Source organism: Trachypithecus francoisi, unplaced genomic scaffold (assembly GCF_009764315.1).
Source record: "Trachypithecus francoisi isolate TF-2019V2 unplaced genomic scaffold, Tfra_2.0 Lachesis_group1, whole genome shotgun sequence".
Taxonomy (NCBI): domain Eukaryota; kingdom Metazoa; phylum Chordata; class Mammalia; order Primates; family Cercopithecidae; genus Trachypithecus; species Trachypithecus francoisi.
In genome coordinates, this window is record NW_022681454.1 from 156,922,066 (window position 1) to 156,994,154 (window position 72,089).

The following is a 72,089-nucleotide window of genomic DNA, read 5'->3' on the forward strand; positions in this document are numbered from 1 at the left end:
TGTTAAGATGCAGAATTTTATAAACATTTCTGATCCTTTTCTAGCTACCACAAAGACTCTATGGATAAGATTTCTGGGAATAAATCATATGCTTCTAAAATCTACTGTAATTTCTTCAGGCTTTTAAGGATGCTGTCCAGGCATTATTCCAGTGATTACCATCAAAGCAGATGATTCACAGCAATTCCAGAAGTGTAAGGAAATTCTATAGAATCTCTTGGGTCCCTAAGCTGATGGGAGGATATATGTCATCTCACATGATGTAGTGGGTTAAGTGTGGCCTCTGTAATCAGGCTCTTGGGGTTGAAATTTGACCTTTCCACAAGTACCAGTTTGCTGTATGCAAAATACTGAGCTTCTCTACACCTCAGTTTCTTCCTCTGTAAAATGGGGAAGCAGAATAACAATTTTATAAAATTTTGTGAGGATTGAAGAATACAGGTAAGTCACTTTCAGCTGTTAAGTGATAAATGGATGCTAGCTTTTATTGCATATGATTAAAGAGCTAAAAACTACTCTCATTTCAGGAAAGTTTTCATTTTTTGTTTGGTTTAGTTGGACCATGACCCACTAATCAGAATAAAAAGATGCAACTCCTGGTGAAAAGGAAAAATCTAGAGGTGCTAGAAGGAACACCTCTATTTGTTATTCTGTTCTTTCCTATTTCCCTAGGTGGTGAAGGGTGAAGGGTTCTGTAAGTGTCAAACAAGATAAGGGGCTAGTTTCCATTTACATTGTTGTGATAGCTCTATTTTCTGTGTGCTCGTTCATAATGTTCTTATTTAATGTGTCAATATGTTTTAGTCCTGACATAGTGTGCTCTTGGTTTTATGACCAAATCTGTAGCCATGCTGTCCATAGTTTTATTTTTCATATTTTAATAAGGATCCACTGGTTTATCCTTTCATTAGGCTCTTCTTGTGAAAAGATTTAAAGAATCAGTCAGAGCTAAACAAACAACCCCCTAGCTACCCAAGTCAATTAAAAAACAAAGGAGCAAGGTCTTGGAAAGGAAGATATGTCATCCATAGAAATACTAATAATAAACTCTAAACACAGGAAGTGGTGGGAGTGTAATTCATACTAAAATAAACATGCTGATTAATTAAAATCTCAGTCACCATGCCCTGCCTGCAGGCACTTCATTGTTAGTGTTACCAGGAGCAAAGTTGTATTGTTATTCTCTGATTTCTAGAGATTATTGTAAGGGATGTCTTACTATAATTGGAAAAGCAGCTTCAGAATCACCACTGCTCCACATCACATGACAATGAAACACACACAAACACAATTGATGCGTACTAACAATTTCATATAAATATAAATTATATATAATAGATATAAATTATATATAATATTAAATATAATATATATATTATATTATTGTATAAAATATATTATATAATAATGATATGTAATATAATATTATAATTATATATAATATTAATTTCATATATAATATAATATATAATATATTATATATAACATGAAATGGTATATATATAAACATAAAATGGTATATATAGTATATTATATATAAATATATATGTAAATATATATAATATATAATATATTATATATACCATTTTATATTTATATACCAATTTTACGTATATATACCATTTCAGCAGTAGACCAAACGTATTTCATTTATCCTTTTTATTTCTTAACCCTAAATATTTACTATACTCAAATTTGATAGCAATAAACATTTCACAGGAGGTTTTCTGCTTAAGCAGACTTTTTAAAACCTGTTCAATATTTTGAGATATAACACAAATACAAAAAAAGTATAAAGCATGGTTGAAGAGTGTCATGAAAATTATAAACAGAACACCCAATATGATTAATAAAATATTACTACATTCATAGAGGTTTTCTATATCACTGTGTGTCTCTTCCAGATTCTATTCCTCCTTTCTTTCCCACTTGAGAGACAATTGGCTTGATTTTACAGCAACCATTTTCTCTATTGTTTCCCAACTATGTGCACATCCCTAGTAATGTAGTTTAATTTTGCATTTAAAAAAATTAATTTGGGCCAGGCGCGGTGGCTCACACCCGGTATCCCAGCACTTTGGGAGGCCGAGGCGGGCGGATCACGAGGTCAGGAGATCGAGACCATCCTAGCTAACAGGGTGAAACCCTGTCTCTACTAAAAATACAAAAAATTAGCTGGGCATGATGACGGGCGCCTGTAGGCCCAGCTACTCGGGAGACTGAGGTAGGAGAATGGCATGAACCCGGGAGGCGGAGCTTGCAGTGAGCTGAGATAGTGCCACTGCACTCCAGCCTGGGTGACAGAGCAAGACTCCATCTCAAAACAAACAAACAAACAAACAAACAAACAAAAAACAAACAAAAATATTAATTTGAGTGGATACATACAAAATATATTCTTATATGTTCTGGTTTCATTTATTCAATATCATCTTGGAAGATTTTAGAATATGGCCAGGGTTTATTTGATTTTATTGCTATAAAAGTTCCAATCTATGAATACATAATATTACTTAATCATTCTACTGTCTTTGGACATTTGGATTGTTTCCAGTTCAGGATAATTAGAAGAAATGATGCTATAGATATTCTTTTACATGTCATATATTCTGGTCCATATAGGAGGAGACTGTATGAGTTTTATTCCAGGGTTTGAAATTGTAGGATGATAAGACATGCATATCTTCAATTTCACTAGCTAATTCCAAACTGTTTTCCAAAATGGTTGTACCAAATTACACTCCTACTAGCAGTGTATGCAACTCATACAGTTCCCATTTTTCTCAGTCTTATGGCTCTGTGAGGGTATCATATTACAGTTTTAATGTGCCTTTTCCTGATTACTGATAATGTTAAACACCTGTTTTATGTTTCACACCCATTTGAATTTCCTTTTTTCTGAAGTTCTTGTTCAAATATGTTGTCAATTTTTCTACTGGATTTTCTTTCTTTTTCTTTTTGTTTGTTCTAAAGTCTCTGTACTAGTCCTTTGTTATTTATTTAACAAACTTTTTTTTCAATTCTGTGACTTGTGTTTTTACTCTATTGGATGTCTTTTGATAAAGGAGTTCTTATTTTAATGTAGTTAAATTTAATAATTTATTTCTTAAATGTGCTTTTTTGTGTCTCATTTAAGAAATATTTTCCTAACCCCAATGTTATGATGATAGTCTTCTAGTGTCTTCTTTTTTTTTTTTTTTTTTTTTTCTTTTTACAGTGTCTTCTAAGAGCATTCCAATTTTATCTTTTACATGTAACTTGACAGCCCACTTGGAGCTGTTGTTTTTATATGGTCTGAAGCAAGAGAATAATTTTCTTTTTTTAAATCTGGAACCATTTTTTTATATAGGTAACTATATTAAGAAGACCATCCCTCACTCATTTTTCTGTAGAGTAACCTCTCCCATAACCATAATGGCAATAATAATAATAGCAATGACAAAAATGATAGCAAATATGGTGCTCATTGTATATAGTCAAATATACTAATTTAATAAAATGTGGCTATTTCTGGGCTCTCTCTTTTGTTTTTGTCTATGTGTTTATTTATTTCCGCACCAATGTTGTTTTAATTGTAATAACTTTGTAATTAAGATGTTTTAAAAAATGATAATATTGCAACATGTTGAGGATATAAGATAGTAAAAAACTAGATACCTCTTTCTTAAGTTTCATAATTGTTAATGATCAACTTGATGATCAGAATCCATGTAAGATATTTAAATGTAGTTAAATCAATAATTCTTTTTTTTTTTTTTTCTTTTTGAGACAGAGTCTCGCTCTCTCGCCAGGCTGGAGTGCAGTGGCACGACCTTGGCTTACCGTAACCTCTGTCTCCTGGGCTCAAGTGATTCTCCTGCCTCAGCTTTGGGAGTAGCTGGGACTACAGGCTCGGGCCACCATGCCCAGCTAATTTTTGTATTTTTAGTAGAGACGAGGTTTCACCATGTTGGCCAAGATAGTCTCGATCTCTTGACCTCGTGATCCACCTGCCTTGGCCTCCCAAAGTGCTGGGGTTTCAGGCGTGAACCACCGCACCTGACCAATGATTAATTTTTAAAAGATGATAAATGATTCTTGATGATCCAACTCTAGTTTGAGAAAATAATATGTAATAAAGAAGCAAATGAGGAAGCAGAATATCTAAACCAGGGGTGCACATTAGAATAAACTGTGGAAGCTTTCAAAATTCAAATGTTTTACTAGTCTCAAAGAAGTCTAAGATACAGGATAGATGTGTATTTTGAGAAAGCTCCATAGGTGATTCTAATTATTATTCTTGTTGATAATTACTCCAAAGAGTAACTTTCTGACAATGTTAAGTGCCAAATCTATCACACATTAGTTTATGACTTTGAAGATATTATAGAAACGTTTAGTTTTCTCAACTCAGCTGGTTTATATCTTAAATGCCAGTTGAATGAACCTGAACTGATACCTGAGCAGGAATGATTGACACCCACCTGAAAGGGTTTATGAAGACTGGCAGGCATCACTAAATCTCTCACCCTCCTTTAATCTGGGTTTTCTGGTCTGTAAAATTGAGCTAATAATTACTTAGTACAAAGAGTGGCCGAAAATATCTAAATAAAGCAAACCATAAGGAAGCAGTTAAAGAATTGCAAAATATTGTTTAAATATAAGTTATTTTACTCTAAAGAGCTATCAGGTCAAGGAAAAGCTGGGAGCAAGAGATAGTGAATTATTTAGTACAAGGAATGAATGCAAACTTTCAGGGACTTAGTGTTAGTTTCTATGAGAAACTGAAAATAGCGTCCAGTGCACCTTCTGAGGCACCATCTTCTTGTCAATGTAGCCATTTGTCAGGTAATATAAATGGCAGCAGGAGATATGGGCATGTTATTTTCTTTTCTTTTCTCTTTTCTTTTCTTTTCTTTTCTTTCCTTTTCTATTCTGAGACAAGATGTCACTCTGTCATCCAGGCTAGAGCGCAGTGGCATGATCTGTCTTCACTGCAACCTTCACCTCCCAGGTTCAAGAGATCCTCCCACCTCAGCCTCCTGAGTAGCTAAGACTACATACAGGTAGGTGCATGCTACCATGCCCAGCCAATTTCTTTTTCTTTTTCTTATTTTTATTTTTTGTAAAGATAGGGTTTCACCATGTTGCCCAGGCTGGTCTCGAACTCCTGGGCTCAAGTGATCTGCCTGTCTTGGCCTCCCAAAGTGCTGAGATTATAGGTGTGAGCCACTGAGCCAGGCCATGATATTCCTTTAGCCCTGACACCAAGTCAACCATTCTATTGGTCTCCTCAGTGCAACTAACTTATAGTGTCTGCCCGCTTGAACTTCACCTAGTTTACTTGGTTATTATTTAGCAAACAAAGTGTCTTGGACAGCAAATTGGAATGGAAAAGACTTGTTGAGCAAAGTTGGGTGCAAGTCAAGATTGTTAGAAAAAATAACCAGCTTCGTACTGACCCGAGAGCCTCTTCATTCTGACTAATAAACTAGCATCTGTTTTCAAGGATGATTGTTTGCCTAAAAAAGAATTTCTGCTTGAAGAAAATGAAAGCGTACTTGGGTATGACATGTACCTCACCTTCAAATATCTAACTTACACAATAGACACCCGTAATAATACATCTTCCTCAATCAACCTAAATATATGTAACTGGAGTTTCCAGCACTGTCCTAGGTGTTATTCATGTGCCAATAGCTGTATTCAAAGAAGAAACAGTCCTTAAATAATTGAACTTAGAACCAAAAAGTTAAAAAAAACAGGATTCGTAAATGTGGTAATTATTTTTCTAGCACTATGAATATTAGCCAACATTTTGTTTACACTTATGTTTGATTAATGTTAGTTCCTTCCTTAGCTAAAATGTTTCTAGTTTTATTGTGTTTAAAAATAACTTTTGATGTGAATGCATAAACTATGTATAACATAGGCAAAGAAAAGACAAGCAAAAGACTAATAATTTTGTTGTATGTTATAGGAACTGGACAGATTAAGGTTCTCTATAATTTTTTCTGTCAGGTAGTTGTAATTCTACCTCGTTTTTGAGGTTTGGTTCAGGTGTTTTCAAGAAGCTTCCTTCAGTCCTGTCTGAGCTAAGTACCTCTGAGAACACCGTGCATATACATTTAGGGTTATGTTCAACATATGCTACATGAGAAACGATATATTTCTGTAAATTTCCCCCATTGAATTTAGTGTCTGTCCAAAGTAAGGACAGTCTCATTTCACTGCCATCATCTTCCACAGAACTTGGCACCAGCTGGTTTATACCTTAAATGTCAGTTGAATGAACCTGAACTGATACTACCTCTTGCTGTAATCCATTCTTCTGCTTCAGATAAACTGAGAGTGAGATGAACATATTCTACTAAAGATGGGATGACAATTCTTAACTTCATACTTTGCTGTTTTTCCCTTACCGACCCTCCAGCCAAGAATGCTGTGTTAAACTGTTCAGAAACCCAGCAAAGCTGACTGGAAAGAGAACATTATGTCCAAACCTCAGGAAGCATGAAGAGGAAATAAAAGAATTTCTCTAGAAGTATAAAGTTGGAAGTGTTAAGATGCCTTGGAAGCCAGGAACAACTGAAATATTTTCAAAGCACAAAGTTTCTGATTTCCTCAAAAGGAAAATATTTGAGTAAGACTTAACTATATTCTAGCTTCTAATATATTAGCTTACTTTATTTTCACCCTGTATTTGGCTGACTTAGTTGCAGACATTCTAGTAATAATGAGATATTGAGAATATTATCATGGCTATTTAATTATACTTTGTATTTTCTCTCAAGATGTGACTTTTTAAAGTTTTTATACAGTGCTTAGTCATATTTAGGCACACGTTTTCCCCCAAAGAAATACTCACATAAAAAAATTTCAGAAAAACTTGCACTTTTTTCCAAAATTATTTTGTGTTCTTTATTTAGTGTTAAATATAGGCTAACCACAGTATCTTGAGATTGAATATTTAAAAAATAGACTAGCATTATGGATGTGCTCAAGCGGAAAGCTACGTATGCAATTTCAAAACTTTCATTTGGCTGTCATTGGAAAGGGTAATATTTTAGTTTTCAAGTAGACATGCTTTGGAGTTACCCAGATGTGGGATTAAATTCAACTTCTGCAGATTAATAACTGAGACTTTAGGGATTCTATGTAATCTCTTTGAGATGTACCTTTCTCACCTGTAAAATAATAACACTGTATACATATGACTTGTTTTGTTGTTTTAAATTCTCAGTTGGTAGCTATTCATATACCCTCTATGAAATTGTTTTTGTTTTTGTTTTACTATTCACTTGATGTCAAGGGATTTTTTTGTCCATAGGATTTCTTTGTCTGCTTTTGAATTGGATATTTTCTAATTTCCAACCTATTATAGGAAAGACAGATCACTGTCTTCATTTTACTAACTGTCTTACTAGCTGCCGTGTTTTCTGTTTCCTTCCACCTCACCACAAACTCCTGGTCTCTGTGATTCCATGCATAGTATAATCATTGAATGTGAATTGCACCTTGTATAGAGTCTGTTTGGGTAATTTGCTTTCCTCTCCTCTACTTCATTCATATCCATATACATTTATGAACGTCATGTTCTCTTTCCAATTGCAAAATGTCCTTTATATGGCCTTTAAGTGCATTGTCCATTTTGAAAATTAGGTGCACTTTCCTAGGCAGTTCCTCCATACCCTCCACTCCTTCCAGCCTGACTCAGTCTTACATATGTTCAGCCAGACTTGGTTCTCTTTGGCCACAATTTCACCTTCTCCATTTTCCCCAGTCTGTTCTTGTATATGTCACAGAGTTCTTCTTACTTTGCTATACCATGCTTTTATATGTTGATTATTTATTTATTTTTGAGACAGAGTCTCACTCTGTGACCCAGGCTGGAATGCAGTGGTGCAGTTTAGGCCCACTGCAACCTCCACCTCCTGTGTTCAAGTGAGTGTTGTGCCTTAGCCACCCGAGTAGCTGGAATGACAGGCGTGTATCACCATGCCTGGCTAATTTTTGTATTTTTAGTAGAGACGGGCTTTCACCATGTTGTCCAGGCTGGTCTCAAACTCCAGACCTCAAGTGATACACCTGCCTCGGCCTTCCAAAGTGCAGGCATTATAGCTGTGAGCCACCGCACCCTGGCCTTTGTCTTTATTTTTCAGGACACTTTCTCTTATACGATTTGTTGTAGGTAGAACATTTTATCTGCATAGAGTCCCTGACCAGGTCTCCCCTTTCCGTTAACCCAGTAGTCTTACAAATTATAAAATTTTGGAGTGGATATCTATCTCAGATGTCATTTAGTTTAATTTCCTCATTTTGCAAATGAGGATGCTGAAGCCTAGAGATGTGCATAACAAACATTGTCTATCCTTTCTTTCTAATTACAATCACTCCTTGAAGGCAAAGACTACATTTTATGCACATCCCCATGTGTCTGCAAAATCTCAATATGCTTTGGTGTTGAGAAAATAATAACTACTATGAAAGGTCTTGATATCATTGTAGAGTCAAAATATCAAAACACTGTGCCTGTAATGCTTAAAACCAACAGCAGAGAGGACGTAGAACTTTTGCCTCTACCATATTTCTGTTTGTCCCCTGCCATCTGTTAGGTCCTTGGATAAACTCAATACCCGTAAAGGACAGTGTGTGTTGTATATGGCAAAGAGACCCTGGGCTCTGAGGCTGGACAGATCTGGATTGAATTCTACCACTTTGCCAGCGTGTGGCCTTGGTTAACTAACTTAACCTCTCTGGGCTTTAACAAGGCAAACTTGAAGTGAGAATCAGATACAAATTAGAAAGGCATCTACCACATATGTGCTGCATAACAGTCAGCTATTATTATTAAAGTCTATTTGATATAACTAGGGGAAATGCATGCATAGGATAGATACAACAATCTCCAAACTTGTCTTCCTAAGGGAAATAAGCAGTACAACAAAATGAATGGAACTAGAGAAACTTACTTATTTCATTAATCTTTTGAAGAGCCATAAAATATTAGGGCTCAAGATAAAAATAAAATAAAGGAGGTGGGGTTGGGGACACAAAGGTGATGCTATGCCAAAACAACAGAAAAATTCAGTTATAGAAAGCACTTTTCTTCTTTTTTATTTTGCTATTTGGACAAAGCAAAAATATTTTGCATGATTGCCTTTACTCATTTTTTTTCACTAGTAGTTTTGTTTATGTGGAGCATAGACAAAAATAAATCAACTATATGATGTCATTCAATTGCTCACTGATGTAGAGGTATAGAAGAGAAATCCATGGAATTTGCAGTCACATGTACCTAGGTTCCAATCATCACTTCTTATTTGGAATATTGTGAGATAGTGTAGAAATAAATGCATAAAAGCATCTGGCAAAAGAACTTAAGTCAGATACATATTTTACTGCAATTTTCAAAAGATATTTAAATCAACAAATGCTTCTCTTCTGTTTCCTTTAGGAGTGTAAAATGCAAATGCAAAATCTAACACGGACACAAATCTGTAGATCTGTGACATTGTCTCCAGGGGGTATTTAATGCATGCCCAGTAAATGCATATGAGGCATTAATACAGCAGCTTTCACTGGAAGCATTGAAGCATTGCACAGAATTTCTTATCAATTTTCTTTTGATCAAGTTTAGGGAAGTTTAGAAAATAAGAGAGGAAATCTGGTACACTACAAGTGGCACAAGACTTAGAGTCAAACACATGCAATTCAATTCCTGCTTTGCTTTTTATGAACTCAGTGAGTTTGGAATGCTGTTTAATCTGTCCAAAACTGTTTCCTTATTTTTGAAATAAAGATAGAGAAGTGACTTTACAGATGTTTCATGAGGATCAAATGAGATGACATACATGAAATTTTCGGCACATAGTAGGTGCTCAAATTTTAGTAGTTTTCTGGCCTTCTGTATCTTTTTCTCCCCTGTAGAAATAATTGTGAAAATAAAATTCATTTTTATGATAATTAAAATACCTCTTACATAAGTTTCCCTCCATGGAACTTATATTTTAAAATTAAATTATAAGAGGCAACCCAAAGAACAAGAGAAAATATGTGCAAAGCACATGTCTAATGAAAGACTAGTATCCAAAATATACAAAGAACCCTTAGAACGCAAAAATATCAAGAAAAATAACCTTATTAAAAATTGGGCAAAGGACTTTAATGGATGTTTCTCCAAAGAAGATATATAAATGTTCATTAAGCATGTGAAACTACGCTCGATGACATTAGTCACTAGGGAGATGAAAATTAACATCATGCTGAGGTGATAACCACTTCACACCCACAGGGATGAGCATAATCAAAATGACAGACAATAGTGGAGAAATTGGAACCCTCATGCACTGCTGGTAGGAATGTAAAATGTGCAGCTGCTTTGTAAAACGGTTTGGCAGTTCTTCAAAAATCTAAACATAGAGTTAGCAGACAACCTGGCAATTTCACTTCTAGGTATATATCCAAGAGAAAGGAAAACATATGTCCACAAAAAAAAAGTATGTAAGAAGGTTCATAGCACCCTTATTCATAATAGCTGAAAAAGTGGCAACAATCCAAATGTCCATCAACGTACGAATGGTTAAACAAAATATGGTGTATCCATACATAGAAATATTATTTGTAATAAAAAAGGAATGAAATATTGATATGTGTTACCACATGGATGAACCTTGTGAATATTATGTTAAGCAAAGTGAGGTAAGTTACAAAAGATCACATATTATATTATTTCATTTATAAGGAAATGTTTAGAATAGGCAAATGCATAGAGACGGAAATAGGACTACTAGTTGCCAGGGGGTAGAGGGGCAAAGGAACCAGAAGCCATTGCTTGTGGATATATTATTGTTTGTTGGTTTTTTAAATAGATTTTTTTTTTTTTTTTACTTATTTTACTGTTTTTGATTTTTTTGTTTTTTATAGACAGGATCTCACTGTATTGCCCTGGCTGTTCTGAACTCCTGGCTTCAAGCAATCCTTCTGTCACAGCCTCCCAAAGTGCTGGGATTACAGGCATGAGCCACCACACCTGGCCTAGACTATTTTTTAGTGCAGGTTTAAGTTCACAGCAAAATGGAGTACAAAGTATAGAAATTTCCCATTTACCCCTTGCCGCCCCATATGCACAGTTTTCCCACTATCAAAATCCCACACCTGAGTGAAACATTTGTTACAATTGATGAAACTACATTAACATATCATTATCACCCAAAGTCCATAGTGTACATCACAGTTCACTCTTGGTGGTGCACGTTCTATGAGTCTTGACAAATGTACAGTGACATGTATTCACCATCGTAGTATCTTACAGAGTAGTTTCATTGCCCTAAAAATACTCTGCACTCTGCCTATTTGTCCCTCATTCCCTTTACCACTGGAAAACACTGAATTTTTTCCAGTCTCCATTATTTCGCTTTCTTCACAGTGTCATATAGTTGGAATCATACAGTATAAAGCTTTTTCAGATTGGCTTCTTTCAATTAGGAAAATGCATTCAAGGTTTCTTCACATCTTTTCAGGGTTTGATAGCTCATTTCTTTTTAGCACTAAATAATATTCTATTGTCTAGCTATATCACCGTTTATTCATTCACCTTTTGAAGGATATCGTGGTTGCTTCCAAGTTTTGGCAAGAAGGAGTAAAGCTGCTATAAACATCCATGTGCAAGCTTTGTGTAGACATAAGTTTTTAACTCTTTTGGGTAAATACCAAGGAGTGTGATTGTTGGATCATATGGTAAGAATATGTTCAGTATTATAAGAACTTCCAAACTATCTTCCAGTGTGATTGTACCCTTGTGAATTCCCACTAGAAATGAATGAGAGTTCCTGTTGCTCCCCATCCTTGCCAGCATTTGGTGGTGTTAGTCTTTTGGCCATTCTAATGGTATGTGGTAGTATCTCTTTGTTACTTTAATTTTCAATTCTCTAATGACATATGATATTGAGCACCTTTTCATATGCTTATTTAACTTCTGTGTAACTTTTTTTGGTGAAATATCTGTTCAAGTATTATACATTTTTACATTGAGCTATTACTTTTCTTGTTGAGTTTTCAAAGTTCTTTGTATGTTTTTTATTACAGCCTCTTATCAGATATGTCTTTTTTTAAAATTTTATTTTAAGTCCTGGGATCCATGTGCAGGATGTGCAGGTTTGTTACATAGGTAAACGTGTGCCAAGGTGGTTTGCTGCACCTATCAACCCATCACCTAGGTATTAAGCCCAACATGCATTAGCTATTTATCCTGATTCTCTCCCTCCCCTGACTCCCTGCCAACAGGCTCCAGTGTGTGCTGTTCCCCTCCCTGTGTCCATGTATTCTCATTGCTCAGCTCCCACTTATGAGTGAGAAGATACAGCTTTTGGAGTTTTGTTCCTGTATTAGTTTGCTGAGGATAATGGCTTCCAGCTCCATCCATGTCCCTGCAAAAGACATGATCTCATTCCTTTTTATGGCTGCACAGTATTCCATGGCATACATGCACCACATATTCTTAATTCAGGCTATCATTGATGGGCATTTGCATTGATTCCACATCTATGCTATTGTGAAGAGTGTTGCAATAAACACACATGTGCATGTATCTTTATAATAGAATGATTTATATTCCTTGGCTATATACCCAGTAATGGGATTGCTGGGTCAAATGGTATTTCAAAGTGGGCAAAGAACATGAACAGGCACTTCTCAAAAGAAGACATTTATGCAGCCAACAAACATGAAAAAATGCTCAACATCACTGATCATTAGAGAAATGCAAATCAAAACCACAATGAGATACCATCTCATGCCAGTCAGAATGGCGATTATTAAAAAGTCAAGAATCAAGAGAAACTGGTGAGACTGTAGAGAAATAGGAACACTTTTACACTGTTGGTGGGAATGTAAATTAGTTCAATGATTATAGAAGACAGTATGGCGATTCCTCAAGGATCTAGAACCAGATAGGTCTTTTGAAAATGTTTTCTCCTAGGTCTGTGGCTTCTCTTCTCATTCTCTCTTTGCTTTTGCTACTTTTATTTTAGGTTCAGAGAGTACATGTGCAGGTTTGTTACATGGGCAAATTGCATGTTGCTGAGGCTTGGTGTATGAATGATCCCATCACCCAGCTAGCGAATGTAGTATAAGTAGCCTTCCAACCCATGCCTCCTTCCCATCTTCCCCCATGAAGCAATCCCCAGTGTCTGTTGTTCCTATCTTTTTGTCTATGTGTATTCAATATTTAGCTTCCACTTCTAAGTGAGAACGTGGTATTTGGTATTCTGTTCCTCTATTAGTCGGCTTTGCTGAGAGTTTTTATTATAAATGGATGCTAGATTTTTTCAAATGTTTTCTCTGCATCCATTAACATGATCATGTGATTTTTTAGCCTGTTGATGTGATAAATTACATTAATTGATATTCAGTTGATATTCAATTATAGCCAGTTAATTGATGGTGCTGTTGAGTTCAACTATGCCCTTACTGATTTTCTGACTGCTGTATCTGTCCATTTCTAATTGAGGGATGTTGAAATCTTCAACTATAATAGTGGTTTCATTTATTTCTCCTTGTAGTTAAATCAGTTTTTACCTCACATATTATGCTACTCTTTTGTTAGTCATATAAATGTTAATGTTTTTTATGTCTTCTTGGAGAACTGACATTTATCATTATATAATGGCCCATTTTATGTCCGATAACTTTCCTTCCTTTGAATGCTGTTCTGTCTGAAATTAACATAGCTACTCCTGCTTCACTTTGATTAATATTAGCATTGTATATCATTCTCTATCCATGTACTTTTCATCTATGTATCTTTATATTTTAAACGGGTTTCTTATAGACAACAAATCGTCAGATCTTGTTTTTTGCCCACTCTAACAATCTCCATACTTTAACTGGTGCATTTAGATCATTGATGTTCAGAGTGATTCTTGACATTGTTGGATTAATGTTTGTCATAGTTGCTATTATTTTCAGCTTGTTGCCCTTATATTTTGTCCCAATTTTTTCTACTTTTTTTTTTTTTTTTGCTTTTGTGGTTTTAATTATGTATTTTATATAATACCATTTTATCCTCTCTTAGTATGTCAGTTATGATATTTTAATTGTTTTAGTGGGTTTTTAAAACTATTTTTAGTATTGTAGTCTTTTTTTTACTATTATAATATTTTTTCTAGAATTTGTAATACACATTTACAACTAATCTAAGCCCACTTTCAGAAACACTATACCACTTGTATTAGTCCATTCTTGCATGGCTATAAACAAGTACCCAAGGCTAGGTAATTTATAAAGAAAAGAGTTTTAATTGGGTCACAATTTTGCACACTGTACAGGAAGCATAATGACTTCTACTTCTGGGGAAGCCTCAGGAAGCTTTATACATGGCAGGAGGCAAAAAGGAAGTGATGCACTTCTTACACAGCAAGAGCAGGACTTGTGAGGGAAAAGTGTTTCACACTTTTAAACAATCAAATCTTCGAATAACTCACTATCACAAGAAGAGCACTAAGGATGGTGCTAAACCATTAATGAGAACTACACCCACATAATCCAATCACTTCCTCCCAGTCCCCAGCTCCAACACTGGGAAGTACAATTCAATATGAGATTTGAGTGGAGACACAGATTAAAACCAGGTGATTCCACCCCAGCACCTCCCAAATCTCATGTCCTTCTCACATTGCAAAATACAGTCATGCCTTCCCAACAGTCCCTCAAAGTCTTAACTTATTCTAGCATTAACTCAAAAGTTCAAAGTCCAAAGTCTCGTCTAAGACAAGGTTAGTTCCTTCCACCTATGAGCCTGTAAAATCAAAAACAAGTTAGCTACATTCAACGTACAATGGGGGTATAGGCATTGGGTATACATTGCCATTCCAAAAGGGAGAAATCAGCTGAAAGAAAGGGACTATAGGACCCAAGCAAGTCCAAAACCCAGCAGAACACTTATTAAATCTTAAAGCCCCAAAATAATTCCTTTTGACTCTATGTCTCACATCTAGGGCATACTGATGCAAACAGGGGGCTCCCAAAGCCTTGAGCAGCTCTGCCCCTGTGGCTTTGCAGGATCCAGTCCCAGTGGCTGCTCTCAAAGACTGAAGTTGAGTGTCTGCAACTTTCCCAGGCACAGGGTGCAAGCTGCTAGGGGACCTACTATTCTAGGATCTGAAGAATAGTGGCCTCTTTCTCACAGCTCCACTAGGGAGTGCCCCAGTGGGGACTCTGTGTAGGGGCTCCAACCCCCCCTCTGCACTGAACTAGTAGAGGTTCTCCATGAGGACTCTGTCCCTGCAGCAGGCTTCTGCTTGGACATCCAGGTATTTCCATCCATCCTCTGAAATCTAGGCAGAGGCTTCCAAGCCTCAACTCTTCTTACATTCTGTGCACTTGCAGGCTTAATGCCACATGGAAGCAGCCAAGGCTTATGGCTTACATCTTCTGAAGAAGTGATCTGAGATGTACGTGGGCCCCTTTGAGCCACAGCTGGAGCTGAAGCAGCTGAAATGCAGAAAGCAGTGTCTAGGGGTGGCACAGGGCAGTGGGGTCCTGGTTCTGGCCCACAAAACCATTGTCTTCCTAAGCCTCTGGGTCTGTGATGGGAAGGGCTACTGTGAAAATCTCTGAAATGTCTTAGAGGCCTTTTCCCTGTTGTCTTGCATATTAGCACTTGCCTTCCTTTTTATTATGCAAATTTGTGCAGCTTGCTTGAATTCCTCTTCTGTAAATGGGCTTTCCTTTTCTACCATATGACTAAGCTGCAAATTTTCCAAACTTTTAGGCTGTGCTTCCCCTTTAAATATAAGTTCCAGTTTCAGGTCATTTCTTTGCTCATGCATATGAGCTTAGCTGTTCAAAGCAGCCAGGTCACATCTTAAATACTTTGCTACTTAGAAATTTCTTGTACCAGATACCCTAAATCATTATTCTTAAGTTTAAAGTTCACAGATCCCTAGAACCAAAGCACAAGTTCTTTGCTAAAGCATAACCAAAGTGACCTTTGTTCCACTTCCCAATAAGTTCCTCATTTCCATCTGAGACCTCGTCAGCCTGGACTTCATTGTCTATATCACTATCAGCATTTTGATCACAATTTAACAAGTCTCTAGGAAGTTTCAAATTTCCCTTCATCTTCCTTTCTTCTTCTGAGCCCTCCACAGTCTTACAACCTCTGCCTGTTACCCAATTCCAAAGCTGCTTTCACATTTTCAGGTATCTTTATAGCAATGCTCCACTTCTCAGTACCAATTTTCTATATTAGTTCATTGTTGCACTGCCATAAATAAATATCTGAGACTACATAACTTACAAAGAAAATAAGTTTAATTGACTCACAGTTTTGCACACTGTACAGGAAGCATATTGGCTTCTGCCTTTCGGGAGGCCTTGGGAAGCTATTACTCATAGAAGAAGGCAAAGCGGGAGTGAGGTACTTCTTACATGGCAGGAGCAGAACTCTGGGGGTTGGGGGGAAGTGCTACAGACTTTTAAACAACCAGATCTTGCAATAACTCACTCACTCACTATCACAAGAAGAGCACCAAGAGGATGGTGCTAAACCATGAATGAGAACTACACCCACATAATCCAATCACCTCCCACCAAGCCCCACCTCCAACACTGGGGATTACAATTCGACATGAGATTTGGACGAGAACAGAGATTTAACCATATCACCACTTCACAGGTAATGTATCTTGTAATAACAAAATAATTTGAATTATTTCCTCCCATCCCTCGTATCATGGCTGTCATTCATTTTGCTTGTATATAAGCATACATAAGCATATATATTATATATGTACAGAAATATATATATATAATCAAATACATTTTTGCTATTACTATTTTGAGCAAACTGTTATCTGTTAGGTCAATTGGGAATACAAAAAAATAAAGTTTTATTTTACCCTAACTTATTCTTTCTTTGATGTTCTTCCTGTCTTTATGTAGATTTGAGTTTCTGACCTGTAATATTTTCCTTCTCTCTAAAGAACTCCTTTTAACATTTTTGTTTAAGGCCTATGTTGATTTCTGATGATTTCTCTGTTTGCCTGAGAAAGTATTTATTTCTCATTCACTTTTAAGGGATAATTTTAAAGGGTACAGAATTCTAGCTTGGTAGGTAATTTTTTCTTCTCAAGATTTTAAATATTTTGCTCCATGCTATTTCTGCTTACATGGTTTCTGAGAAGTCAGATATAATTCTTATCTTTGCTCCTCTCTAGGTAGCATGTTTTTCCTCCGGTTTCTTTCAGAATGTTTTGTTTATCTTTGATTTTCTAAAGTGTGAGATGATATGTCTATATATAGCTTTTTAAATATTTATCTTGTGTTCTCTGAGTTCCTGGGTCTATGGTTTGGTGTCTGTCATTCATTTGAGAAATTCCTTATTGTTATTGCTTCAAATATTTCTTCTGTTCTTGACTCTCTTTTCCTTCTCATATTCCCATTTTGCTGATGTTATGCTTTTTATAGGTGAACCACAGTTCTTAGATATTTGTTCTTTTCACAATTTTCTTTCTCTTTGCTTTCCTGTTAGGTAATTCCATGCCATATGTCCGAGCTCAGAGACTCTTTCTCAGCCATGTCCATTCCACCAACGAGCATGAAAACCATTCTTCATGTCTGTTTGTGTTTTTGCTCTCTAGCATTTCTTTTTTATTCTTAGAATTTTCATCTGTCTGCTTGCATTGTCCATCTGTTCTTGCAGGATATCCACTTTATCCATCTGAGCCCTTAGCATATGAATTATAGTTGTTTCAAAGTATTGGTCTGATAGTACAAATAGCCCTACCATATCTTAGTCTGGTTCTGATGCTTGCTGTCTCCTCAAACTGTGCTTTTCTGTCTTTTAGTATGCCTTGTAATTTTTCCTTGATGGCTGGATATGAGGTGCTGGAGAATAGACTTGCTATAGAAAGGCTTTTAGTAATGTAGTGGGAAGGTACTGAGGATGGGAAAGCATTCTATAGAACTAAGATTTGTCCTCAGTCTTTTAGTAAGCCTTTGAACTGGGAATTTCAGAAGCGCTTCTCAGTTTTCTCTCTCACAAAGTGAAACAGGATGACTACAATCGGATATTTCTCTCCTGCCAGGTCACTTAAGTGCTAGCAAAACTGTAACAGCTTACACTATAGTAAAATAGTGTCTCTTGAGGGCAGACCTGTTAGGAAGAGCAGAATGCTTTGGTCTATTTCAGAGAATTGGTTTCTTTTCTCCTCTCCCTGCCAGAAGCACATGGAATTTCTTTCCAATATCCATTGTGATAATGTAGTTGAACTCCTAGGGGTAAAACTCACAAAAGTGGGGGGTCTCCCTATGATTGGTTTCCCTGGGAGTTTTTTATTTATTTTATTATTATTATTATTTTTTTTTTTGAGATGGAGTCTCGCTCTGTCGCCCAGGCTGGAGTGCGTTGGCTGGATCTCAGCTCACTGCAAGCTCCGCCTCCCAGGTTTACGCCATTCTCCTGCCTCAGCCTCCCGAGTAGCTGGGACTACAGACGCCCGCCACGTCACCCGGCTAGTTTTTTGTATTTTTAGTAGAGACGGGGTTTCACTGTGTTTGCCAGGATGGTCTCGATCTCCTGACCTTGTGATCCGCCCGTCTCCGCCTCCCAAAGTGCTGGGATTACAGGCTTGAGCCACCGCGCCCGGCCTGTATTTTTTTTAGTAGAGACGGGGTTTCACCGCGTTAGCCAGGATGGTCTCGATCTCCTGACCTTGTGATCCGCCCGTCTCGGCCTCCCAAAGTGCTGGGATTACAGGCTTGAGCCACCGCGCCCGGCCTCCCTGGGAGTTTTTAATGCTCACACTTGTCCTATTGTAGGAACCACTCAGGTCCCTTACTCAGGCACTGGTTGGTTCCAATGGAGGTTTATTCTTAGGGATTTCTGCTACAGTGAATTGTGATTTTTTTTATTTTTTATTTTTTATATTGGTCTGTCTCTCCAATTTTGGGGGCAGCAGATTTTCCTTCTGACCTCACTTTTCTGAAAGATCTAAGAAGAGTTGTTGATTTTTCAGTTTGTTCAGGTTTTTGCTTGTTAGGATAAAGTGACAACTTCCAAGCCCCTTACATATGAGACCAGAAGCCAAAACTTGGAATTTTTTTTTTTTGGAGTAGTGAAAATTCTCTGGAGCTAGATAGGGATGATGATTTAACAACTCTGTTAACATTCTAAAAACTACTGAATTGTATACTTTTAAAAAGTGAATGTATGTCACTTTTTAGTATGCCAATTGAATCTCAATAATAAAATCATAGAACAGATTAGCCAGAAATACAAATAACATTCACAATTTTCATTCCTGATGACAAAATAAAAAGATGCTTGAGAAATGCTATTTATAACAAAAGTAGTCCTATAATAAAATGTATTTAAATGCTATGTCAAAAAGCACAGACCACAATATAATGCTGTTAGGTGACAGGGCCGTAGTGTCATTTCATCAATTACTTTGCTTCAGTATGTTTTTTGACTTGAATAAAATAGTGTTCACCATTAGTCAACAATTTCAACTGATAGCCCTTTATGCTAGCTCCCAGATAATATTCAATATTTAGAAGTCAGATAGGCAGCAATGTTTATTCTAAAACTGAATTCATAGATGTTTTTCTAGTCTGTGGGCTAGAATATGGGCCCATGTAAAGTAATACTCTAGACTCCAAAGGAGAGAAAGTTGATCAAAACTAGTCAGGTTTCAAAGCCCCAGCCATTTACTGGGAAAATGCTCCAGAAGATGACTCTGGCATTGACTTGGAAACTAGAAAAATAAAGATTGTGTAAACCAAAATGACAGAGAAAATAAAGACCTGCAGCTTTGCAGTGATACTTTTTGGATGGAACAGATTTGTGTCTCAATTCTGCAACTATGTCTAAACCACCATGATTAGAAGTTTGTCTTAGATCTCAGAGGGCGACCTTAAAAGTATCTTTTATTTTTTGGAAATTATTAAGGCTCAGAACAGCCCTGGACTGCAGACGGGGTCATATGTGGATCCAGTAATGGAAAGATACGAGACGCAGAGGTTGAGGAATTCAGGCAGAGGCTGGTGTGTGGGGAAGAGTTTTAGTGTCTGCTGGTTAAAAACTTATTGTTATATTGAGACTCAGGAACCAAACTGCCTGGATTTGAATCCTAGTCCTATCATTTACTAGCTGAGTGACACTGGGCAAGTTATATAATCTCTCATGCCTGAATTTCCTTCTCTGTGAAATGAGAAAAACAAAAGTACTACTTCATAGGGTAGTTTGTGATAAGCACTACAGATGTAATAGCTTTGATAAGAGATCAAGGCCATATATCTATATATACAAATATATATATTCTTAGCCACATAATGTGCGGCATGTGCATACACATTTACACAAAAATATATTAATAAACGAATCATTGAATAAACACAATTTCAGAAATCTTACTAATTTGCCCTGGTAAGTCATGTTCTCATTCTCACCAGCTGCTCTCACCTGCTCAGACACTTAAGTCCAACATGTTATTTGATGAACCATGGCAATAAGTAGACACAGAAAATATGGAGACTATCAAAGAATTCAAGACTCTCTGAGAAGCTACCTTAATTCCAGCACAATCCTGGATTGCTGAGGAAAGCAACCCTGGCTGTGATCACTTAGCAGTGCCCATAAACTCTGAATTGCAGTAAGGACACAAGGCCAGACATTCCTGAAGCCCAAGCTTAAACTGCCTCTTTCCACCACTATTATTGTGTAGATATTTAAATTGTCAAAGTCTCTATTTGACTGTCAACATTTGAAATTACAGTATGTATTTATATTTCCTTGAGAATTTGTGGGATAAATTTCAGTATAATATGTACTTATATTTTCTTGGAATATGTAAAACGAAATAAGAGAATTGAGTTAACAGTACAGAAATAAAATTAATGTGAATAACAAAATTCTATTTTTAAGCAGAATTGTTTAATTCAGAAAGGGAGATAATGGGTACATATAACCAAAATGATCATTTTCTCTCAACTCTTCTACTTCACTCCATTCCTTCTGTAGCTAAAACAGAAAGAAGGTAGATGGCAATGTTATGCCCTAAGATTGTAACTTGTAAAGAGAGAAGAAAATTATTTTCTAAACTGTTGCAGGTGTAGTTCAGTCATTAGTATAGTAGCACTGGACAGACCTGGGTTTGATTCCTGCTCTACCTACTATTCAATGTGTTCCTCATACAGATATTTCAACTGGAGCTTCAGTCTCTTCTTATGTGAAGTGGCAATAACATTAGTCCTCACAGGTACTTAAGTACCTGACACAGTACTTGGCACATACTAGTTTAAATATTCCAGCTATTATCAATTTACTTAAAATTCATATAAGCCATATTATAACTATACTCTTCTACTAACTTAATTTTTTTTGTTCTTGGGTTTAAGAAAACCTAGTGGTTTGTTCCATAGTTCATGTTTAATACGGCCTTTTTTTTCCTTCTTGAACTGCAATGCATCTGTTGCTGACCCTTGACTTTACTAGTAGCTCATCAACATATTTGGACAAAAGATGAATATGATGTTTGGTTCATTATTTATGTGAACTCAAGGAGTCAGCAGCATACACAGCTGAATGAGAATTCTAGAAATGGCCTTTTCAGCAAATGTATGACAAAGAAGCACTTACTTATTGAGATTCTTCCCAAGTAACAACTTCTTTCCATATTACCTAGACAGAGAAAGAAATAAATTTCCATTTGTCCCCAAAAGCAGAAAAAACATCAAGTCGTTCAAAAATTCAGGCTTGGGTAAGGAAAAATTATGATATTTTCTAATAAGTATTAAAAGGTAATTTTATAATTTTATTTTTTTGAGATGGAGTCTCGCTGTGTTGCCCAAGCTGGAGTGCAGTGGCACGATCTTGGCTCACCGCAACCTCGGCCTCCTGGGTTCAAGCGGTTCTCCTGCCTCAGCCTCCCAAGCAGCTGGGACTACAGGCATACGCCACTACACCTGGCCAAATTTTGCATTTTTAGTAGAGACATGTTTTCACCATATTGGACAGGGTGGTCTTGCACTCCTGACCTCGTGATCCACCCATCTTAGCCTCCCAAAGTGCTGGAATTACAGGTGTGAGCCACTGTGCTCAGCCGAATTTTTTTTTTTTTTTAATTTGGTTAACTAAAGGACATTCTTAGGCTATAATTTGATTTCATATTACCATTCAATGCAAAAAGTGTGATATTTGTTTGAGTTACAGGACTGATAATGCAAATTTCTAAAATCTAAAATGCCCTTTTGCTCAGTTTAGAAATGGAAATAATACAATAAAAGAGAAAACATCTTCTTGGTAAAGATTAACTCAGGGGGAAGGATCCAAGAACACTGCAGGACGTGAGTTCAATATGATTATCAACAAGAAGGAAGGAAACTTGGTCATTAATCATTTGTTTTGGAAATATATTTTGAAAATGCTTCTAAGTATTTGCACTGTGCTATATGCACTAGGGACAGTCATGTTAAACAATTCTTGCCTTAAAGAAGCTTACGATCTAGCAAGAGAGGGAGACTGAGCCATTAATGGCTATACTACATTAATGGTTATAACCCTCGATGGCTATACCACAGCCATCGATGGTTATATCACATCAGTGGTTATGATTCATTAGCAAGCAGATACAGGACGCTTTGGGAACATCATGGGAGGGAAGTCATGGGATGAGAAAAAATGAAACTGAAAGAGACTCCTCAGAAAAAGCAAAAACAATATTGATTTTAATAAAATGTCCGCCTTTTAAAATCAAACACATTTAATACTTTATCTGTATAATACATTGAAGTATGTCTTGTTCTTTAAAATATAGTTTCTCCAAATGATTCTGAGGCTCAGTCATAATTACAAGATACATGAAATTAGGCACATTAACATAACACAACTATTCAGTAATCTTTACAGTGCATTATTTATAAGACACTACAAGTCACACAGTTTATACATGTTAAAATGGGCTATATGAAGTATTCTCAGTTTTTGTGTATTTTTTCCCTGCTAGGTGAAGTGAATATTCTTTTAACATTGTACTTGGTGTTACCTCCTTTGAAAGATGGACATTGAAAGTTAAAAATCAGTCACTATATAGGCACTGCTGTAAGGATAACACCTTTTGTGTTTCTATATATTGTAAGTGGAAATGCCTTTTGAGTACATATTTATGCCAGAAAGCTTGACAAACACTGAACAGTCTGTAAAAGAAAAAAGGAAAATCTCTTGACCATCAATTCAAATGAATATAATTTAACTACTTGCAGTAATACTAATTTACTTTATTAAATTAATTACTCTGAAATGCTCTTGTTGTCAGGTGCCAAAATAGTTTTGAAGTTAGGGAGCTGCTTTCTCTCTTCATTCCTGTGGGTGCCCCAATTCCCTGTAATATTTGCAGCCGAGAAGTATATATTTTTATTCATTTTTAAATTTTCATTTAAGTGACAATCAATTGGGAGCAAATTAAATCCTCCCTTAAGGTGAAAAAAAAAAAAAAACACACCAAAAAACAGAAACCTCAAACCACTTCTGAATGACTTCAGACCCTCCTTTGGCTCCTGAATGCTGCTTTTCCATACTGTTACTGCTGTAACACATTAAAATGATGCCCATCTTAAAATAAGGATGGCCCAATCTATTGACAGTCTAATCTAATCTAATCAAGATGACCCAATCTAATGACAGTATTGGATGGCAAGTACTTCTGAAGTCGGTTAATAGTAATACTTTAAAGAAATTTCATTCCAATAAGTACAATATAAAAGTCTTTATAATATATGCATAAATTCACAAAAAGCACTTCAAAGATGTCTAGTCGAAACTATTTCCAGAAGACCCCAAAGCCCACACCTTTTGTTCCAAATGTAATTATGACAACTACAACAAAAGCAGTAAAAAGCAAGACAAGAAAATCTTAGTCATTTTCAAATGATTTCAACCCCGTTCCTTGGGAGAACAGGTAGTCAAAGTATGTTGCAGGTTGTGCTTGTTTTTAAACAGACATCATCAGGGACCATAGGCTACAAGTAGTTTCAGATTTTTTCATTATCATCATTGTTGATTTTTTTAAACGCGACTGGGCTTGCTTGCTTCAAAGAAGTCTTGGAAACATCCGTGTGCATGGTGGACATGGCTATTGTTTCATAATCATCATCCCGAGACCGGAAATCACAAAAGTTAAAGAAGAACTGCAAGTCTCTCTGGAAGTTTTTGTTCAGGAATCCATAAAATATGGGGTTGACACAAGTGGATATCATTGCTGTGAGGTGGCAGAGCAGGAATAACAGATTGTGGTTGCAGGTAGCAATGATCTGATGATTCCAATCAAACACAGTGTTAAAGATGGTAAGAGGTAGCCAGCAGACTGCAAATGCTACCACAATGGACAGCAGCATGATATTGATTCTTTTGGTTTCACTGGACCTGTACTTATTGTCTCTCATCTTGTCCATCATGTTGTTTCTCCTTTTTAAGCGTATATATATCTATGGAAGAAAAACAAATTTAAATAGAAACACTCATTTGATGAAGAATTCCGTGTAAAGAAGGTAAAAAATGAAAATGATAGAAAAAAATTTTCTTACCTTGAAGTAGCAAATAAATATAAAACAAAGTGGACCAAAATACTGCAGCACCAAGAGGAGAGTGGTATAAGACAACCTATGAGAGTCCGATGGAAATTGATCAAAGCACACGTATTTGTCTTTGTACGCATCAAGTGTTACATTTTGGAACGGCTCATCAGTCATTACTTGGTAGATCAGGAAAGGCAGAGAAGACGCCACAGCAAGGACCCAAATCACAGCAATACCTACATAAGCATGTCTATTATTTGGTCTCCACCCTCGAGGGTTGATTATCAGCTGATGTCGTTCCACAGCAATGAGAACCAGAGAGAAAATGGACACAGTGATTGAAACACATTGCACAAAAGGATTCAACTTACACATTGCCTCACCAAAGACCCAGTGGTCCATTAATGTGTAGACAAATGTAAAGGGGAGACACATGATGGCGACAAGCAAGTCTGAGAAGGAAAGGTTCACAATCAGGATGTTGGTAACATTTCTCATCTCCTTTTGTTTCAGGATGATTATGATCAAGGCCAGGTTTCCAGAGACGCCAAGAATGATCACAGCTCCATAAGCAAGAGCTAAGGTAAATATCATGGCCAAGGGCAGATGACAATCATCATTTTCAAAAGCCAAAAGCTGGGCATTCTTCTCTGAGAAATTAGAGTAGACTGAATGGTTTTCAACCTGGGAAAACAATGTTGAATTCATTTTGATTGGTTTGGTTGTTATGGATTATTTTAGACAAATGGACAGTATGTTTCTTCAAAGCGGGTCAACTGTTCAGCTTATTCTTATTCCCCATATTGGAATCCATTTACCAAAATTATTCTGAATTCTTCATTCCCTTGAACTGAACAATCTGTAAAGAGAAAATGACCAATTGCATTACTAATTTTATTGAGGGCAGTCAAAATGAATTCTGACTCACAGAACTCTTTAAAGTGAAAACACTGAAATAAACAAAATGTAATCTTGTAAACATCTTTCTAAAACAGCAGAAATAGTGAAAACACACTGAATAAAGAAAAAATAAAATTTTTAATTGGACTTGCTTACAGAACAAGTCTTAGTAAAACATAGTGGTCTATAAGTCAGTGAGGAATATATAAATCTTATGCCCCAAGTCTTACATAAACAGTAACAACAGCACATTCCTAAACATTGTAAGAATATGAATGTATAAAAACCACTTAATGCACAGATTAAAACATAAGAAAAATAAACAAAGCAAAACAAAATCAATTACCTAATTCTTCCATATGCAATAGAAATGGAAGAATTAGTGTCAAGGTCAAGTTGTAGCAATAGCTCCACCACACATACACTGGACTGCTTTTTAGGGTAGATGCTATTCAGCACAAGCATATTCAACAAAAGATGATCAATACAGGGAAACATCAAAAAACTTTGCCATGAATGACTATTGAGAGACTACACAATGTTTAATCTGGAAAATACTTAGTAGGAATGGTACAGATGTCTTCTCGTATTTTAATGGGTACCATTTAGAACACAGCATTGAGCTTAGAATGTTACATCTAATTATATGTACAAGTTAAAAGTAGGGCCAAGAGGTGTACATTATTTCTTTAAATCACATCATTATGAGGAACAAAAGTTTCATAAAATGGAATTACATGCCTGCAAATCTAGCAAGTGTTCCATATACAAAAGTTTATAACCACCATATGAAAGACCATTTCAGACAGTTCCTGTACTGTGTAGGAGATTCTAACCTTAAGACTTTGTTATTTTATTAATATGTTAGAAGCTTTCAAGGATTTCTAAGGCATTATTTATGTAAGTATCTTTCCTACCCACCAGACTATATGTGTGTTCAATGCAAAGATCTAGATTTTAGTTGTAATTTTGATTTTTCACAGTATTTTGTGATATATTTTTCTCTTATTAACACAAATCACAGACTTGTAGAGTTTTAAAAAGTTTGAAATTATTTTAAAAACTCCTTTTCAAAAATAAGTCTGATGTTCCCTAGATTACTAAGTAAATATGTGAGACAGGGTTTCTTATGCTAATTAACAGGCCATCGTGCTTGTATTAAGAAACTGAATTTCATTCTTTTCTTTCTTAAATAAGACCAATAAAGAAAATCGTGCAGAGTTACTTCCATTGAAAGAAAGATAATAAACTTAATGAACCAGAAATGCATTTGCCTTTTACTTAATGCCTCTAATGAACCTTTCCTTTAATTTTTTTGCTTTCTAGAACATGGTTTTTTCTTTTTTTTAAATATTATGAAACCATGATTTGGCTTTATAAAACTTAAGAAGAATAAAGTAAGGGTTGCTATAATGAAGTCAGAATGAAAATATTAAAGAATGGTAATGGAATGATTTCAGGTATGAATGTTATTAGAAACGTGGCTCTCTCTTCCTCTATGCATCAACCTGTAATGACTCCCTAATACTTATGTGATAACCACACTTTTTCTCTCAAGAATTCCAAAGGCAGAGAGAATGATCAGTGATTGTTAGAGTTTGAAAACAATCTCAAAGGAGCAGTAATAACTTGAAATTATTTGGAAATCTCTTATTTTAAAAATTCAAGAAAATTTAGCATTATATTTCCTATTTAAGTTACTAAAGAAATATTAAACATGACTTATCAATTAATTATAAGTTTCCCTTCATTATTTAAAGTAAAACTAGCAGAGCAGGGAAAAGCTTTTTATTCTTGTCACCAAGTACCAATAGGTGAATGAGGACCCTGGTTTGAGACACACGAGAGAGAGAATACTAACTACATTCCCCAGCCTGACACATTAAGACCTCTGCATTATACCTCTTTTCCACACTTTACTCTAATAATCCCAATGTGAATGTGAATACATAGTTCTAGGCAGGCGAGTCTGTTCACAGTCTACCAAATATAGCTCTGCATCTCCACCTCTGCCATTCTTATTGCTGGGTGTTCTCTCTCTCCCACCATCAATCCAAACTCTGCCCATCTTTCAAAGCACCATTTAGTTCCTAGAATCCTTAATTGGCTCCTCTCATTTTTAATATAACATCTTTGAGGTAGGCATTGTGCATACTTCATAGTAACTTGCAAGTATAAGATTTAAAATAAAACTGTGTTGACTGATATAACTGATGCATGGTTGGAATAGTAGGTTCTTGGGTAAATTAATCCTAACATCAATAGCTCAATTCCATCATAGTCCTTGAACATGCAAAATGTATGCTAATCACAACAGCCGTGCTCCTAGGTCATGTATATAGGGGAAAATGTTACCCTTTATGTAAAAAAATTATTTCTGAAAGAAAATTTATTCATTCAACAAATATTAATTAAACATTTATTTCATGTTAGGCATGGTTTTACTGGAGAGAATGTGACCTTTTCACTGAGTTTCTAGTCTTGTGGGCAGAGAAAGACAAGAAGAAAATTAGTAAAAATATAGCATGCTAGATGATAATAAGTATTATGAAGTAAAACAAAGCAAGAAAGAGGGACTGGGGCCAGGTAAGGTGGCTCATGCCTGTAATCCCAGCATTTCAGGAGGCCGAGGCAGATCACCTAAAGTCAAGAGTTTGAGATCAGCCTGGCCAACATGGTGAAACCTCGTCTCTACTAAAAATACAAAAATTAGCCAGGCGGGGTGGAGCACACCTGTAGTAGCAGCTACTCCGGAGGCTGTGGCAGAAGAATTGCTTGAACCTGGGAGGCAGAGGTTGCACTGAGCCAAGATCAGGGCACCGCACTCCAGCCTGGGTGACAGAGCAAGACTCCATCTCAAAAAAATAAGAGAAACTGGGATTTGAGGGAGCTGCAATTTATTACTTGACTGTAAAAGATGGCCTCTGACTGTCTGAGAAGAAGGCATGTAAGTTAAGACCTGAGAGGAGTGGTGAGTAGGGAAGCCCCACAAGTATCTCAGGGATTGCATCCCATATGGAAAGAACAAACATCCCTAAGGCCTGTGTGTAACTGGTGTGCTAAGTAGCAATGAGAAGTGGGATAAATAAGGGAGGGACCCTTAGGAAATTAACTGGGAAGGCTAAAGAGGGGGGTACAGACTGTAGGGCTTTTTTTTTTTAATGATCTTTGCCTATAATCCTGGGAGAGCTGGGGAGCGTCTGGTGAGTATTTGGCAAAGGTGTGAAGTTATATGACTTTGGATTTAAAATTACTATTCTAACCGCTGTTTTCAACACATTTAAGGAAAGAGAAGAAAAGGGGAGATTCATTAGAAAGCTAGTGCAATAATTTGGCAAGAAATAATAGAGACAGAGACCAAGATGTATACCATGGAGAGAAAGAAACAGAAATATTCTACCCACTGACCGATTTGGGCAAAAATGAATATATATAAGAATTCACACAGACATTAAATTATTGCAAAGTACAGGCTACAAACATAGCTTTCTTACAGATGAGTTCAGGTAAATGTACTGAAGCTCTAGTCTGACACCTTTGAAATAGTATTTAATAGGCATGCCCAATGAGGAAGCATTTTTCTTACTAAGTAGAAGTTTAGCTATAGAGAAAATGAAAACTTTGTTTTTTTTAAAGGTGTTTTGAAGTCTGTTTTACTAGTTGTACATTTGGTAGTTATTCCAGTGTGTAAACCAATTCTGCATTGGATAAAATGTGTATTTTCAGTGTACCTTAGTATAATTTCAAGAAAGAATAACTGTCAGAAAATAACAATACTAAGAGATAATTTACATACCTTATCTTTGCAAAAGAAAATAATTTGATATTTACTATTCTAATATAATAAGCTAGGCAGCTACAGAAACTGCAAAAATTAAAGACTGGTAAGTCCCAGTGTAGCTGCCATGTGCATATAGAGGCAAAACAGAGACATTATATACATCGCCAATTGGCAAATTAGCCTCCTGCAGAGGGAAATTTCCTCTTCTTTCTTTCCAAGTAGAATGCTGGCCTTTCATTGCTTGCTCTTCGCAGTGCTGTTACTACTTGAAAATACAGCTCCCTGATCATAACCTGCTGCAGATAAATTTTTTCAAATACTCAGGATTAGCTGTTCACCTCACTTGTGTTGGAAAAGAAATGTCAGCCTTGTTACATACAGCCTCCCAAAGTTACTGCCAGCTTATCTAAATGAGTTACATAATTCTCTGCTCCTTCCTTGCTGGGGAGGGCTTGTTCAACAGACTGCTGCCTTAAGACAATAAAGACTAATAAAGTAGTAGTCACCCAAGAGCACTCAGTTTTTAGTCCTGGGTGGGGAACCGGGTCGGGTTAGCTTTCCGCTGCCTCGCTTGCTTCGCCAGAGAGCCTGCCCAGGGTAGAGGACTAACAGCTACTGCTTTTCTGTTGCAGACCTGACAGACAAGCTCCACATATACCCTGTCTGTGTGTGCCATCCCGCCAGTCGATGCCCTCTTATAGGATGGGGAGTGTGGGAAGCAATGCGTGCTCTAATGTGTGTGTGTGTATACATGGAAACACTCTCCTCTGCTCTTCTCCTGTAGGTTTTTCCTGTGCTCCAGAAGTTATCAAACAACGAAGTGGCAAATGGGACATGTTCAGTCAAAATTCCTGTTGGCACGCTTACCCACCCACCTTTTTCATATTGTGTAACTAGGTGAATCGCCCGAAATTTACTCCATTCCTGACTCCCTACTACTCTCTCTCTCTCTCTCTCTCTCTCTCTCTCTCTCTCTCTCTCATCAGAAAACCTTTCTACTAGTGATAAGAGACTGGCAAAAGAGAAAAGATACAAACAACCAAAAACAAGCAGATACCAAACCCTACTCAATTCTGTCTTTGGCCCAATATCAGACCTTAAAACATTCGCATCTCTCCAGTCTACCTGGGAACCAAGGCACACCCTATCAAGTCACCTCCACCTCCTGTGCATTCCCAATCTCCTAACCCAGCCGTGTTCCATCATTACTTTTCTAAAAGAAAGAGCTAAAGAGTTTCCTGATTAGAACTCCGATGATTAAAATCTTCGAGTGTCCACCCGGACGCAGCGCCACACTCGAAGCGCCCAGTACTGGGGAGTGCGGCTCCACTGCAGCCCAGACGCGCGGAATCCGCAAGTGAGGGTGGGCTTGCGCTCTGGAGTCCGCGCCGAGGGCTACTCCCACCTCCGCCCGCTCCCAGCCCGACGCCTGCCGCAGGACCCGGGCGACGGCGGGCGACGTCCCAAGCCCACCCTTCTCCGGCTCATCCCAGCCAGTTACTCCGCGAAAACTCCGGTGCCGCTAGAGCCAGCACCTCCAGTCAGTCCAAGACACATACGGAAGATAAGCGGGTGCGGGATAGACGAACTCGGGCACCTTCCCAGTGCCTCGACCTTTTAAAGAGAACCTGGGTAGAGGAAAACTTGGATCCCCATCCAGGAATTCCCCGGGAGCAGGTGGTGGGAAAGCCCGAACTCCGCGTAGGGGACCCTCTCCTTTCACCCGCGTCGGCCCCATACCCTTCAGCAGGAGCCCGCGAACGGTCCGGTGATTTGGAGCAGCCTGCGACCTGCTTGCACTGGAGACCACACCTCGGTCCCCCAGAGCCAGTTTCGGACACTGGCGTCGTTTTTCTTCCCCGCTCATCCTTCACCTAGTCAATGAGAGATTTCGCAAAAGTCCATGGAAAGGCATAAACTCGCAACTTACCCTCTTTGGAATTTGTCTTGTTCGCTCCTGCTTATTGAGGAAGGAAGGGTGGGAATGGAAGGGAGCTGAGAGGGGAAGATCCGCTGGTACCTCTCCTGCTCAGATCCTAAAGATTGATGAAGCTAGGAAGAGACGCCCCCTTAAAGCCGAACTCCACCTCATCCCGGGTCACGTGACGGCGTCCCGCGAGTAGCGCCTTACTCCCCCCGCCCCACAAACACCTCACAAAGGTGCACACCTCGGGGAAGCGTTGCCTAGGAATTTTGGAAAGAAAAGCAATCCAACAGAAGCCACACATTATTCGACACAGACGCCCGGCGCAGGGGAAAGGAAGCCCTAATCCCCACAGTCCTTGACTCCGGGGAAGGCAGGGCAGTTTCCCAAGGCTTGAAAAAGTCGGTGCCACTACGGTTCTCTTTGTTTGCAGGTCAGTGCCATCTTGTGGCCGAAGTCGTACCCGGTTGGAGAGCTCGAGCGTCAGCCCAAACCAGGAATCAAAAGGCTCGCTGGGAAACATGAAATTCGCCACAATAATGGCACTAATATTTTCTTTTGTGACGCTCAAATAACTCTCACGCCAGTGCGGAGAATTTGTTTTCCTCAGTTTATAAGTGAATAAAGAGAAGAGCTTTAAAAAGTCAAGGCAGACAATGGGCCCTCCTTTCTCTGGCCCACTGAGAAAATGCATTAAGTCAGATTTGTTCCCAGCGCTTAGTAGCTTTTTAGTTTTTTTAGGGGAGAACCATGAACTGAATATTTCCCTGGTGGTCGAAAAGAGTCAATGCAATTTTCTCGATGATTAGTACTACAGTACTGAACATTATGTAGAAAGAAATAGAATGTACACCGAGTACGTTGAAGGCGGCCAACTCCATCATGGTGCCTGATGTTCAGGCCAGTTACTGACACACTGATCTGAGATGTTTTACCTGATTCTATTCTAGTTAAAAAAGTCAACGTTACAAAACACGCACACACACACACACACACACACACATATTATGTAGACGATGGACTGATGCAAATGAGTAGAACTTCTTCCAAATAAAAGTGTTAAAAATAAGAAGTCTTTCCAATAAAGATAGAGGGCACTGCCCAGAGAATTTATAAAGTTTTCATTACAAAGCAATTCTAATGGCAGTCTTTCTTCTAATTAAAATCAAAATAAAATTCCAAGACAAATGGACTCACCTGAACTTTATACTGTTAAAAATTTTTTCTTTTTCTGATTGCTACGCTGAATAAACATATTTAAGGTTCAGTATAAACTCATCTATATAGATAGTGATGAACACAATCTCTGGATGTTTTTCCAAGAAAACTTTCTAAAATATGTGTCACTAGACATATTTTTACATAGTTGGAAAGGGATTGTAATCAAGAATTAAAATATCATGATTATGTAATGACTACTATTAGTGTATAAAACAGATATAAGCATACATATAAAAATCTCGGTTAAGCAGAGTAAAATGACAACAGATAACATTTATACACACACACACTTTTTTTTTTAAACCAAGGATGAAAACATAAGGCCCAGTTTAGGAATTTCAGCTCTTTCAGGGAACAATAACTAATATTCATTCAGGTTTCTATGCATCCTCTATCTACTCTATTGCCTGAAGTCACATTCTGTTCTTAGAAGGAAGTTTTCTCCATGGTTTTAATCATCAAAGCGGCTATCTTTAGCCTGCTGTAAGAATTACAAATGACGTAATTTAATTCTCTACTAAGAATATATTTTTATGTAGAAACTTTTATTATGTCAGCAAATATTTTGGACTTGAGAATATAATTTGGACTCAGGTGCTATGCTTTCTCTATTTTCCAAGAATACTAATGAAGGCATGTCTGTAAGAGGTCTAAACTATTATGGCCATTGTATTTTATCATTTTATTAACTCAATTTTTTTTGTTGTTGTTGTTGAGACGGAGTCTCACTCTGTCGCCCAGGCTGGAGTGCAGTGGCCAGATCTCAGCTCACTGCAAGCTCCGCCTCCCGGGTTCATGCCATTCTCCTGCCTCAGCCTCCCGAGTAGCTGGGACTACAGGCGCCCGCCACCTCGCCCGGCTAGTTTTTTTTTTTTTTTTAGTAGAGACGGGGTTTCGCCGTGTTAGCCAGGATGGTCTCGATCTCCTGACCTTGTGATCCGCCCGTCTCGGCCTCCCAAAGTGCTGGGATTACAGGCTTGAGCCACCGTGCCCGGCCTAATTTTTATGAAGTGTTCTCCCTAAGGAAAATCTGTGAAATTGCATTCTTGAGTTATTAATATCAAATACCAATCTTTGAAAGATCACTGATCTCAAAGACTCTTTTCTATGACAACTTTATGGTACAAAGAGAAGTTGTGAAATGCTCAACAGCGGCCGGAGGCGGTGGCTCATGCCTGTAATCCCAGCACTTTAGGAGGCAGAGGCAGGCAGATCATGAGGTCAGGAGTTCGAGACCAGCCTGGCCAACAAAGTGAAATCCCGTCTCTATTAAAAATACAAAAATTAGCTGGGTGTGGTGGTGCGCATCTGTTATCCCAGCTACTTAGGAGGCTGAGGCAGGAGAATTGCTTGAACCCGAGAGGCAGAAGTTGCAATGAGCTGAGATCATGCCACTGCACTCCAGCCCAGGCAACAGAGCAAGACTCTGTTTTGGAAAAAAAAAAAAAAAAAAAAAAGAAATGCTCAACGGCAAAATTGTATAATTCTTTAGGGATATCATGTACTAGGATTCTTTCCAATATGAAAAATAGAGAAATTAGGCATACTCCAAAGGCCAAATGCAACATAAAATTCTCCAATAATGTGGTCTTATAGAAGATTTAAAATACGCAAAGTAGTTTGAATTTCTTAGAAAATATTTTTTAAAGAGTTTCCTCATTCCAATTTTAAGATCATTTATTTTTCTACTCTTAAGTGAATAATCAGCTGCATACTTTCCTATCTGGGATTCAAATTAGATAAAACTTCATCTTTGCTAGGGAGAAGTTTTTCTTCAATCCTGTATATTTCTTTCTGTAGTTTCATAGCAACCTGACCTATAAACCAAGGGGAATGATATTAATGACCTATTCTCATGTTCTCTTGGACAACAGTCTGGCTCTGTCCTATAAACTGAGGGATAGGATCTACTCATTAAATTTCTGTAAATCTGAGTTTTATATTCGAAACAGTGGAACAATATTATGGCCTGGCTCAGCCTTTAAATTCCATGATTCAGTAACTGTTTAAATAAAAGTGTGACAATATGCTTGCTACTGGAATTGAAACACACTAATTACTTTATTTGTCTTCTGAGGAATTTCTGCTACAAGGGTTAAAGTTTCTGAAATGCTATCAGGCCTTGATACAGGTAAATTATCATGAATTGTCACTCAGAAGAAGCTTAATAGGCATAAATACTACACGTGAAAACTAAAATGTAGATGACATTGATAAGGGGGAAATTCCATAGGGGTAGAACTATGACGAAGCATGTCAGTGAATCAGTTCATGTTCTATGAATTGATTGTATGTCTGGATTTTCCTTCTTTCTGTGACTTACCTGCTGCATTTCTTTGGATCTTTGATGCCCAAGAATGTAAGGAGCAATTTTATTGTACGGACCACCAAGAAAAAAAATGTTTTCACTAAAGCAATGGCATACTATCAATAGCAAATGAATATTAAAATATTAAAATGCTTTTTAAGCCCACATCTTAAAGCCAGTGAAATACAGTTGGTAAAGAGTTTTGACTTAATCAGCACAATCAAATAGTCAGTACAATCATTTTATTCATCTGACTTTTGGAGAGCATAAACTAGCAGAAAAAAAAAAGACGATTAATTTAGTTAAAAATGTTAGTATATAAGTGCACAGACAATTCAATGATCTCCTTTGTGCAGAAAACACGCAATACTCTTTGTGGATTTTCTCTTGATCTTGATTTGAAATGCGAATGCCTTTCAGTAAAGTTCTCATTTTGTTACCTGGGCTGCATATTTCGGGGCATTTTTAAAAACTGTCACAACGAGGCTCTAGACAAGTAGGATCTTAAAATTTAGTAAATAGTCAAATCTTTTTCTGCATGCCTCATATGGTATGATACCCTTTAGACAGTCAAAGAAAATGTAATGTTATATTACAAAACCATAACATTATGTTTTTACTATATGAGATAATGCAAGGAGCTTTGCCACTGTTACTATTATTGTTTTTAATAATTATTATTACTATTCTTTTCATATCTTCTTTTGAAGAGACAAAATAAAAATAGCTGGTAAAAAGAATAAGTATGAATGCCACCACCACAGCTCTCATCTTCTGTGACAAACATCTCTAACTGTTCCTCTTGCCCCTGACTCCTACTCCCCAAAATCTCAAGCTTGGTATTAGGCTTTCTCAGAGCACAACACTTCAGATGGCCAATATCAATAGATCAGACTTGGCCTATGAAGAAAAGCTATGAAGGTATAATTTTTTCTAAAGAAAGGAGAAAGTTAGGCTGGGTGCGGTGGCTCACGCCTGTAATCCCAGCACTTTGGGAGGACAAGGCGGGCAGATCACCTGAGATCAGGAGTTTGAGACCAACCTGGCCAACATGGTGAAACCCCATCTCTACTAAAAATATAAAAATTAGCCAGGCGTGGTGGCAGGCACCTGTAATTCCAGCTACTTGGGAGGCTGAGGCAGGAGAATCACTTGAACCCAGGAGGCAAAGGCTGCAGTGAGCTGAGATTGTGCCACTGCATTCCAGCTTGGGTGACAGAGTGATACTCCATCTCTAAATAAATAAATAAATAAGGGAAAGTGTTTGTTTGTTTCTTGGTACACCTACATAATAGCACAAGCAAGTACATGCAAAAGTGGTATGAAATGTTCTGAAGCATCATTTTGCTAAGGTAAGTATCCTTCTTTCATTCCTTTGTTTAAGGTCTAGCTGTTGCTTCCTTTCCCCAGATACAAATACATCTAGGAAGAGTACACATATCTAAGGATGGTCAGTGGTATAATATGACCCATCTGATCTTATGAGATTGTTTAGCTGCCCCTCTCCACTAGCATAGCATGTAGGTTAAAACTCAACTGTGCAGATTGTTGCAACTGCAAATTCAAAACCCTCATTAAGCCTTAAATATTACCCAGAAATGTGTTGGCTGAGGTGATTATCAATCTCTCTTCTCTTAGAAGCTATTTTAAATTCCAACCCTCTCCCAGCCACCTACCTCATACCTTCAGTCTCAATGGATTCCTTCTTTTTGGGATAATTAAAGGCCATAGGGTATTTACCCCCTAACTTTCAAGTCCCTCCTTTTGGCAATAGATTCTCCAACCCAGCTGTTTCAACCCCAGACTTTGAGTCAACCTATCCCGCTGAGAGTTCTCAGTTGAGACCCCAAGCACCATGTGACAGAAAAGCTATCTCACTGTGCCCTTCTGATCTGCTGTCCCACCACGCAGTCCATGAACATAAAATCCATGAGTTGTGTTCCATTAAGTTTGAGGAAGGTTTGTTAAACAGCAATAAAATAACTATAATACCTGTTTGGTCAACAATTCACTTTTCTTAGCTTAGGACTAAAAGAAAGACCAAAACAAAATCGCTCATTTCTTTCTCATAGTAACTCCCTTACTGGAGTCACATCTTCCCTAGCTGCTTCTCTTTCTTGGCAAGCTTCTTTGAGGATAAGGTACATATACTGTCATCTCATTTTTTCCTCAAATATGACCCACCTGAAACTGCTTCTGCCCAGGACACTAATGATCAAAGCCAGTGAACATGATTCAGACTTTCTGGTATTTATTCTTCATGTAGCAATGGACTCAACTGAGCATCCACTGTTTCTGGAATCTTTTTTTCTTTCGACTTCATCAACTCCACACTTCAGGCTTTTCTTCATTGGCTGTTGCTCAGTCATCTCTCTCAAGATCTACTATTTCCATCTACTTCTTAGGCGTTTTTCTCCCTAGGATCCTGTTATGCAGATGGGCCAGAGATGGCCCGTGGGTGATAGCCGAACATGGTCCGCATACTGTTTGATTCTTCACAGCAGGCTAAGGCCCTTAGCCCAAAGCCTGCCAGTACCACTTCAAAATCTCACACATCTAATGGTTCTAAATATAGTCAAAAATAATTAATTTTAGCCCATTTAGAGCCTACCTTCTTAAATGCCCCCATGAAACTCCACCCAACATCTGCTAACGATAGATAAGACAAACCTTGTGAAGGACACCAAACCACAACTCCCTTCAGAGGTCTCTGACTCAGAGACTCCCCACCTTGTGGCTGAGTGACATCACCCAGACATGTAAGTCTCCTCTCTACTTTCCCCTTCTGCCCCTTCTAGGTGGTGGCCCCATATCATTGTCTCTAGAATTTCTCTTGCTAGGAGGGACTACTCCTGTCATGCAACCTCCTGCAAGTGCCACCCAAATAAACTTGTGCTTTCAGCGGTCCTGTTTCTTCCTTGACCAACCCCCAAATTACCAGAATTCACCAGAGATCCCAATCTGAATCTACTCCTTTTTTCATTCTTACCACACAGATACACCCTCTGCCATCAATTACATGCTGGTATGTACATAACCCTCAATCTTTACCAAAAGTACAGATCCCTCTCAGGTTTCCTTGGACGGTATGCTTCTCTTGTGCTTCTCTGCTCATGGATCTGATCAGCAGCGCCATTCTTCTCCCTCAAGCCAGAACCTAAGAATCGTCCCACGTATGTATTCCCCTCTCTCTCACTCTCACTCACAAATCCAACTGGTCTCAGATTGCCGTTGATTTTATCTCCTAAATATCTCTCATGTGTGTTCTTTCACCTCTATCAAGCTCTACTTATTTCTCTGCTAAATGGTCTAAATCCATCAGCTTCTTTCACAGCCCTCCAGTCATATCAGCTTCCCAGCTTAAATCTTTTAGCTGCTTTCCATCCAGATGTCTCAAGTGAAGGACCAAAGACATCCTTTTTAATCAACATTTTCAGTATCATCCTCCACCCTATACACTGCAGTCATAGGAAACCATTTGCATGATTCTGAATGCCACACACTCTCTCACCTTCATGCTATTACAACATTTCTCGCTTCTCCATCCCCTCCATCTGCCTGTTTAACTCTTACCAACCCTTCACACTTCAGTTCAAGTGTCTTCTCAGCTATAAAACCCTCTGTTACAGCCCCAGTTTATTTTTGAGAATGAATTACCTAGGAATATAAATAAGAAATCAACCTAGAGTTTATTTCAATTGCAGAATTTATCACATTATATTGCCATTAATTATGTAGTTGTACATATCTACAACTATACTCTGATCTCTTACTGACAGTGATTGTTCTTTTTTTTTTTTTTTTTCATCTCTTAAACTTAGGAGCCTGGAAGGGTATCTAACACATCATAGGATACTGAAGAAGTTTTGTAGAAAGATTGAAAAACTAGGAATAGGGTAGGACTACAAAATTTTTGAATATTACAAATCAAGCCCATTTGTTCATCTCAAACATTAAAAAAGTGTCTTCAGCATTTGCAGCTATGATGGATGATTGCTACTTTATGCATATACATTTTATGCATAGTTTGCTTACTAATACACTCCTTCTGATGATCTGCCTCATATTTTTGGATATTCTTATGTGTTAGCTCTGCATCATCTATTAGGTATAAACTTGAATATGGACTCTACTTCCTTTGAAAATGCTTAGAATGTCTACTTGAGGAACGGTCTCATATTTTTTTCTACCTGTTCAATAACATATTTTAATAGCTGTATTACCTGTGAGAATGGTAAGACTAAGAATGTGGTAACATACATTTTGAAGAGCATATAATTCAACTTTTGATCCTGGGCTTATGCTTTGAACAGTCCTGTAAACATTCTTTTTAAAGACTAAAACAAACCAACATACCAAAAATAAATAAATAAACTTTTTCCCTTTCATTTCCACTTAAATATAGTAAAGCTATATTTAGACTTATAACTAGATTTAAAATATTAACTACAAAAAGTAGATAGGAAATGGAAACATTTTAAAAAATATTACAGGATACTTATCTTTTCTCAGAGGAGTTTTGAACTACAAAAAGAAATAATTGTATGGCCTATATAAGGATTTACATAATAAAATGTTATATTGTCAAAGGAATCCATGCTCTCTTCTTCTTGTATATCTATTTGTGCTGCAAAACTGAAAAACAATGTAATTAAAGAATGCAGTACTGATATGTAAGACAGCCATAACTTTTTGAAATGAATAAATAAAATATAGTTACTACTAGCTGCAGGGAAGAGAATGTGCCAATAATAATGGAAAACTTTAACATCAGTATTTTCTTTGTAAATTTTAAGGTAAAGGGAAAATAAACAATGTCTATGGCTATCAAATATTGCTGAAGATCTAAAAAGATGATTTTTCTACACATATGTTTGTAATGCATACCCATTAATGGCATACAGTCATAAGTAGTCAGGTCTCAGCGGGGACTCCAGATCTTTGATTCAAAATATTTCGTTTTACAGACAAAGAAAATGAAGACTGAAAAATCAAGTGCCTGTCTAAAGCCACACCACTAATTTGAGATTAAGCCTGGCTACAACTGAGGTTTCTAATAAGGGTCTATTATAAAAATATGTATGTGATATATGAACATATAAGATACATTTGTATCACATCTATGTGTGTATGTATTTTTAACATGGATATTTGCTAGTCAAAAGAATATTACATTCTTTCTGAAAATCAGTCACTGCTTTACGGTCAAATCATTAGAGCATCAAAAGGATAAATAAAGTGTTGCTTAAGGAGCACAGTATTTATCAGAAGTCAATAAAATGTTAATGATGCCCCTGTAGGACCTCAAAATTGTCATTAAGTTTTCTGGGAAATGGACTCAATGTACACAATACTTTGGGCAAAACTTTTTTTCAATAGCTTTTGTTCCCTGAAAATAATAATAATTAAAAATCATGTATTTTAAGTTCTAAATATTGATTTGTATGACAAATTATTACTATTTCAAAGAAATCAATGCAGCATAGAGCGTCATAAAATATTTTGATAACACATCTTTTAAGTATTAAGGATTTAAATTCACCATGATAGGAAAAGTGGATGAAGAAACATTTACTCTTAAGGAGTGCAATGAAATCCTCAGAGAAATCAATGCATGAAGTAAAATAATACTGTTTTCTCTAGTTTATTTACCCATACTTCTTCTATAACTAATATATCAAAATCAAATATCATTTGAGATTATACCAAAGCACTTTAGTCATTGCTTTCCACAAATGGTAGCTGGTATTAAAATGCAACAGTAGCTTTGACAAAAACCACAGTCATGTTCCTCAGCAAAATGTTACCCCAGGAATTGTTGGGCGACTGTTTTATTGTTCAATAATTTGTCTTAGGAGTCCCAAGTTATCTTTAACTTTTACCTTTCTTTCATAACTGATAATTAACTGTAATAACAGGGCAATAGCCAGTTAATTTTGTAACATGCACAAAATCCAACTTAATTTCCCAAATGAGCATTTTATAAATAGTGAATAGGAAAAATACATAAAATAGAGGTGAACATTACTATTTCTGTTCTGGTATTCCCCTCCGCTTAAATGTTACTCCATAAAATAAAAATAAAATTATTATGTTCTACAAAGAGTAACGATGATCAGTCTCGAATCCCTCCTGGGAAATTTAAAGGTAAAAGCACCCTTATCTTCATATCTTTCTCTTTATGTACCATATTGCCTAAATTTGTACATTGATAATTTCCTCAAAACAAAAATCTCTTCATAACTTGTCCACTCCAGATGTCCTTACTACTGTGTATTGTCATGTGTATTTAAAGAAGAAATGCCAGCTCCCTTTTTGAGACTTGCTTGTTTGTGGGTGCAGTGGGAAGGGAAAATGGTCAGGTTAATTACAATCTCTGTATCAATAGCACGTGGCCTTTTATTTTCAATACTCTAGTAACAGTGACTTCACCCTAAAGGTTCATATCATCAAAATAGAAAACAAAGTTGTGGAAAAGAAAAAAACAAGATTTGTTTTATACTTTTACTATGCAAAAGCCTGTAGCATAGACTAGTGTTTTGAAAGACAGTCACAATGGTGTTCACTTGGAAGTTGTTTTAAAGACAATGTGTATTTGAAGTGTACATGTTATGACTGTGCAAGAGATAGAAGGATAGAAATGCATGTGGCAATGTGTACTGCATTAACCGCAGAGATGGTGGAATTAAGAAAGTCTAAAAAACAAGCCTTATTTTCTCAAGCTCATTCCTTCTTGACACTTTCATCCCCTGCTCCCTACTGCAGAATCCCAGGTGCCTGCTCAGAAGGCCTATTCTGTTAAGCTTTGGGGGAGAATATATTAATATTTCAGAAATAACACACAGAAGAATAAAACAGGAACTGTGTTTACTTGAGTTATTTAAAAGCTCTTGGGTGGCTCTTCGACTGATGAAATGGCAATCTATATAGATCCCCTGAGTATTGAATGCTAAAATTCAGCAGAAAGGGTGCACAAAACATTTTCTTTGACCTCTGGTATAACAGTGATGGCTGCCCCAGATGTTAGAATTACAAGTCACATTGCTCCCAAGGGGTACAGTTCTCTTCGGTTTATAAAGAGCTAGTCCCACAGGACTCTACTCAGCAGGAGATGCTGTCTGTTACATAATAGTTCTCAGTATTATAGGGTACAATAACTACACCCTTTCTCATGGTAAAGCTATGTCCAAAGACACACGGACCTCTACCCAATTTCTCTTTTCTCCCTTCACTCTCTCTCTCTTTCTCTCTCTCTCTGTCTCTCTCTCTCTCTCTCTCTCACACACACACACAGAGAGAGAGAGAGAGAGAGAGAGAGAGAGAGAGAGAGAGAGAGAGAGAGACGCGCGCGCGCACCTAAAGTACCTGCCAACTAATGATTAGCTAAAAATAAAGCAAACCTGCGCAATACAGATTTGGAAACATTAAGAGATGGAAATCATGTTGAGAAGGAACAGAAGGACAGGGTTTTTTCTTCTTCTTTTGTGTGGGCTTTTTTTCCAGTCTTTTTTTTTTTTCTTTTAACCTATGACAATTCATTTTTAGCCCTTCGTCTTCTCTTTGCTATTGAATATAGTCTTGAGCAGCGTTGATTTCATTTCAGCTTCACTCCCCTGCTCTTTCCGCTTGCCCACACCCACAGCTGCCACTCCCTGGAGTGTGGAAACTTCCCTTCTGTTCTGCTGGGCGCATCCCCACAGACTCCCTTGCCTCACCTGGACATTGGGTGAGCCTCCCCACCGCCACTCTTCCGTACTTCAAAAAGGTGCAAAGGAAGAGCCGTGTTCTGTTTTTCTTTTTTTCTTTCTTTCTTCCCCCGCCCCCTCCCCGACAATGATAAAACCTGAGACTCGAAGCTTGTTCTCAGGAATTCTAAGCACTTAGGGGCACAGCCATCCTCACACCAGTCCAAGACTTCTCAGAGTTCACTACACAGGGCTGGGGGCTGGACCAGCAAAACTCGATTTGCCCATCAAGTTAACTTGGTCGACCTGGGACCCGAGGCCAGGGTGAAAGGGCGACATCCCGGGGCCCTGTGGCTTTTCCCTAGAGCGCCCAAACAGCGGCGTAGGTCTGGGATGCCCCTGGCCCCCGGATTTGGAAGAGGTTGGCGAGGAGCAGGCGCCCTGGAGCAGGGTCTCGGGGGTCCCCGGAACAGTCACGTGTTCTCGAGACGCCGTTAAACCCCCGCCCCCTCTTCCCCACCGCCGCCTCCAGGTCCTGCTCCTGCTGTTGCCGCCGCCGCTGGGGTACAGGAGCGACCGCGCTGGGCCGCGCTCCCGGGAGTCCAGGGCCTGCAGCGGCCGGGGCGCCCCGAGGTACCGGCTCCCGCCCCTCCCTGCCAACCCCTTTCGCGCCTGGTAGGCCTGCACCCAGGAACCCTGGCGGGTCCCCGCGCGGGTTGCGAGTCTGCGCTGGTCCCTGGGAGCCCGCACGCCTGTCTCTGGTGCCAGGGCGTTGTCTGGGGTCCTAAGAGGGCGGGTTGGGGAAGGTGAAGGGAGTGCGGCTGGAAAAATGGGGATTAGGGTGTCGGAACAGACACTTGTCAGGAGTGAAGAGACAGCGCAGAGGGTACTGGGCTGAATTCTTTCCTACCGAGCAGGTCCCTCCAGTTCCCAACTCACCCGGGTGGAGCAGACGCGGGCCGAACCCGGGAGGAGAGTGTCGGGGATCTGCGAAGGAGCCCCCTGGGGACGGGGCGGGGGATGGACAAAGCGCTACCCCAGGCTGGACGCACTCTTGCTGCAGCCCGGCGGTCCGGAGCTGGGAACGGCAGCCCGCGGGGTGCCCGGGTCAGGACTCAGCCCTAGCGGGTCTCTGGCGAGGCCAGGGGCGCAGCCCGCGAGGCGCTACTCAGGCCGTCCAGCTGCCGCGCAGTCCAGCGCTGACCTGAGCCCGGGAGGCCGCTGCGCTCCAAGCTTTGCGCTCCTATTTGCGAGGTGTCTTCATATGACAAATGCGAGCAATAGCAAACATCCATAGAACTCGAATTCCAGAAACGGGAATTCTTTTTTCCAAGTTCACATACCTTTAGTGAATCTTTTAAAGGAACTGAGGCGTTGTGTTGGACCAAAGCCAAAACGGTTTTACCATAGACCATGGAAAATAGCCTAAGGCTCTTTCAGAAGAATCTTGCAGTTCGAATGCAATTTTAGATTTCAGATTTCTCAAGGGAAGAGAAACTCTGCTGTTAGAATTTGGAAGGGAGGGTGGTGCATGCCTGTGTGTTTGTCAGCTGAACAGAGCTGTATTTATCTTTCCAATTCAAATTGTGCCAGATTCTGGCTTTAAGAACAAACCATGGGAATATTTGAGAACATGGAATCATGCTGCTGTTCCATGATGACAGCAAAATAGACAATAGTTGATATTGTATCGTTGCAGCAGGAAAAGAATTACATGTATTTTATTCTTTTGTGTGATTGTCATCCTTTGTGAGAGTGATGTATATTTTCATAAGGCAAGAAATTATTCAAATAAATAAACCTTATTTAAATGTACAAGTCAGATTTTTAATATCCTTTGAATTCCCTGAAGTTCCTCCTATTATTCTTAAGAACATTTTCTTAAAATACTTTCTTAAAATACTTAAAATCTATTCAGAAGGTTTCATTTGTCTAGGTGTCAGATATAGAAGAGTTTATAAGAAAATTCCAGTAAACCTCTGAAAAGACATTATTTTTTATAAGTTGCCATAGTTTAATAAAGAACTTTTATTTTTCACACTTTTTACTCGGAGATTAAAGTTCTGTGTTTCAGCCTGGAAATTCTGATGGTGGGAGATACAACTATTATAAAAGAGAATGAGTAAATATAGTAATCAGGTATGACAAAAATTTCATGCTGTCGATATCAGATTTCTTGTCAAATAATATTCCATGTTAAAATATTCTTTCTCTGGCTATATTTCATAATTTCTGTAGCAATCTGAGAAGATTCACACATATCATTACTTTTATAAGGGATAAAATATGTTGCATAAGAATGTACAGCACTCATAATAACACTTGTTGAGAAGTAGAGGGTTGTTAAACATATTTGCATTTCCATTGTAGGTCTGCTCACTGTGTTTTTCAGGAAAAAGGAAGGGAAAAGGTAAGTTTAAGGAAAGAAATCTTGCTTTTTTGTTTGTTTGTGTTTTCATTTTAAGAGCGTTCCTGTACCTTAGATTTTCGACTTAAATCTGATTGGACAAAATTTTCCTAATGTTTAAATTATCCCCTGGCTACCAGGAGGCACTTTAAAAAAACTACATATCCACCACCACCTCTCCCCCACCCCTCCTCCACACCTCCAGCATTTGCAGTATTCATAATTTAGTTGTAAGAAAAAATTCTTCCTTCGTTGGAGCAAAGATTCACAAAAATGTTCATTTTGTGCAGACTATATATTAGGTATTGTATGTGTGTATGTTTATGTGGTAGATGGTGTGGGGTGGGGCTAGAGGGAGAGCAGGAGGAAGTTGACTACAGTCGCACCAAAATAAAATGAATAAATGAATGTTGAATGAATGAATGAATGCTAAAAGAGATTTTTTTTAATTTGCTAATCAGTCTATCAGTAGCTACATAAAGTATTCATTATATTCAGCAATAATTCAAGTGTCCATGCTATAGTGAAATAATATACTACTGTCAGTCAGGAGAATGCCATTCATTTATTAATTCATTCATCATCCAATTTGAGGCCTTTTACATCTCAGCAATCTACAATTACTCAGGGTGTGAGGTTGAATTAATCCATCATAGAATATTCTTGGCATAGCACCTTGCATTACTCATCTTTATACTTAGAGCAGAGCAGAGCACCTAGCAAAATATATGTTCAATAAATACTTCTTGAATAAAAAAAGAAGGAACAACTAATCATTCTTAGCTATTCGTTAATAGAAAGAGTCTACTCTTTAAAATTATATATAAATTATGTACTTTCTTAAAATACTCAAATATTTTAAGGAATGAAAGAAGCATCCTCAGTTTTTTCTCCAGTGTCCAATGAATACTCAAGATGGCATTTATTTCATCTTCTTACTAAGGAGATGTGGCTTTATAATTTAATGCATTCAATATTTTAAGTGCATATATTTAAAATAAAAGTTTTAATAGCAGACTGCACAGTCATGGAAGCAGATATACTTCTTTTTTCATTTACATTTTTTAAATGTTTTGTAAATATATCTTGCAGTTTTAGTTTCATGTTGCTTGTGTGATAGCCTTTATCAATGAAGATATCCAAATGAAAATTTAAAGTGCTAAACTCTCTTCATTGTCTAACTAGGTATCTCCTCCTCATTGCATTTTGGGGCCATTTAAAACATCTATAATTTCAATGGTTCTCTATAAATGTATATATAAAGATACATATACACGCATATGTATGTACACACAAATTCATAGTCATACTCTATCCTGAATTTTCCCACATTGCCAGGATGATTCATTTATGTTCTTTTAAAGCAAGGGAAGTTAAACTGCTTTTCTAAAATGATTGGTAATGAATATTTACTTTAGCATCCACTATGTATATAATATGCTTTATTAAACATTATTTCTAGAATGAAAAATAATTAAGACTTTTATCTCCATTCGAATATAATAGAGAGATCTAACCACATGGATTGGAGAAAAATTTGAATTTTAGACTCAAAACTATGTTGTTTCTATTACCACAAATTGTGCTGCATCTTCTCTTTCTTCAAAAAATTTTGGACAGCAATTTTACACTAAGTAAGTAAGTATCATCCACAGTTACATGTTCCAAAAAGGCACAAAGCCATTGTAGAAGGGGCCGTCTAATTTCTCTCTTGTTCTTGCTTAGGAAGTACAAGGAAAGGCTATCAGTAACAACTGACCTACCACAAAGTTAGAAGAAAAGGATTGATTCAAGAAAGGTAAGTCAAGAGAAGAACAACTAAGCAAGATTGCAGTTACAAGCAGCCTGTACACATTATAAATATAAATAGGATCATGAATAAGCTGAATTGAGCCAGGGGGTCATCAGAACTCAGGAAATTAGGCAAAAGCACCAGTCAAAGCTGTTTTGATTATAAGCTTGCTGACCTCTCCAGAGTAGGTGCTGAGAGGCTATTGACTGGGAATACGATGAATAATATGATTCAGTAGGTCATGCGAGTCACTTTTGTACCGGGTGTTCTTTTTCACTGAGGCAATATCAATGTAAATTGTTGGCTAGGGTCTAAGAATGAATGAATACAATCCTCAGTCTTTGAATTAACTTATGCTTTAAAAGGATGTAGTTAGCTTCCAGAAAATAATTTGGTCAACATAGAATCACTTGTAGAAGTTGTGAAAAACTTGTAACTTTTCTCATAGCACAAGGATGACTCTGTCATCCTGTTTGAAACTTGCTATATATAGAACTGAAGTTAAACTTACTTGTAAGGAATGTATGTACACAATAGTATTTGCCATTTGGAAATTTATTGAACTAAGACCTATAGGTCCCTCATAAATTAAAGATAACAGTTTTTACTATTAATTTAAATAAACATATTTTTGTAGTTTTAGTATAATTATTCAATTGTAGATCTAGAAATAAGTAGATAAACATATATTGATAGATAACAAAAGTGTTTTTTAAACTATATATATATCACAATCTCTATGACAGTGTATTTATTGGAATTAATTTGCTTGCTGGTTTGTGTTTTCTGTAGGAAATTCTCGTTAAAAAAAAAAAAAAATTTAAAGTGGCCAGGCACAGTGACTCATGCCTATAATCCCAACACTTTGGGAGGCCAAGGTGGGAGGATTACTTGAGGCCAGGAGTTTGACACAAGCCTGGGCAACATAGGCAGACCCCATCTCCACAAAAAAATAGAAAGGTTAGCCATATGTAGTGGCATGTACCTGTAGTCCTAGCTGCTTGGGAGGCTGAGATGAGAGGATTGTTTGAGTACAGGTGTCCAAGGTTACAGTGAGCTGTGGTCACACTACTGCACTCCAGCCTGGGCAACAGAATGAGACCCCATTTCTAAGAAAAAAAAAAAGTAAAAAAAAAAAGTGCTTTTTTTTTTTAAATGAGAGGAGGGGGTCCTTTTGCCTCTTATTGGTATGTTATAGGCAATTTAGTGCTTCGTCAGGCAGTAGCACCAAAAGTCTAACATGTAGAGGTAAACATGTAATGCCATTGAGGTATGACATTAATTTAATTTGAAATGAAAATCTTATTACTGGAAGTTATATTAATATCACTTCTGCATTTACGTTTAAGGTATAATGTTTTCCTTGAACAATGAATTAATTGACTTGTTCATAAGGCATAATCTATACATAGTTTTTAAATTAATAAGCAGGTGAAATTTGTTTGTTTGTTTGTTTTAAAAAAAACACCAACAGCACTGCTAGTCCATCAGTGGTTGTCCTAATCAGAGATAATCTGGCATATCCCAAACGATTGAGGATTGGTCACAGAAAGATGTCATCATCCAGCATTGTGTCTACACAGTCAACAGTACAGCTTGACAAACAGATTTAATGAGTGCCTACTATATGCACCTAGGTCATGAGATAGTAATCCTATTCCCAAGGCGCTTAAATTTGAACGTTTTATGAGCTAGGTGATATTTGTTACTAGAGTTTTGTTCGAATTTTTTATTCTCTCATAAACATTTACTTAATACCTGCAGTGGTAAAATTACTCTGCCATGTATTGGGATGGATTCCAAAGTGAGTAAGAGATAGTTTCTGCTTTCCCATTGCTTGTAAATAAACAAGGTAGACAGGTAGGCATTATAATGCAATGAGAGCAGATCATGATATGTAGCATCAGACAACTGTAAACAGAATGTTAACAGGAGTTCTGAAGAGGAGATCATGTCCAGCTGAGTTGACCAGGACAGGTGACTTTTAGGTTTGGCCTAGATTGAGATAGAAATGAATGGAATTTTTATGGTAAGATTATGTGACTATACTATATACCAGGTATATTGACTTGGAGAATAATATTAATGCATGTATCTTGAAGTTCTTGTCTACATTTGCTTTTTCTTTCCTTACGTTATTTACTGCAAAAATTTTAAAAATACAATCTACTATCTTAACATAAGTTAATACATCTTGGAAGTAATGATAAAATTAAACTTACTATAATCATTATTGGCTGATATTTGCACTGCACTTGGAACGAGTTAAAGATTTCAGAAACTTTCTTAGGAGATTAATAAGGTCATGGGAGCCGACTGTAAAATTTAGTTTCCATCTGAATAGATTAATTTAAAGTAGTCATGTAATTTTTTTTTTAGGTTGATGACAAATGTCTTTTTATTCCAAGCAGGACTGTAATATGGATTTAGAGCTCGATGAATATTATAACAAGACACTTGCCACAGAGAATAATACTGCTGCCACTCGGAATTCTGATTTCCCAGTCTGGGATGACTATAAAAGCAGTGTAGATGACTTACAGTATTTTCTGATTGGGCTCTATACGTTTGTAAGTCTTCTTGGCTTTATGGGGAATTTACTTATTTTAATGGCTCTCATGAAAAAGCGTAATCAGAAGACTACGGTAAACTTCCTTATAGGAAATCTGGCCTTTTCTGATATCTTGGTTGTGTTGTTTTGCTCGCCTTTCACACTGACGTCTGTCTTGCTGGATCAGTGGATGTTTGGCAAAGTCATGTGCCATATTATGCCTTTTCTTCAATGTGTGTCAGTTTTGGTTTCAACTTTAATTTTAATATCAATTGCCATTGTCAGGTATCATATGATAAAACATCCCATCTCTAATAATTTAACAGCAAACCATGGCTACTTTCTGATAGCTACTGTCTGGACACTAGGTTTTGCCATCTGTTCTCCCCTTCCAGTGTTTCACAGTCTTGTGGAACTTCAAGAAACATTTGGTTCAGCGTTGCTGAGCAGCAGGTATTTATGTGTTGAGTCATGGCCATCTGATTCATACAGAATTGCCTTTACTATCTCTTTATTGCTAGTTCAGTATATTCTGCCCTTAGTTTGTCTTACTGTAAGTCATACAAGTGTCTGCAGAAGCATAAGCTGTGGATTGTCCAACAAAGAAAACAGACTTGAAGAAAATGAGATGATCAACTTAACTCTTCATCCATCCAAAAAGATTGGGCCGCAGGTGAAACTCTCTGGCAGCCACAAGTGGAGTTATTCATTCATCAAAAAACACAGAAGAAGATATAGCAAGAAGACAGCATGTGTGTTACCTGCTCCAGAAAGACCTTCTCAAGAGAACCACTCCAGAATACTTCCAGAAAACTTTGGCTCTGTAAGAAGTCAGCTCTCTTCATCCAGTAAGTTCATACCAGGGGTCCCCACTTGCTTTGAAATCAAACCTGAAGAAAATTCAGATGTTCATGAATTGAGAGTAAAACGTTCTGTTACAAGAATAAAAAAGAGATCTCGAAGTGTTTTCTACAGGCTGACCATACTGATATTAGTATTTGCTGTTAGTTGGATGCCACTACACCTTTTCCATGTGGTAACTGATTTTAATGACAATCTTATTTCAAATAGGCATTTCAAGTTGGTGTATTGCATTTGTCATTTGTTGGGCATGATGTCCTGTTGTCTTAATCCAATTCTATATGGATTTCTTAATAATGGGATTAAAGCTGATTTAATGTCCCTTATACACTGTCTTCATATGTAATAATTCTCACTGTTTACCAAGGAAAGATCAAATGTGGGGTCATATAAAATATATTTATGATAACTATTTGTGTATAATAAATAGAAATTTTGTTAACATGATATTTAATTTATGTGAAAGATTTCTGGATTTGAATGTCAGTTCATAATATATGGAAGATAATTTTATGTGTTACAGTAGGATTAATTTATTTAGTTGTGTAGTCAGTGTCAATCCAATCTGTAAATTCATTTTAGAAAGTTGTATTACCTTCTACTTCCATGTTGTCTTATAAACAAATGAACTGTATTTTTTGTTGAAACTAAAAGTTATGTCTAACCAACTCAGTACTTTTGTCCAAAAATATAATAAGAAAAAATTTTTCTTGAGGAACTTTTAATTTCAAACTCGAAGAATATCTACCAGCTATCTATATTCATTTCTACTCCACAGGCTTCTTAATGTTTAGTTTGTGAAGTACAGAAAAAATTTAGTATGCCTGGAAAATCATAACTAAATGACAACTGTATGCCCAACTTATGATTATAATCTTCAACATTAAGTACAGTTTTGAAAGTCCTGTAGGTAAATGCTATTGCCTGTTGAGAATTGGTCAAATTGTCAATTTAACTCCACCGTCTAGTAATACACAAGTAATTTACCAAATAAAGAATTTTAAATCCTTTCCAGACTCATTATACAACATTAAACACTACCAATAAAGTTGTTTTCATATACATCTTTTCTATTCTAAAATGTGAAGTCTAAATGGTATCTGTATTTCCAATTATTAAATAATTTTAAAGAATATTTTAAATGTGCACAGATAATTAATTTTTTGGCCAACATACAGAATGATTAACATACTTTATACCCTTTCAGTACTGTAGTTTCATATGCTATCTCATTAAATTGAGGTCAGTCTTTTCACTCGTTGAAAGTTTGTGTTAGCCTAGTCTTTTAAAGAACCAAGTCTCTGAAAAAATAGCGTATTTGCATATATGATTCAGATGTGCATAATAACATTGATGTCTTCAGTTCCTATAACTGATGTAAGCCTTTTCCGTATTGATTCCTGTTCATAATAAGGGAAAACAATGAAAGAAAACAAACACAAAAGCTCTAAGTTTGTAAGTAATAAGCTATGCTGGTAAGTATTTAATTAATTAAAAATCCAAAACATCTATGGGGCATTCTTTATGCCCTCCTTCTTCCCTGGATGATATCCACATACGGGAAATTGATGTGATTTCTTGCCATGAGGGAAATAGTGCTGGTCCACAAAATATCCTCTACTGGTTCCTGCTGAACTCCAGTTGAGGCACAATAATCTTGCCTTGTCTCTGTGTTACATCAGGCTCTGCTGTACCATGTATGCTCTGTTCTCAACAAGGTTAAAGCCTGAGAGTCCAGCTCCAGAATCCCCAACCCCTGCTGACATGGTAGGATTGATACTCTCATTGACTTAAACTGTCATTACTTGAGTGTCAGCCACATCCTCTGTTTTGTTCAAAGGTTAGGCTGTCTACTCTGTGGAGTCTTGCTATGCAGTCAATGACATTGCCCCTTGCCAAACCTGGAAACTATTGGAGAACTTTACATTCATCACTGGAACTCTGCAGGAACTTATGAAACACTACTCCTCACATAGATAACAAAGAACTGAGGCAACTTGGGCTTACTCAGGCCTTCTCTCTACTCAGATGTGATAAGCTGCCCTATCAGCTCTGTTGTGTCCACTCCATGATGGTACAATAGCCCTCTACTTCTCCGTCCTTCTTTAGACTTTCAGATATAGATCTGGTCACAAACCCCTCTGCTTTTAGCTTCCCTCGAATCTTTCTGGTGCTATGTGAGTGCCTTTCCCAGGTTTTTATATTATAGCAGATGGAAAAGATGAAAAAACTTGGTTCACCTTTGCTTTTCTCTGTTTTCCTCTTTCCTTTTTATTCTAAGGGATTCTCCTTTTTGCTGCCTAGTAAGAATGTTCCTCACTAATATCATCCCTTTTCTCTGCACTGTGACATAGTAGAGCTATGTTAAAAAAGGTTTGCTTTTGGAAGGGAAGATTTTACGATTAAAACTTTTTTCTTCTCTCAGTCTCACCATGGACAAAAGAAGAAGGGGAAGGGGAGTAATCTGAAGACTAATTGCATTTAAAAGCAGTTGGCATTTGCACTTTCACTAGCACAATTAATTTCAAGGTTTGATGTTAGTGGCTGAAGGGAGAAAAATCTCACTGATAAGGGCTAATATAAATGCATAGGGAGGTGTTTTATCCTGTTAGAAAAACTTACACTAGCAAGTACACAATAACTGTCAAACTTCACTGGTTTTATGGCTGTTGATAGATGAGTTTAGTTAAGCTGGATAAACTAATTTGGGGCTCTTAAACTATTGAACTCGAAGCAAGAAATTTATCTTTCCTAAACAGAAATAACTGAATGTTCTTAATAATTGAAAGTTGAGAACTGTGGATGGGTTGGTGGACAGAAGTCATTAAGATTTGGATTAATGGTTTTAGAAGATTATTATGAATAATGATTTATTTTATAGACACTTGCTTAGTGAGTTAAACAATTTATGTTCATTCAACTCTCCATTGCTCAAAGGCTGATTATCTGTTTCCTATTCTCTCCTGATGTCTGACTTGATTACTTGTTCAATAGCATCTTCACAAAAGCATGGCTAGGGGAAATTAGATGAAATTATAAACAGGCAACCTCATTACTATTTTGCAATTATTTAGTAATATTTAATTCAGGAAGAGATGGTAAATTGGGCATTAGTGGTTATTTAAATTATTCCTGACCAGACATGGTGGCTCACACCTATAATCCCAGCATTTTAGGAGGCCAAGGTGGGAGAATTGCTTGAGCCCAGGAGTTCAAAACTAGCCTGGGCAACATTAGGAGATCTTGTCTCTACAAACATTTTAAAAGTTAGCTGGGTGTGGTGGCTCATGCCTGTAGTCCTAGCTGCTCAGGAGGCTTAGTTGGAAAGATTTCTCGAGCCCAGGAGTTGGAGGCTGCAGTGAGCCATCATCATGCCACCGTACTCCAACCTGGGGAACAAAACAAGACCCTGTCTCCAATAACATATATATGTGTGTGTGTGTGTGTGTGTGTGTGTGTGTTCCTGCCAGCTATGTTGCCCATTACTGTGAATAATAAAACACTAGATTAAAAAAATAAAAAGCTGACAAAAGCACAAAGAGCAATTCAATTAAATGATGAAGAAATATATATAAGGATTATTTTAACCAACAGATATCTATTGAATATCTAGTGTGTACTAGGGATTCTTTTACATAACAGACCCAAAAGATCCCTACTCATTTGATGTTGTCCTTCTGGAAGGCGGGGAGTCAGTGGCAAGAGGTGAACAAGCAATAGCAATAAGAACAATACAATGAGATATATAGTAATGGCACACTATATAGATACATGTATTGTTTGCAAAGGCTACCAAAACAAAGCACAGCAAGCTGGGTGGCTTAAAACAACAGATGTTTATTGTCTCACAGTTCTAGAGACTAGAAGCCTGAAATCAGTGTGTCTGCAGGACCATGCTCCATCCAAAACCTGAAGGAGAGCCCTTCCTTGCCCCTTTCTGGCTTCTGTGGCTAGCTGGCAATCTTTGGTGTTCCTTGCAGCTGCATAACTCCAACCTCTGCCTTGTCATATGATGTTCTCCCTGTGTCTCTGTGTTCCAGTCTCTCTCTTCTTATGAAGACACCAGTCATATTGGATTGCCCCCCAACCCATCCACACTTTAGCAGAACATCATCTTAGTTGAAATAATTACATCTACCATGTCTTTATTTTCAAATAAGGTCACATTCTGAGGTATTGGAGACTCATATTTCAGTATGTTTTTAGGCAGGAGGACAATTCAACCCATTAACAGTGTATTAGTAGTAATGATTAGAACCTTAATACAATACAGAGCAGGGTCAGAAATCATGTGCATGTGGCATGAGGGAAAAAAGAGGTGGATGCAATTTCAAATGGGATGGTTGCATACTTTCATTGAGAAGATGACTTTTATGCAAAGACATGAAAGGGGTGAGGAAGTGAGCTGTATGACTATTGGGGAAAAGGGGACTGCAGGCAGGAGGTAAAGCCAGTGCAAACACTTTGAAGCAGGAGCACATTTTGAGGGTCAAATGAACAGGGAGGATTCACTGTAGCAGAAGTGCAACAGACAAATGAAACAAGGAGCCGATTCAAGGACAGATGTTATAGGTCCTTGTAGGTATTTGTAAGGATGCTGAACTTCACTTTTGGTGAAATGAGGAGTTATTGTCGATATTGATCAGAGAGAAGACACAATCTGACTTACACTAAAAAGATAGCTCTAGTTATGAAAATAGACTGTGTTCCTCTGACTTCATTTGTGATATTCACCACCATGGATGCTTAATACTGATATATATGTTAGTTCACTGGGGGTTGCTTAAATGGTGATGTTTTAATTCTATTATTTCTTTCACATTTATTAGATTAAATACATGAATGGAAAGATACATTCTTGTATCTATTATTTGGTTATGCAATGGTACAGTTCTTTTAGGAAAGACAGAATAAAAGTTTGTTACTGTCTCTTTATTTACTAATTGTTAGAAAGTGATCAACTCATGGATGTAAACACATTTGATTGGCTTTAATGCATTGCCTTTATTAGCATTATTGAAGCTCAAATAGTTCCATCTTTGGCTGGTAGGAGCCCCTTCAAGTTACCTCCAGGTCATTATATTTTTTTGGTTCAGTATTTATAATGTTTACCTGTGGAACAGTCGGATACAGTAGAAGCTACTTAATCATGACAGAAGAAGGAGTCCATTATATGCATTCTAAACCATAAATGATAATTTGAAAGAACGAGAGTTTCTCAACTATGGGATTTTAGGTTTCTCTCTTTTTCTCTCGATAGGTTTCCTAAAGGGGTTGAATAGAGCTAGTCAGCATAATATTGAACCTGGATAATCCTGAACACTTTTAGTAATTTTATTATACTCCACATAATTTGTTTTAAAGTCAGGCTAATGCAACAGATGCAGTTCAATGTAAATTAGACATGTTCTCAAAAGTGTTAAAAGCTAGGACTGTTTAGTAGTGGATATTCAGGAAAATAACTTTTACAGGTGAGATGGTGGCCAGTCTGGTACTAACTACTCTCAAATTCACTGTAGAAGTGTTTGTGAGGATGGTGATAGAAAGGATGACAAGATCTATATTATTCTTTTACATTTTCCATGAAAATTCTTGTTCCTAGTATTACATCCTAAATACAGGTTTATAATCCTTTATAAATCATTACTGATCTCACCTGAACTCATAAGAGGCTAATTATGGTCTTTATTTATCCCACTTGGCAGGTATTGTCATGCATTTTGCTATAGAAACATTAATATTTTTGATTACAGACAGCTACCCCAGACCATACTGGGGGTAGTAAATAATATGTAGCATATATATCCATATTATATTTATATCCAATATGAAGTTATATTAGTATTTTTCTAAATATGCCTGATCTCAGAATTTTAGATACAGGGTTATGGATATACAATCTATATATCTACTACCTACTTATTCCCCATCAACTACACTTTAGTAATTACTTTCTTTGGACCTTTTTATTCCTTATGTATGTAGGTAGGTATGTATTTTTAAAAAGTGTCGGTAGATCTGTCACATAAGTCTAAATTTTCTAGTTCCAAAGTTCATACCATTTTCTTAGATGCTAGCTTGGAAAACCTTCCATCTAAATTCCCTAATCCTTGAGATAAGAGGTCTAGAATAGCAATAGTTTTTGGCAGGCATGGCAACTCTGATTAGTCTTGGGTGCTTGGATACCAGGTAGCAGGGGCTGTAGAGGCCTCGCTGGTCTCTGCAGGTGGAGGTGATACGAATGATGTTCAGTGCCTCCTTGAAATGATGTTCTTTGCCTCCATGGAGGCAAAGAAGCCAAATCAGAGCAGCACTGGTGTGGACCTTGCTTCAGCCCATTTTCCCATCTAATCCAGGCACAGTATCTAGTCTTCCTCTTTTCAGCAAGTGAATTGAAGCCTAACAATTAGAAAACATTATAATGATTATTGGTACGATACAAATATGAAGTGTTATTTTATCATCATTGTTGTTGTTGTCATCACTGTCATCATCGACAATGGAACCTTATTATTTGCCAGACACATTGAAGGCACTTTATGTGAGTGATCTCATTTGCATCCCTGCCTTCAGGACAGTGTCATTGGTGTTGCTGTGGGTCAGTGTTTCCTTAGTGCGTTCTTCAGAACTTTGGGTAGCCCATGGAAGTATTTTGGGCCATTAAAGTCACTAAAGACACCAATAGGTGCTATTTAAATATCCACTAAAATAATATTTATTTAATCTCCCTTCATTTAACAGAACAGTTTTGAGAGTTCCCACGTGCACATTGAATGGAAGTTAGGATAGTTAATATAGCCCAGAGAGCCTGCTGGTGACACAGTAACTCAACTGATAAAGCACTTAGCAGAATGCTGTAAACCACAGTGGTACTTTTGGCCATTATACAGTTGGTAATTATTTTAAGACTTAGGCTTAGGTTGTTTAACGTGGACCTCTGTTGAATAGGAGACACAGGGAACTTATTAAACTATATTAACTTATTACACTGTAAGTTAATAAAGAGGATGATTGTGGTTACAAATCCGCAAATCTGTCTCAAGATGCTGTACAACAGCTTTAGAAATTCTGTTATCTAATTTAAATGTTTATATAGCATATTAAGATACTTCCACACCTAAAAAAAATCGTTAAGTGAGAAAATAATTGGGCCTATTTGGTGTTTGATTTATTGGGAGAAAAGATTATCCAAATCCATAGTAAAACTTTGAAGAGAAGCACTAAACTGCTAAAATATTGAATCATTTAGAATCGAAATGCAAAAATATTATAAAGTTGAATTTATGAAGTACAAAATGAAACAATCACAAACATCAGATTGTGAAAGTAGGTTTTTGAGGGTTTTTTTTTTGTATATTATTAGCTTCATCAATACTTAGGTTCATCAGAATCTATAGTTTAAAATACATCTACCATCAAAAGATACTATTTTTATTTGGGAATTTGTGAAGTCATTTCAATTTATTTTAAAGTAAGTTAAGTATCATGTGTATGTGCAAAAAAAAATCAAAATCTCTCTCTCTCCCTACAGATATAGTGAATATTGTTAAAGGTAAATGAAAATAAGATCCTTTCCCCTAAAATTAAAAAAAGAGAGAGAATATATGAAACAGCAGCTTGGGCAGTCTCTATAGACACCTTTGTTGTGCGTTTGTACATAGTGTAGAGCCAAGAGTTTGGTGGCAATTCAGGAGATAGAAAAGAAATAGGCAAAAGAGGCTCACTCTGATCTTGGACTTTATAATTATTTGTTCTTGGTCTTTGTTTAAGTCTGCTGACAGCCTTCCCACACTCAATGCTAACCAATTTGCAGTCCTCTTCTCCAATTAGCTGGTCTCACCTTTCTTTTTTCCTAGAGTTAAGCAAGCATCTTTCACTGAATTTGTTTTTCTATCACTCTTTGTATATATTTTCCTTTTTTTCTATTGTGTATCCCAATTAAAATGGTGACCGATTATCTCCTACCCTAACTTTAATGATTTTTTTTAAAGGACAATTTGGTTCTTATTAGAGTTTTCTTTTTTGACTTATTAGAACATGATGGTGGAAAGATTTGCTTCTTGTTTGAACCTAACGCTGTTGTCATAACAGGTCTCTGTCAGAAGCTTTGCCACTTTTCAGATCACTGTATTTGTCTTCCCGGGGTTTAGGCAGCACACGCCTAAATTTAGATTCTTCTTTCAATTCCTGAGTCCTTTAAGTTATATATGTCCACTTTTTCTGCCTCTGTTTTACCAAAACCCAAGTTCTTTTTGTTTCTTGTCCTCCCACAAGACAGACAATTTCAGATGCCTATATGTAGCTGTAATTTTCTAATCCTGACATGTAATCAAAAGGAATAGGAATGGGAGAGGGAGGGATGTCACAGGTAATTCAACAAAAATATTTAGCTGACTTTGCTATGCCTTTTTCACTTTGGAAAATTTACTTTTTTTGCTATCATATTCACTTAAGTTCTTGATAAAACAGGTGTTTACTACCCTGAATACACACTATTCCAGGATTACAGTGATAAGTGGCAAAGAAATGGCTTCCTTATCACTTAGGTGGGTGATGAAGGGTTTATGGTGGTCAATACAATAAACTGATATTTTCACTGTATCAATTTCAGGTGGCCACAGAAAGCTTTGAAGTGCCTGATTTTAAAAAGTCATTTCCATTATTCTCATTGTACTCTTATTCCAGCAACCAGGTGAAGATCCATTTTTTATAACAGCTTTATTGAGACATAAGTAATATACTGTAAAATTCATACTTTTAAAGTGGTTAATATATAGTTACAGAGTTTTGCAATTAATACCCCTCTCTGACTTTAGGTCATTTTCATCACCCCAAATGTCCCTGTGCCCATTGGCAGCCATTCCTCATTTTCTCCCTCTCCCTTCCTCTGGCAACCACTAATCTAGTTGCTATTTCTATGAATTTTTCTTTTGTGGACATTTTATATAAATGGAGTCATATAATATGTAGATTTTAATGATTGGTTTCATTCAATAGTATGTATTCAAGTTTAATTCATGGGGTAAAATGAATAGTACTTCATTCATTTCTGTTGTCACTTACTATTTTATTGCATTGATAGACCACACTTTATCCATTTTCTGCTGATGGACATTTGGGTCATTGGCATGAAGTGGTATCGTCTGTAGTTTTGATTTGCATTTCTCTTTTTTTTTTGAGACAAGGTCTCACTCTGTCACCCAGGCTGGAGTGCAGTGGTGCAATCTCAACTCACGGCAACCTCTGCCTCCCAGGTTCAAATGACTCTCATGCCTCAGTCTCCTGAGTAGCTTGGATTACAGGTGTGTGCCACCAGGCCAAGTTCATTTTTTTTTTTTTTATTTTTAGTAGAGATGGGATTTCACCATGTTGGCCAGGTTGATCTCAAACTCCTGACCTCAAATGATCCCTTACGCCTCAGCCTCCCAAAGTGCTGAGATTACAGGCATGAGCCACCACACCCGGACTGATTTGCATTTCTTTAATGACCAGTGATGTTGAACATCTCTTCATGTGCCTATGGGACATTTGCATATCTGCTTTAGAGAAATGTCCATTTATCTTTCCATTGTTGAGTTGTAAGAGTTCTTTCCATATTCTGGATAAAAGTCCTCATCAGACAGAGGATTTGCCAGTGCTCTCTCTCATTCTGTAGGTTGTCATCACTTTCCCAACGGTATTCTTCAAAGCTCAGAATTTTCTAATTTTGATGAAGTACAGTTTAGCTAGTTTCTTTAGCTAATTTCTCTTTTCACTTGGGCTTTGAGTATCATGTCTAAGATGCCATTGCCTAACCCAAAGTCACAAATTTATTTCTCAGTTTTCTTCTAGAATTTTAATAGTTTTAGGTCTTACATTTCTGTCTATGATTCAATTTGAGATACTTTTTGTGTATTGTTTGGCAGAGGTCCAGCTTCATTATCTTGCATGCTGCTATATAGTTGTCTCAACAACATTTTTTAAAAAGTCTTCTTTCCCTATGGAATTCCCTTGGTACTGCTATCAAATATTAATGAATTCTCAATGTAAGGATTTATTTCTGGACTTGGAATTTTACTCCATTGATCAGCATTTCTACCCTATGTCAGTACCACACTATCTTGATTACTGTAGCTTTGTAGTTAAATTTTGAAATCAGGAAATAAGTCATACAACTTTGTGCTGTTTCAAGATTGTTTTGGGTCTTCTATTTGCATATCAATTTCTTGCTCTCTTCTCTCATTCTGGAACCCCTATTATGCCTATATTGATCTCATAGTAAAATGAGTTTGTTTTTGAAAATTCTCTGTATTTTAATATATTTGTTATTTTCCCAAGGTCATTTTTCATCTTACTATGAAATGATAATATTCTTTAATTCTAATGCTTTTAAGTATTGTCACTTTTAAAGCCTTTTGAATATTTCCTTTGACTTGTGTGTTAGATAAGCTAGGTGTTACAGAAGCATATCATTTCCTCTTTTCTGGTAATCGCTAATAATTGTCATAATCATTTCCTGCTCAAGCCCAACTTGCTGGTATGATGACAACAACAAAAGTAGCAAACTAAATAATAGACTCTCAACTGTGGGTAACTCGTGTAGAATTCTTTTCTTTTACTAGGAAAATTAGCCTCTGCTTTTCCCGTACCACAGGAAACCGTGGTATGGGTAAACACCAGCAACTACTACATCATAAAACAGGCATAGTAACAGGAACTTCCCTGGACTGACCAGAGAACCCATGAAAATTCTCCAGGACCCAGAAATACATGTTTAGATTTACTTTTGTTGTTGTTATTGTTGTTCCTGTTTTAACTCCAACTTTCTTTTATGCTTTTTCTACTACCCATGGTAGAAATAGTGCTTCCTATTTCAATGCTAAAATGTACATGTATAGATCCACTATTTTAAGGTGATGCCATTAAATATAGGGAGTAGCAGAAATCGCTAAAGCCAGTTTACTTCCCTCTAAGTATGATCAAACCATATATTCAAAGAGATGGATGTATATTTTCAGTATTCTGTAGAAACCAGTTGGAACTGTTACACTGACACCACTTATTCTTTACTCTCCTTGTAATTTTTTTGGTACTATTCTTTTCCTCTAAGATCAGGTTAATATTTGTAAAATGCTATATGAACATACTTATATATTATATATTATAGTGTCAGTTTTCATTCATGTCACTTTACTCCCTAATATTAGGAATTTCTGATTTCTCAGTCTTTCCTTACAAAAGAGTTTGTTCCAGGTGATTTTTACATTTGTTTAGGTGTTTTGACTATTTAGACGTAAGTATGTAATTCTAACAAAAATCAATTTTCATTCCAACAGAAGGTTTAAAGAAAACTTTTCTTCTTATAGTAATCTGTGGCTATAAAGGAAAATGTGTAAAGTCTAACCATATAAAACTGCCATTAATCAATCATTTTGACTTACAAAAAATGATCATAAGCTTCAACCTATAAATAAAAGCCTGGAAGGTGTCCAACACTGGTAAGTTGTAGAGGCTTAAGACTACTCTGGGAAGGAGATTTATTTTCTTCTACTTCTTTATATCTGTATAATGTTTCATTTATGTTTATTGGTTATAAAAAAAACTTAAGCTATATTAAAATACTATAGCATTCACTTTAAGAATATGTGTGACAAGAGGGAGCTATGGAATCTCTTGAGAACATTCCACTAAAATATAATCCCCATGAAGGCAGAGACTTGTCTAAATTATTCATCAGTATATCCTCAGTGTCTATTCTGGTGCTTGGCTAAGTGAGTGATAAATAATTAAGTGTTGTAAGATCAAATCTACGAACAGACATATAACAAGCCTTCTCAAAGAATTAATGCATTTTTAGAATCAAGAGGTTTCATGAAGCACTGGGGTCTCAGTCGTAAGACATTATGAATCTTCAATCTTGCGTTCTGCCACTGAGGTGATGTAATTATTGCCCATGAATCTGCTTTTCTTCTGAGTAACTATCAGCTCTTTATGAATTCGGTCTTCTCTATATATTATTCACTCCTGTTTCCCTATTTTCTCCACTTGCTATGACACTCCTCTCTTCTCAACATCAATTTTATCTCAGGATTCTAAATTTAATATCTGGCATTTCTTAATTGCACCCCCTTCACTTTGCTTATATTGCTAACTGCTTCATTTTGTCACAGTTGGGACTAAGCATAGTACCTGCCTAGATAAATGGTATTTTTAGACACTGTGGGAAGTAAAAATGGTCACACACAAAAATGATGTATCAGACAGTTTTTATGGACATTGGTCTAGAGATAGGAAGTCCAATGTGTAAACCCAGGGATGAAGAGAGAAAAAGCTGCCTAGTGGAAAAGTCCCTGTGGCAAGGAAGAAACTTTAGAAAAATGATTACACTGCATGGTATTTAGTTTTCTACTGGTGACTATGCTGTTGTATAATGTTGCACTCCTCCTCAGTATCACCTATCCCATTTTCTGCAGAAAATCTACAATACTTAATAGTCTTGCTTAAGTGGCTGTTTTAGGGGATGAATGAAGTGGGATGGAGAGAGGGTAGCAACTAGAGGAGCCCAGAACAATGGTGAGAAGACAGACAATCCTGGGAAGCAATTCTCAGCACATCTTCACTTAGGAGCAGACGTGATGTTGGGGAGAAACATTTCCCCCCACCTGTGAGACGAGAGTGGGCCTTGAAAGAGTTACACTTAGGATTTAGTGCTCCCTGTGTTTATTATCTCAGAGGGTGACACAATTGTACTCACTCCTATGTCCTATTTTGCTTCCACTTTCCCAATTCCTTCTCATTCCTGATGTTCTCATTGGGGAAAATAAAAATAAAATTTTCTGCCAGTCCACTGAATTCTCTCCACAAAGGTAGAAAACAAGCAATTTCATTATTAGATAAACATTAAATCAGATTGCAACGCACACCACAGGCAATTTGCTAAAGCAATTGTAAGAACAGAAAGAAGTCACCATTTTATAAAAATAGGCAGATGCTGCCAGGCGCAGGGGCTCACGCCTGTAATCCCAGCACTTTGGGAGGCCGAGGCGGGCAGATCACGAGGTCAGGAGATCGAGACCATCCTGGCTAACATGGTGAAACCCCGTCTCTACTAAAAATACAAAAAATTAGCCTGGTGTGGTGGTGGGCACCTGTAGTCCAAGCTACATGGGAGGCTGAGGCAGGAGAATGGCATGAACCCGGGAGGTGTAGCTTGCAGTGAGCCGAGATCGCACCACTGCACTCCAGCCTGGGCAACACAGTGAGACTCCATCTCAAAAAAAAAAAAAAAAAAAGGGCAGATGCAACCCATTGCATGTATGTTCTCAAGACAAACGACAACTTGTCCACTGGTAAGAGGACTTGACAGAACCATTTGTTCTACATAGTTTATCCCAAATTTGCTTGGTACTGCGTGGACATCTGCATTGGCTGATTGTCTTTATCCAAAATGTCTTATTCTGCTATGCTATGCTATGCTATGCTATGCTATGCTATGCTATGCTGTGCTATGCTATGCTGGTCATTAGGACTGAGAGCCAGGAACCTAGTTAAACTCCTATAGACAGAAATATATGTGTACAATTCAAAGACAGGGGTCCAAGTTTCTTCAGGAAAAACACTCTTGAGTAATAAAACTGTTAGGATGCTTTTAGCTTTTTGGAAGATTTGCATCCAAATAAAAAAGACAGAGAAAGAATTTGCAATTACTTGTTTTTAAAGAAAATGATGTAAGAGAAAAGAAGAGATATCTTTCTTTTTGGCACCGAAAAAATCATGTTTGTTGTTGTTTTTGTTTTTAGATTTGTTTTCACCCTTCCACTGTACAACACTGGTTTACAGAAGGAAGCAATTTTGCTCCCTAGGGGTCACTTGACAGTGTTGGGAGATACTTTTGGTTGTCATAACTGGGAGATGGGAGGCTACCAGCATCTAGTGTGTAGAGGTCAGGGATGTTAACACATCTTACAGTGCATAGGACAGTCCCCTGCAACAAAGAAATATCCAATCCAATATGTCAACAGTGCGAGGATATACTTATATAATTCTTTCAAAGGCCACTAGCATCTCATATGTGAGGGGAACTATTTCTCCCCCACATCACATCTGCTCCTAAGTGAATATGTGCTGAGGATTGCTTCCCAACATGGTCTGTTTTCTTACCATTGTTCTGGGCTCCCCTACCTGCTACACTCTCTCCATTCCACTTCATTCATCCCTCAAAACAGCAAATACACTTATATTTTTGTTCCAGTCTAATTATTAACAGCACCCACTTTTTATATATTTATATATGTTTGCTGTACAAAATATATATATTTGCAGTCCCAATGTCATTATTTTACATATATACTATATATATAATATAATATAGTCATCTTGTGTATAAGCCAATTGCCAATAATTTTACTCTCAAGAATTATCCTCAGAACACTTATGCCATTAACAGAGCCTCTCAGAATGTTCTGGTGAACATTTAAAAAATGACTTTCTGCAGGAGGGTGGGAATGCCCTGACTTGGAGTGCTCGTGATTTATGTAGTATACATACTTCCAACATGGTCAATTTCAGGCTATCATTTAAAGTTCAGAGGATTTCAAAACAGGGCTAGTGGTGGCTCTGTTTAAAGATCTCAGAGACCCATTTTCTGCTTTGTTGTTCTGCCATCTCTAGGTGTGGCATTGAGCCTTCGTCTCATGAGCAAAGATGACAACTAGAACTATAGTCATCACTGGGGCAAAGAGCATGAGCCAGATAGCTTTTAAAGAAGGCTGACCCATAAGACTTTTACTTAGGTTTTGTGGTAGATTAGATTGTTGGGCAGCAAATATTCACTACCCATCTCTCTTCATGGGAAGAGTTTATTCCCTTTTCTATTGATGTTGTGCTTGGCCATGTGATATGGTTTGGCTGTGTCCCCACCCAAATCTCATCTTGAATTGTAATCTCCATAGTCTCCACGTGTCAAGGGAGGCACACAGTGGAAGGTGACTGGATCACGATGTGGTTTCCCCCATGCTGTTCTCATGACAGTGAGTGAGGCCTCACGAGATCTGGTGGTTTTATAAGGCAGTTTTCTCTGCTCCGGCATGCTTCTCCTCTCTCCTGCCGCCTTGTGAAGAGATGCCTTCTGCCATGATTATAAGTTTCTTGAGGCCTCCCCAGGCATGCAGAATTGTGAGTCAGTTAAACCTCTTTTCTTTATAAATTACCCAGTCTTGGGCAGTTCTTGATTGCAGTGCTGAAATGTACTAATACACCATGTAACTTGCTTTGGCTTCAGAGCAGACAGAAAATATTTCTCTGCTCCTTGACTTTAGATTTGACCATACGACTTGCTTTGGCCAGTGAAATATTAGTGAATGTAATATGAACAGAAGCTTGAACAGTGCCTGTGTAATTGGGTTTATTCTCTGTCTTTTATCATGAGAAGAACATGCCTTAGAGAACTGCTGGTTCAGGATAAGAGACACAGGAAGCTGACCTGAACCCTATCCATAGCTTAGAGCCAAGCCCAGAAGTTCTATATCAGTTCTATATTAGTTGAATTCCAGGAGACTTCACAGATATGTGAGTAAGAAATGTATGCTTATACTTGTAACCATGGAATTTTAGAGGAGCTTGTTACACAACACTGTTTTGGCAATACCTGACTAATCCTGTTTGCCACATTCAGTCTAATGATTACGCCTATCTACTAGAGAGGCTGTTAAGTGGAAAGTTTTCTCTGTCATACACTCTTAACAAAAAATCAGAGTTTTAAAAAATTACTAAAGGAGGAGGGTAATGGATATTTAGGGCAACTAATGATGTCTATTACAATTTTAGACTTTGCCGTTTTAGTAAGCATCTATCTTCCTCATTATTGAGATTCGCAAAGTGGTCAGAACAGTCTTTTATAAGAGCAAGTGTGTCTGTCTTCCTTGGTATTTTTAATTCCTGAGTAATCTGTTTATTGTCACAATCAAGTTTGAAACGTCTCTTTAAACTGTTAGTTCCTAGGTTATTCATTTAGTCAAATGATAGAAATAAAATCATTGGATTTAACATTGTTTCCAAAGGGACCTATTAAATCTGCCAGCTTAGAGACAGGACGAGGCTGCAAGCAAGAATGACACACAAGCCGGCATTTGACTCATGGTGCTTGGTTTAATTGTAAGTGTGTATGTGGCAACTGGAGAACACAATAAAGTCATTATACTTTTTTATTGCAGCTCTCGACCAAAGCAGGGAACTGGTGAAATCTAGTTTAGAGTAGACAAAATAAATACAAACTTTACAACCTACCTCCTTGCTCCAGCAGAGCCCCACGTCACCTGCAATAAGCTGTATACTTTCACAACCAGCCTTGGATGGACTTCCCTAATGCTAATCTCGTTGAAGAATGGACTGAGAAGAAAACAGTGAAATGGAAAATGTGGAATTCAGAAGTGAAGTTGGAGAAAGAGAGTTGAGAAGATTGGGGTCAGTAGTCTGATTATGACAACTAGAAAGCTGAACACCTGATTAGACAAAGGGCATAAAATAGATTAAAGATTGCAGCTAGCTTGGCAACAAAATGAGACTATATCTTACAAAAAAAATTTAAAAACTAGTCATGCACATTGGAGCTTACCTGTAGTCCTAGCTACTTGGGAGGCTGAGGCAGGAGGCTCACTTAGTCCACGAATTCAAGACTGCAGTAAGCTCTGATCACCCCACTGCACTCTAGGATAAAGAAAAGAGAAAGATCTCATCTGTAAAAAATAGATAAATAAGCAAATAAATTTTAAAAATTAAAAAAAAAGTCAGCTGCCCAAAGAAGCTAAGCTTTCTTATTCTAAGAGACCTGAAATATGCCAGCACCAAAATCACTTAGTTTATCTAGTCACATAATCCATTTTTAAATTTAGTGCACTATGTTTCCTAATTATCCTTTATTATCAAGAATTTTCAATGGGAAAATCCTCAATAAAACACTGGCAAACCGAATCCAGCAGCACATCAAAAAGCTTATCCACCACGATCAAGTGAACTTCATCCCTGGGATGCAAGCCTGGTTCAACATATGTAATTCAATAAACGTAATCCATCACATAAACAGAACGAATGACAAAACCCACATGATTATCTCAATAGATGCAGAAAAGACCTTTGACAAAATTCAACAGCCCTTCTTGCTAAAAATTTTCAATAAACTAGGCATTGATGGAATGTATCTCAAAATAATAAGAGCTATTTATGACAAACCCACAGCAAATATCATACTGAATGGGCAAAAACTGGAAGCATTCCCTCTGAAAACCGGTACAAGACAAGGATGCCCTCTCTCATCACTCATATTCAACATAGTATTGGAAGTTCTTGCCAGGGCAATCAAGCAAGAGAAAGAAATAAAGGGTATTCAGTTAGGAAAAGAGGAAGTCAAATTGTCTCTGTTTGCCGATGACATTATTGTATATTTAGAAAACCCCATAATCTCAGCCCAAAATCTTCTTAAGCTGATAAGCAACTTCAGCAGTCTCAGCATACAAAATCAATGTGCAAAAATCACAAGCATTCCTATATACCAATAACAGAAACACAGAGCCAAATCATGAGTGAACTCCCATTCACAATTGTTACAAAGAGAATAAAATACCTAGGAATACAACTTACAAAGGATATGAAGGACCTCTTCAAGGAGAACTACAAACCATTGCTCAAGGAAATAGAGAGGACACAAATAAATGGAAAAACATTCCATGCTCATGGATAGGAAGAATCAATATTGTGAAAATGGCCATATTGCCCAAAGTAATTTATAGATTCAATGCTATCTCCATCAAGCTACCATTGACTTTCTTCACAGAATTGGAAAAAACCTACTTTAAATTTCATATGGAACCAAAAAAGAGCCCTCATAGCCAAGACAATCCTAAGCCAAAAGAACAAAGCTGGAGGCATCACGCTACCTGACTTCAAACTATACTACAAGGCTACAGTAACCAAAACAGCATGGTACTGGTACCAAAACAGACATGTAGTCCAATGGAACAGAACACAGACCTCAGAAATACCACTACACATCTACAACTGTCTGATCTTTGACAAATCTGACAAAAACAAACAACGGGGAAAGGATTCCCTCTTTAATAAATGGTGCTGGGAAAACTGGCTAGCCACATGCAGAAAGCTGAAATTGGATGCCTTCCCTACACCTTATACAAAAATTACCTCAAGATGGGTTAAAAACTTAAATGTAAGATCTGAAACCATGAAAACCCTAGAAGAAAACCTAGGAAATACCATTCAGGACATAGGCTTGGGCAAAGACTTCATGATTAAAACACAAAAAGCAATGGCAATAAAAGCCAAAATAGACAAATGGGATCTGATTAAAATAAAGAGCTTCTGCACAGCAAAAGAAACTATTATCAGAGTGAACAGGCAACCTACAATATGGGAGAAAAATTTTGCAATCTATCCATCAGACAAAGACAGGAGGTCAGACACACCTCGTAATAACTCCCCTCCCTTTTATAGTTCAGATGCAACAACTGACCAGCATTAATGTTAAAACAGAGATCATAAGATTCACAGAGTAGACTCTTTATGGCAATGAAAAACAAGTTATAAATAGGACCTAATGCCATGCCAAGCAAGGGTTAAGTCACACACTCCTACTTAAAGAATAAACTATGATTTTTCTTTTTCTCTAGCAGTTAAACATGCACTGGCCTCGAGATCAGCAACATTAAAACAATTACAATTCATCCAGTCACAGACACTGACAAGCTGTAACCCCTGTTTCATCGGCCATAACTACAGCTTACTTTGGACAGGAGACTGACTTCAGTCACTTTCTCCTGACTATGGATTGTTTTTTATAAGAAATAAAGTCTTCTTTTCCAAATGTATAAATTGTGGGTGTCTTTTTTTTTTAAGTTGACATACGTCAGCGCAGCTTGGTGATTTCACAACTAATATGACTGTCTTATGGATATTAGAGATTTAACTAATACTTATTTCAACATGACAGTAGGTGTCTGTATACTTGTTTGGAAAAAACACAAGCCACATTTTTGCTTTGCTTTCACACCACCACCACAACAATCATCAACACAGAAGACTTCTGTGACCCATTGTGTGGGGTTCTCTGCACCACCAAGTAAGCAACCAATTCTGCAGCAGAAATCAGCTGGGTGTCCTCCAATTCAATTCTGATTCTATCTACCTGGTGATAGCATCAGATCTGGCAATGGGGGCTCAGTCCTTGAGACTGCATCCCACCCCTTCAGACACCAGTCACAAGTCTGGGCTTCCAGAACTTCTGACCCACCAGCTTCCAAGATGGGGTTCCCATAACTCCCTCTTTAGGTTTGATTAATTCGCTAGAATGGCTCACCAAACTCAGGGAAACACTCGCTTACATTTACTAGTTTATTATAAAGAATATTACAAAGGACACAGCACATAGCAGGAAGGGCTGAGAGCTTCCATGCCCTCCCTGGGTGTACCACCCTCCAGGAACCTCCACGTGTTCAACTGTCTGGAAACTCTCTTAGCACTGCCCTCTTGAGTTTTTATGGTAGCTTTTTCACTCAGGCATGATTGAAACATACAACCATAGGGAAATATGACTGGACAAAAGGGTATGAACTAAACCCAGTAATGCCTGTGGGTGCAGATTCTTTTTGGCCTCTCTGTGTAGCATTTTTTCTTCTGGGATATGGGGCAGGACACACTCTGGCAGGTGAAAGGAGGATAGGAGCATCAGAGAGAGATTCTTTCTATTGTAATAAGGGTTATGAGAGTTATAAGCCAGCAACTGTGGATGAAAACACACATATATATCATATTTTATGTATGGTATATATCATATACATAATATCTCATATTTATATATCATATTATATATGTGATAGTTATATATAAATATCCTCTGTAAAATATTATATATCTCTCACAATACCTAAAATGATGCAGTCACCATCATTTGGTTGCTGTGTCCTCCACCTACCCCCACTCCTAGGTAGATTTAGCCAGTGAATTTTAGTGGAAAGCCCATCTACTTTGAACCAGTATAGGCCTGGATTAGTATTTCACCAGAGTCATTCAAGAGATGTGTAACCTTAGCCCAAGGGACTTATTTCTCCGAACCTCAGTATCTTCACCTATTAAATAGGGATAAAAGCAATGGTAAAAGCATATGAATATTAACCAAGATCACATAATAATAAGTGTCTAGTGTGATGTCTGATATTATGAGCAGGCCCCAAATAAAAATTAACTGCTATTAATGGCATCAGCAATAATAAGACATGTCTAAATCATGTAATAGCAAATAATGCTGAAAACCTGGCTCAGGCTGTATAATCATCTAGATGTGTATTTAAATCTTAGCTATACCAATTACAAACTATGTAAACACATAGAATATATTCACACTTCTGGCAAGTTACTTAACACCTCTGAAAATAAGTTCCCACATCCATGTTGTAGAAAATAATACAAACTTTATCAAGTTAAGATGAAAGTTAAATAAGATTCTGTGTATAAGGAATTTAGCCCAGTTTCTAGCATATGAAAAGCCCACAATTGATGATAACAACTATTGTATTATGACTGTTGTTAGACATTGTAAAGGCTAAGTAAGCTAGGGTATAGAAAGCTCTTAAAAGGATACCTTAGGTAGTAAGTGCTAAAATTGCAGCAATCAACACTTATCACCACAAATATAATTACCATCACTACTACCTCTACTACCAATATTATTAAAGATTGACTTAGCAATTCCAAACTTCTAACCATCAGAATTGAACAGATGATTGCAATGAGTGGCGAATATGTATAAGACAAAAGTATTCCCCAAAATTTCTAGTCTCTGCACACTCACCTTCATCCTGTAGACTAACTTCTCGTTGACAAATGAATCTTCCCTAAATGCTATTTGTTTTAAGTCCAGATACAGAAACAAGATTTCATATGTTGATCATCTAAAAAATAGTACTTGGACTTTTCTACAAAAAGTTCAAACCTAGCTAAGCAGGTATTCTTCCTCAAGCCCAGCAAGACTGTGATGATTACTATTCAGAAATTCGAAAGCCCACACATCTTTTTTTTTTCTTCTTTTCAGTATCTTTAACCTGCTGGTGGTCGTATTCTCTGGACTTCAGTAAGCTTCCCTGCCTCTTATTGAATAAACTAAGACCTTCACTTCCTGAATAGGAGTAGAAACACATCCATGAATTTTACTCATCAGGAAACACTGAATTATTTTCCTTAGAAGCAGTTAGATTCAGTATCTGAGAGAAATACAGAAGACTTTTTCCTTTTTCATGCTGTGAAACTACATTCAGTCTTCATGACCAGGAAGTTAGAAAAGGACTTACTCTTGCGAGTGACTGAAGGGGAATATAACATCCTTTGAAGGAAATAACATATCCCAGAGGACACAGAAATAGTTTGAGAGGTGGGAGATGTAGTTTATTTTTCTGGATCCCACATGATCATCTGTATAATCTGATTTAAATTTTGCACTGTTGATATATGTCATATTATTTTCTTACCAGTATACTGGGATTAATCAGAAACATGAAGAAAGAGACAAAGGTGAAGATGAACTAGGTAATTTAACATTTGTTTGCTGTAGTTAATTGCTGCAACAACTTAATGAAGAGTTATCTTCATTTTAGAGATAGGGAAACGGTGGCTTATAGGACTAAATTACTCACATAGATCAACGTCTGGAAAGCAGCAGAGACACAATTTGAGACTCAGTTGTCTGAGGTCAAGGTCACCGTTCTCTTTTTGTTCCATGCTATACCGTCTTAAAACAACAACAATAAAATAACAACAACAACAACAAAAGATCTTTGTTCCTCCTGCCCTAAATAAAATAACTGACTTTATCTACCTTTGCCTCTATACATACAAATTTTCTTTAGTGACTCTTGCTACTGTTTTTTTTTTAAACTTTTATTGTAGGTTCAGGGGTACAAGCACAGGTTTGTTAGATAGGTAAACTCATGTCACAGGGGTTTGTTGTACAGATTATTTTGTCACCCAGGTACTAAGCCTAGTACTCAATAGTTATTATTTCTGATCCTCTCCCTCCTACCACCCTCTATTCTCAACACTTGATAAATGGTATCTAACTAAACTCAG

At 37.3% G+C, this 72,089-nt stretch overlaps 2 protein-coding genes across 5 annotated transcripts; one reads left to right on the forward strand and one right to left on the reverse strand.

Annotated features, from left to right (window-relative positions):
- Positions 1 to 22,682: 22,682 nt before the first annotated feature.
- On the reverse strand, positions 22,683 to 43,728 carry NPY1R (neuropeptide Y receptor Y1). Of its 4 annotated transcripts, none has more exons than XM_033215589.1 (4): positions 43,314 to 43,592; positions 25,374 to 25,414; positions 24,565 to 25,239; positions 22,683 to 24,465 (listed from the first exon to the last, which is right to left on the reverse strand). In XM_033215589.1, the coding sequence occupies exons 3-4, from the start codon at positions 25,147 to 25,149 to the stop codon at positions 24,013 to 24,015; spliced, it is 1,038 nt and encodes a 345-aa protein (XP_033071480.1). In that variant the 5' UTR covers positions 25,150 to 25,239; positions 25,374 to 25,414; positions 43,314 to 43,592; the 3' UTR covers positions 22,683 to 24,012. The 4 variants fall into 4 exon arrangements, with proteins under 4 accessions (XP_033071480.1, XP_033071479.1, XP_033071477.1 ...); XM_033215588.1 differs by lacking the exon at positions 43,314 to 43,592 and adding an exon at positions 31,167 to 31,894; XM_033215586.1 differs by lacking the exon at positions 43,314 to 43,592 and adding an exon at positions 31,167 to 31,894 and having other exon boundaries at positions 24,565 to 25,414.
- On the forward strand, positions 42,917 to 51,158 carry NPY5R (neuropeptide Y receptor Y5). The gene is made up of 5 exons (XM_033215584.1): positions 42,917 to 43,007; positions 44,745 to 44,784; positions 46,288 to 46,415; positions 46,507 to 46,579; positions 48,985 to 51,158. Exon 5 carries the CDS (start codon positions 48,994 to 48,996, stop codon positions 50,329 to 50,331), a length of 1,338 nt encoding a protein of 445 aa, XP_033071475.1. The 5' UTR covers positions 42,917 to 43,007; positions 44,745 to 44,784; positions 46,288 to 46,415; positions 46,507 to 46,579; positions 48,985 to 48,993; the 3' UTR covers positions 50,332 to 51,158.
- Positions 51,159 to 72,089: the final 20,931 nt, after the last annotated feature.

Coding starts and splice junctions, on each gene's coding strand:
- NPY1R (XM_033215586.1), bottom strand. CDS start 25,263: ATGAATTCAACATTGTTTTCCCAGGTTGAAAACCATTCAGTCTACTCT. Junction 24,466..24,564: donor TATTTATTTGCTACTTCAAG/GTAAGAAAATTT, acceptor TTTCTTCCATAG/ATATATATACGCTTAAAAAG.
- NPY5R (XM_033215584.1), top strand. CDS start 48,994: ATGGATTTAGAGCTCGATGAATATTATAACAAGACACTTGCCACAGAG.